The following is a 72,089-nucleotide window of genomic DNA, read 5'->3' as shown; positions in this document are numbered from 1 at the left end:
TGGACGCATCTCCAAGATATCTGTATAGGGTAACTAGTGCAGCTGCTCTCTAACTATATCCTGAACATCTATCTAAGTCCGTAAACAGTAGGAGGTATCGTGCCTCTACAAGTGTAAAGGTCTTATCGATAAAAATGGTGGAACCCACCAACATCAACAGATATGCTCTGGTCGCATATGCCCAGCTGGAAGCAGCTCTATGTTGTACGAATAAATCGTATAATCATTCCAACTTATAATACAAACCACTGTAGCTACGAACATGTGATTGTGCCTCACCCTGTGACACTCTTAAGTAGTCAACATCAAGTTCAACAACTACCTCTTCCATGACATCCCGAGGACTCCAGAAGATACCCCTGATGGGCAAGTGAAGCAGACATGAGACATCATCCAAAATAATGCTCATTTCACCAAACGGCATGTGAAATGAAGATGTCTCTAGATGCCATCTTTCCACAAATGCAGAGACAAGATTTGTGTCTATCTTGTTCAGACTAGTTCCCTGAAGTGAAGATAAACCAGATCTAGATACCCAACTCTCCATCTGTGGTGGAAGAGCCAATGGAACCCTAGATGTCAGCTTCAGTCCATGTTCAGCAACCTTCAACTCTTTCTTTGGACCTCTGTCCTAAAAATAATTAAAACACATATTAGAAAACACAATATAAAATATTCAACTATTATTCATTTTCAAATATATCTCGTTTATTTACCTTACCAAACCATAAATGCCGAGTAACATGATGCTCGTACTTCACCAAAAGAGACGTATCGTACGGCCCTCCTGGATATCCAGTCGGCTCAGCTGCAGATGAAGATGCGCCCTGCCTAAAGTGCGGTCTAGAATCCTACCATCTGCACCTCGTCTTCGAACCACTACAAAAAAATATTATAAAAATCTTATTAAAATTTTTTTAAAAAAAATTTTAAAAAAATTACGCACCGGAACACTTCAAAGAAGAGTTCCGGTGTAGAAAAATAAAAGGATGTCTACCAGAACACTTTTTAAAAGAGTTCCGGTTTAGTTCATCCAAACCGGAAGTCTTTAAGAAAGAGTTTTGGTATACAACCAACCAAACCGGAAGACTTTCTAAAAGACTTCCGGTTCAATGCCCCCAAAAGGCATCAAACCGGAAGACTTTAGACAAGTGTTCCGGTATATACTATGTGAACCGGAAGACTTACTCTTAGTGTTCCGGTTTACAATGCCAAAAAATGCAAAAATATGTGTTCCGGAAGTCTTCGCGCAAATGGAAAAAAAAATTATTTCTGAAAAATATACCCTATTTATATGAGGGTATTTTGGTCAAAAAAAATTATATGTAGGGGTGTGGATACAATTGTAGGGGTACGGGGTAAAGTTTTCTGAATAATATTTACTTGGAAACTTCAATTATTATATACTTATATTCATTCGGTGGCTTTGGCCCGGCTTGAAAAGAAGTATTTAACGGGTTATCCCCGTTATATATGGCACCCCATCCCCATATTTAAACTAGTTTTACCGGTATATATATTATTAAATATTGGTATTTTCAAAATATGTTAGGTCGTACCGGAAATTTGCGAAAATTACATTTTTGAAATTTAGAGTATTCTCTGGTATTTATCACAAAATTCCATAAATTGTGAAATTTTCAATAGTGAGTGAAAATTGTAATTTTTTTAAATAACCATTTTTTAATTAATTTTTCAAAATAACCATAATTAAAAAAAACTAATCATGTTTCAAACATTTTTTTTATTGACAAGCGGAGTAGCTACATTGAATGGCACATGCATACATTTTGTTGTACACTAGTGCCATCATGCATGACGCATGCTTATAGTATATGCCACCGCATGTGGCGTATGCATGCATTCTTTAGAAGCATGCGCCACATGCAGTGGCTACTGCGTTGTTTAGGATTTTTTTATATATATCTTATCCCATTCCCATCATTTTCACTCATCTTTTAAGTCTCTCCTTCAATTTTTCTTGAAAATATTGTATTATATGTCGCCTTATATACGCAAGAGAAATGTCAATTTGATTTATTCGGCAGTAAAGCCTCCGATGAAGATCTGACTTTGGAACACGGAGATGTTCGAGCTTCTTCAGAGGAGTTTGATCAAATGGTTAGATGGAGACATTGCAGACGGTGGAAAGATCAGAAGAATTCAAAGGCTTGTTATGGTGTACAACAACAATAGAGAAAGTCGTTTATGGGACTCAATTAAAACTGACGGGTATTATCATATTATGATGCATAGTTCAAATAAAATTATCCCGATGGCTGTAATCACATAAATATCTTGTTTAGTCGTTGTATTTGTTTGTCTTGTTGTTTAGTTGTTGTTTAAATTATAGTAACTGGATGTTGTGATATTTATGAAATGAACATTGTTCTCAATATCAAATAAAATAGTTACATATAAAATTATGTTGTGGTGCTTGCTCTAATATTGGGACAATTTGAACGATTGTGTCCGGGTTGACGACACGAACTACATAATCTCACCATTTTGTTCGTTGTATTCATTTCGGTTCAAATACGTGTGCTGTTAGGACGACCCTTTTTCTTTATTCGTGTATTTTCATTGTGTCAAACTATCTCTCCTTGATATATAGGTCAATAATCTTTCTTTCCTACAACCGGAAACATATTGTTGTAAACATTGCATATGTTTATGACTTTGTAAACGACGAATAGTAAGTTGGAAGGGTCATGCCGAGCCTTTAAACATGTCGTTATGACATAGGAGCAAGGCATACGGAAGGCTTGAAACTTTCCACAATCCCACCAACCTATATCTAGTTCTACTTAATAATATCCCTTTGGCTTCCCCTCATTGTGGTCCATTACCTCATATACATTAAACCAACTTTTACGACGGTCAAACATTGTGACCACATGTGTGCTAGCTTTGGTAGTTTCCTCCTTAATGAATTTCATTGAAATTTCTCCAAATAGCTGCCCGATTGTAACAGTGAACCCCATTTTGAACGTCTTGTCTCAAACAATGACCCTAACCTAAAATAGGTTGCTCTCACCAAAGCGGTTATCAGTAGGTTTCATATGCCTTTGAAGACAAAGTTCATGGATTCCATGAGATTTATTGTCATGTGGCCCCATCGTTGACCATTGTCGAATGCCTTGGTCCACTTCTCCAATGGAATATTTTCGATCCACCTTACTGTATCTGCATTTGTCAATCTGATCTATTTGCGGTAGTGTTTGAAGGAAGGTTCTATTAATGCATATCATGCGTTCACAATCTTCTTCCGTAGCGTCTTGCCTTTGATCTCCCGCATGAAGTTTTGAGTGATGTGTCTAATCTAGTAAACATGCGTAGGAGGAGGATATTGATAGTCGTTATCAAGGTTTTTATAATCACTCTCAATTAATGTATGTATATTTGTCTAAAATCAATCATAAGTTAGGTTGATGAGCAACGTGTAATTAGAGATTTTTTAGAAAAAAAACTCCATCCACCAGCAGTCTCCCATTCAACCAAAGCGAAGACGATTGGAAAAATGTTGTTGTTGTCATTCTGTGTCATTGCCATGAGCAACATTCCTTTATATTTCTCGTACAACCATGTACCATCAATTTATATAATAGGTTTACAGAAAGCAAAACCTTTGATGCATGGTTCATATGGCCAGAAGAGTCGGTGAAATATTTCATTTCCACTAACACAAGTCATGTCTGGGTATATGCTGACAAGGTCTCCAAAATGGTAACAATCCCCAAAGCATAATTCTTAAGTGCCATCAGGTATTGCAGAAGTTCTTTGTACGAATCCTCCCAATTTCCAACTACTAGTTCAACCACCTTAGTCCTAGTTATCCATGCCTTCCTATACGCGGGAGTATAACTGTATCCTATTACAATATGCGAGATTACTGTACATACCTTCAATGACTGATCCTTGTTAATGACAGACAAAGTTTTATCGCATATTAATTGAGAGCTTAGTTTGCGATGATCCTATATCAGATTGGTGATTCTGCAAGTGTGAGTTAGACCCATAAAACCTATCTCCCCAAAATCAATCCTCTTCCGGTAAAATGTTGTCAACTAGAACATGCATAGCACATTACGACACAAGATCTCATACCTTGTCACATTAGTTTGATCGACGGTATAATCAGTTGAGATTTCCATGTGATACTTTTTAATAGCTCTCACACAGTCTTCTTTTGTGAGAAACTTGTCTCCAACTTTTAAAGACCCTTTTGTTTGCATATACGAATTGAAAAATATATCTGAAGATGGTTCATCTACACCCAAGTTCAAGTCTGTCATGTGTTAAGGCAGGCAATACACATGACCGGAAGGTAATGGCTCTTGCTCGTGGTCGACAATGTCATTGTTCACCATTTAATCAACCAATAGCTCATCTTCTTCATCTTTCTCGTCAACAGTATCACTTCGGCTTGTTCACCGTCGTCGGTTTTGCAAAAAAACTTGTGACAGATCAACGATTGAGATAACTGATTTTATTGTAGTAAAATATATAACTCAATATTGTTGAACCCGAAATGTTCATAACTGAGAAATATATTTTAAACATCTTCATCATCTCAAACCTTCAGCTGAAAAAACTTGACGTAGTTGTCGGCAAAAAAACAAGATTTTTGCAGATGATTTGCACCGCCAGACCACATTGCATCTTCTTCTCTATTCTCTCTTTCAAATTTGAAAAATTTGATCGTATACATGAAAAATAGGGATTTGAGAAAAGAGGCGGATCTGAAGTGGGAAGATAGCAACATTGGAGCAATCGTGAGAAAAGGGGAATAATTTCATAAACCTTCAAAACTTCGAGGTAAATGGGGACTTCTTTACTCATGGTGGCTTTAAGCAGTTGAGATGGTGATATGTTGATCGCGACTTTATGAGTCGAATTTGGGGTACAAACTGCAAGTGCACAGTTCTATCGCGTAGTTTTAAAAGATATCGATCCCACAGGGACTTATGAATCGATATACCGTTTTCTAAGGTTACTTCATAAAGCTAAGGCGGATGATACTTTGATTGTTCGGGGGAAAAGTTAAAACTAAAATAAGATATAGATTAAATATCAATTAAGCGGATATCGGTATGTAGTTCGTCGTAATTAGGGAATCAAATCTTCGTTGGTTTCTTGGTTTTTTAAAATAAATCTTTTCAGTAAATACTATTGATTAAAAGTCTTTTCTCAAACTCTCGCTCTGTTGAATAGACTATGACTTTTTATTAACGCAGCTGTCACTTATTGGTTAAGTCCAAAATCACTTTTTGAAAACAACAAAATCTATAGAAGCTCTTTTTAAGAAAACATTAATCGTTTAAACACCCTCGTCTCAAACTCTCGCTCTGTTGACTTAGATTATATAATTAAATTCAAATGCTTAACTCTCGTCCTCACATTTAACTTTTAAAAATACTTTTTGAAAAAGATTAGAATTTAATTAACTCTAAAAATTGCTTTCGCCCTGATCTAGAATTAATGTCCAATTTACACTGTCCAGTTAAAAACTCAAACTCTCGTTCTATTGAATTTAACTTCTTTATGTCTTTTACTCTCGTACAAAAACTTTGGTATTAAACCTGTAAATTGAGACCATAAAAAGAGTGACTTTATTTTTAAACGTAATTTAACCAACTTAGTTTTGATTCCTTATTCCGCTTACTTTACATACCGATACCTAAATAAATTAGCCGGACATGTTAAACAGACCTAAACAATGCTTAAATAAATCCATCTCAAGCAAATAATATAAATAAACAATAAAGCAGGATATGTATAAATTCAAACAATAATTAAAGAACCTGAGTAATTAATAGCAGTCTTGAACACTCCACCACAGACCGGTTGGATTTGTTCTTGAATTCTTCAATCGGACAGGAAAATAAAAAATGAAGGAATAAAAATCTAGGATCTAACGTAAGCTTAGATCTAGTAAAAGGTATACAATAATTTCCGGTGTAGAAACTATTGTGTGAAAAATTAATTAAGTGCTTAAAGGAATTGCTGGAAAGGAAAAATAACAATTGCAAAGTAAAAGTAAAAACTGTAAAAATAATGCTGTAAGGTATGCTTGCACGGCTGGAAGAGAAAAATTGAACGAAGCAGAGAGACGGGGGCGAGAGAGCTGCAGGGTTTTCCAAAAGCCACTATTTATATTACTCACTTTTTGTAACGGTTTCCAAAAGCTTTCCGTGTAAAAATCCTCACGTTCCAATAGTCAAGCGTAACAATAGGCTTCAACGTGCCTCTGTTGCGCTTCTGAAGCCAAAAATATAGGAGAATGGTGTGACATCCGTCACACCATGTGTTACGCTCGTAACACAAGTAGGCAGGGCGTGACGCTCGTCACACCTTGTGTGGCGCGCGTCACAGGCGCAGCGCCTGTGCTTTTGGGCTGGGCTTTGGCTTGGTGGAATTTGCTTCTTTTCATTTCTTTTTGCACCTCCTTTTCTTCCTTTTTCACTTGTGCTTCAAATAAACTACCTGAGATAAATAGAAAGCAAAATACCAAGTAGTATCGAATAAAATGAAATAAATTGAAGTGAATAATAATATAATTTAATTAAATTGAGTCCTAGAATGTGATATTATTTCATGAAAATTTTGAGGGAATAAATAATAGAAAATTTTCACACTAGGGACTTAACTTAAAATAAATCTATATTATAATAATTTTTTTTATAAGAAAGGGAAATAACAGTGAAAAGGGAAAGATAACATACTTGAAAAAGGGAAGATTGAAAGAACACAGTTTTCCCCCCCCACACTTAAATGAAACATTGTCCCCAATGTTTCAAAGAAAACAAAAGAAATACAAAAAAGAAAAGAAAAGGAATCTAAAGTCAATGCTGCCTTCCGCCGCGTGTTCTTGGACCTGGTGATCTTTGACGTACTTCCAAATCATCAAACCTGCTGAGCAACTGAGCGAACCGCTGATCGGTTATTGCATTCCTCGTGTCCTATTGTTGTTGCATCTGGCGCATCATCTGCATCACTTCGAGATTCTGCGCTTGCATACCATCGATAGCATCCATGATGTCGTCGTTGGTTGCTGGCCTTCTTCGTCGACGACGTCGTGAGGATGGACCAGCTGCATTATCGGAAGGGTTGAGCGGGACTGATTGTTGTGCAGGAACCTGATCACCCTACTCCATTTCGGCAAACTCGTCTGAAGGCGGGTTTGCTTGTGTAGGCGCGGTGGCTTCGGGAGCATTCAGATCATAGATGTGGCGGTTGGGATTGGTGACATCTGTTAGGGAAATGTTGGGTAGAACAACGCTTGGGACTTCCTGGTTGTTCACCATAAGGTAATACCCTTCGCCTACTCTGTTTTTGATTAGACGGCTGGACCGACAGTAACTTATATCCATAGATAGGGGAGGTAAAGATTCTAAATTTTGGAGTCGGTCCCCTAGGTTTAAGCCAAGTGCTATTGTGGTTAGTAATCCACCTATTACAAAAGGTTGACGGCCTCTAGCACATAGGGTGCAGATGTGATGAAATAGGAAGGAGGCAGCGTTTACCTGAGTATCGCTTTCAAAGACGCATTGGAGGAAGAATAATTCCTTGGCGTTTACTTTGCTGTTGTTCGGTCTTCCAAAAACTGTGTTTTGCAGGATGCGGATAAAGTACCGGATGGTTGGGTTATGTATATGGGAAGCAAGGAGCACATCCCAGTTGTTGGTTTCTACACCGGATATTTTCCTAAAGAGGTCGAAGGCGTGTATGTGCCACTGGGAATTCGGAGGGATTCTCGGGTGGACTTGACCTTTTACGGGGAACTGTAGCATGGTACTCAATTGGTTTTGGGATAGGGAGTACTCGGTGTTGAACATACGGAAGGTTGCGGTACCGATTAAGTACTCGTCTTCACCGGTGGGAGTGTTGTACGAATAAGAACTTAGAAATTCTAAGGTTAGGGATGGATAGGTAGGTTGATTGTGAGTGCACAGAAAGGTTAAACCAGCAAGGCGGAGCATCCATTATATACCTTGAAGTAATCCTAATTGTTGTAAACAAGTTAGATCAGGATACCTGGTGGATTGGACGCCTCGCTGTTGGAAACGCTCGAATTGCTCCCTTTGATGATTATCATCTTCGGATCGGAAGATGATATTTCCGAAATCTTGGTTTCCCGCCATACCGATAAGTGGTTTGAAAGAAGTAGAAGGTAAGAAGATAAAATGTATTTTATAGAATGGTTTGTGGTGTATGAAGAAAGGTATGGTGGGTATTTATAGGAAAGGATTTGGAAGTTGGAAAGGGAGTGATTGAAAAGTAAATAAATGTGGGTAAATGTGAATAAATGGGGAAGGTAAAAAGGTGAAGTGGTGTAACGGTCGTGTCTCCAACGGTTAGTAACGTTCACATAGGCAGACGGTGTCACGCTCGTTACAGGGGTGTTACGGGCGTGACAGGCACTCGCTGTGACGTCCGTCATGGATTGTGTGACGCTCGTCACACAGTCATTCTGGCAACGTACTTTGTTTTTACCATTATATTTTATTGTTGTTATTTTGTTATGCAAATGTTTTATTTTATTTTGCTATTGTGATAGTTTTAAAATGCCTTGCATGCTATTCTGCTTTCCATAAGATATATATATTTTTAATAAGTCATGTAGGTAGCAACAGTAGAGAGCATTATTGATAGATATTGCATAAGTCATAATAAAGTAAAATAGATCAATAGCTTCATAAAATAATCATAATGTAACATTGGAAAACAAAAACAAAAATGCGAAAGAGAAACAAATACTAATATTAAAAATAATGTAAAAACTAATGAGTAGCCTAAACTAAAACTAAGTAACTAAGAAAAACAACTTCTAGCCACTTGCGGGATCTCTGGCCGGAGGAGCAAAGGAGTTAACACGGTTTAGCAACTCGTGGAATTGATTTGTCATAGTGCTCATGTATCCCAGAAATTCTTGTCCCATATTAGCTAGCTCTTCTCTGAGGGCGTCCTGTTCGGACATCAAAGCTTGAATGATGGTGTTATAATTATCTCCGGGCATATGATGTCTAAGATCGGGTATTGCTGATTCTTCGGTCGGGACAGACTGAGGAGGAGGGTCAATATCATAATAACCAGGTGGTGTCTGAGGGTCAGATTCAGCATAAGGAATCTGGTCGTCACAAATCTCATAGTCCTGGATGGATTCAGTAGATCTAGCAGGAGAAGGTGTTCCGTTCAGGTTGTAGAGTCAGTTACTGCGGTTATGAACACTAGTCCTCGGACTAGGCAAGGTGAATAGGCAAAGAACTTGGTTGTTAATTATAAGCTCAAACTCTTCAGGCCCTAGGTTCGCTATAAACATAGTGTTGAAGAGGAAAGGTATACTCATAGTCGCAATGCCACAAAAAGGGCTTAGGTCAAGCATAGGTTGACGTAATCCGATAGCATTACCAATCATGGTTATCAATCTGCCTATTTGAATTGGTGCTCGTTCATCTTGGATAAGGTGGTCAAAATTTGCCAACATAAAAGTGGCACCGTTTACTGGACGGTTCTGGGAAGCGCAAAATATGATGAAGAGCTCATCACATGAAACCGAGGTACTGTTTGACTTCTTCCCGAAAAGGGTGTGGGTCAAGATCTTATGGAAGTAACGAAAGGTCGGGTTATGTATGTTTCCAGAGAGAAACTCATGTTCCTCGGGATCGTCATTTCCAGTCAAGCTTCCCCAAAAGAGTTCAAGTTCTCTATATTCAAAAAGTTCTTCTTGGCTCACTGTGAATGTATCAAAGGAGGTAGGAAAACCTAAAAGGTTGGTAAAGTCTTGGATGTTAAATTGATACTCCATGTTGAACATTCTGAACTGAATGAAACCTCTGCTTATTCCTTTTCCATGGCTGGGTAGATAGATCAGAGAACTAAGGAATTCTAGATTCAGTCTCCGATAAGTGACGAATTGTCTACGGATAGGAGAGGTTTCCCACCCTATCTGACTCAGCAAATACAGGACACTCTCTCTTAGTCCAAGGGCAGTCATTGCCCAATCATCAACATACAAACTAGGTAGCATCTCTCTCTCTGCTAGTTCCTCAAACTTTTGTTTCTGAGCTTTCCCTCTGAATTTGATACCCATACGGTCAATTTGGCCCATCAGGTTAGTGTTAGCTAGAGAAAAGAAAAACAAGAGTTTTAGTCAGGATTTGGCCAAATGCCGAAAGAAGAAGAGAAAAGTTTTTTTAATAAATTAAAATAAATTAAAATGAATACTAAATAGAATTTAAAAGAAAAATAATAGTTAAAGAAGAAGTAAAAATAAAATAAAAATTTGTGGGTTGTCTCCCACTAAGCGCTTTGTTTAATGTCGCAAGCTCGACATAAAAACTATCAAATATAATCTATAAAGTCTGGAGGCATTACGTCTAAGTGCAAGACTTGCGAATCTTCATTGTTTTCTGCATAGTGATAATGTTTTAGACGTTGCCCATTTACGGTAAATGGTTCCATAGATTTGCCTTTAATTTCTACCGCTCCACTGGGAAAGACATTGGTGATTTGGAAAGGACCTGACCGTCTAGATCGTAGTTTTCCCGGGAATAACTTTAGCCTAGAGTTAAATAACAGGATTGTATCGCCTTGTTTGAAGATTTTCCTTGATATGCGCTTGTCATTGCATTGTTTTGTTCTTTCTTTGTAGATTCTGGCATTTTCGCAAGCGTCTCGTCTGAGTTCCTCTAGTTCGTTTATATCAAGGATTCGCTTTTCACCGGCGGCTTTATAGTTTAAATTTAGATTTTTAATAGCCCAGTAGGCTTTATGTTCTAATTCTACCGGGAGGTGGCAGGATTTTCCATAAATAAGCTTGAATGGGGTTGTCCCTATGGGAGTTTTGCAAGCGGTTCAATATGCCCATAAAGCTTCTGGTAATTTCAATGACCAGTCTTTCCTTGAGGTGGCGACTGTTTTTTCCAATATTTGTTTGATTTCTCTGTTAGACACTTCCACTTGCCCACTGGTTTGAGGGTGGTAAGGTGTCGCTACTCTATGCCTTACGCCATACTTAAACAGTAGTTTTTCGAGTACCTTAGATATGAAATGCGATCCACCATCACCGACTACTATTCTTGGGACACCAAATCTTGGAAATATTATATTCTTAAAGAGTCTAGTTACTATTCGTGTGTCGTTTGTTAGAGAAGTTATAGCTTCAATCCATTTTGATACGTAGTCAACCGCTACGAGTATGTACTTATTACCGAAAGAAGGTGGGAAAGGTCCCATGAAATCTATTCCCCACACGTCGAAAATCTCTACTTCCAAAATGCCCTTTTGTGGCATCTCGTCACGTCTAGATATGTTTCCTGTGCGTTGACACCTATCACATTTCTTGATAGCCGCATGCACATCCTTCCATATATTTGGCCAATAAAAACCGGCTTGTAGGATTTTGGAGCAGGTCTTGGATGTACTTGCATGTCCACCATAAGGAGCGGAGTGACAGTGTTGGATTATATTTTCTACCTCTTCTTCAGGTATACACCGACGGAAAATACCATCGGGGCCTCTTTTGAAAAGTAAAGGGTCATCCCAGTAATAGTGTTTTATGTCATAGAAGAATCGTTTCTTTTGCTGGTAGGATAAAGTAGGTGGAACTATTCTGGCAGCTAAATAATTGACGAGATCAGCGTACCATGGTGTAACACATATAGCTAAAGAGGTTTCTCCTTGTTTATCATTGTTATTTTCTTCCAAAGTAGCTACAAGTTTATCGTACGAGAAATCATCGTTGATCGATGTTCTTTCCGGTTCAAGGTTTTCGAGTCTAGAGAGGTGATCTGCTACTACGTTTTTTGTTCCTTTCTTGTCTTTGATTTCCAAATCGAACTCTTGTAGCAGCAGGATCCACCTTAGGAGTCTAGGTTTAGCATCCTTTTTTGTTAAGAGGTACTTGATAGCAGCGTGGTCAGTGTAAATGATTATTTTGGCTCCGACCAAGTAAGAACGAAATTTATCTAGCGCGAACACCACTGCTAAAAGTTCTTTCTCGGTTGTGGCGTAATTCATTTGTGCTTCATCTAGAGTTCTACTTGCGTAGTATATGACGTGAAGCTTTTTATCCTTTCGTTGTCCTAAAACAGCACCCACAGCGTAATCACTGGCATCACACATTATTTCGAATGGTTCATTCCAATTTGGTGTCTGCATTATGGGTGCGGAGATCAGTGCTTGTTTAAGCGTTTAAAATGCTTCTAAACATTTATTGTCGAATATGAATTCAGCATCCTTCATCAATAGTCCGGTCAAAGGTTTAGTTATTTTAGAGAAGTCTTTAATGAATCGTCGGTAAAAACCGGCGTGTCCTAAGAAGCTTCGCACTTCTCTCACAGTTTTCGGAGGTTGAAGGTTTTCGATTACCTCTATTTTGGCTTTGTCTACTTCAATTCCTCTATGTCATACCCCAAAATTTGCCTATTAATATTTCAAGACATTTCAGGGCACTCCGACTCATTTTTATGACACTTAAAGGAACAAAGGCCCAGCTCGCGAATGACCCAAACTGGCCTACTCGCTACGCGCGCACCTAGTGATAATATGAAAGTGGTTTATTTGGAGGCGGAGGAAAAGGGGTGCAAAAAAAAAGAAAAGAAAACGAACCAAACAGCAAAGCCCAACCCAAAGTACAAGAACACGGGTGTGGCATCTGTGACGAGCGTCACAGAGGCTGTGACGAGCGTCACGCCTCGCACACCCCTGTGACGGGCGTCACACATGGTGTGACGAACGTCACACCATTCCCCTACTTTGTGGGCGCAGGCAACGCTTCGGAGACTTGAAGATCCGTTGGGCCCTATATCCACGTACGTGTTGAAGACTTTTTTTTTGGCAGCAGGCATGACCTAATGACAACAATATAAATAGCCGCCTTGAAAACCTAAAAGAGGGGCTTTTTCCGAGATTTTTTTCCTTTGCCGTTTTCGCCTTTGCATTTTTTCTTCTTTTCCAGCAGCTTAGGCATTGTGTTTTACAAGTGCTACACTATTTCTTTTGCAATTCCTGATTCCCTTTTGGTATTTAGTTAATTCTTTTCGCACAATAGTTTCTACAACGGAAACTATTGTGTGCCCTTTTACCGAATCTAATCTTACGGCGGCAGCAAGGTCACCTCCGCTCAATTCGATCCGATCGGCCAATTCAAGGTTGCGACTCAATTGCAAACAGGTTTGCGTTACTATTATCGCTTTATGTTCCTAATTCACATGTGATATCATAATTGAGATTCATAAATATATTTGAGGCTTTGCATGTAACTTAAGTATGCCTGGATACTTTGAATTGTTGTAATGGATGCCGCTGTTCTTCGTCCTATTTTGATCTTTGCCCATCTGACCTGTTTTATCATAACCATGCTTTGTTTACCTATTACTTTGGTGCAACTCTCGATTGCACCCTGATTTGGTATTCTAACCCGTTTGCTGAATTTTGCAAAGGTTCATATGTCCTAGGAAAAGATTGCTGTTTAGGTCTCCCACTTTATTTGTGGGATACCCTTGTGGAGACTCACCCTAAGTGGCCTAATTAGTTTTAATGTGTTCATTTTAATGTCTTAATTTTAATGTATTAATTTTAATGTATTAATTTTAATGCCTTGATTTTGGTATGGACTTAATTACTTAATTGACTTTAAAATATGACCTTTAAATAAGTGATCTTGGACCTCTCTTTGCTGCCTTACGGTATTACGGTATAATGGTCATGTCCCGCGAATGTGGGGATACACTTAGCAATGACCCTTCGATTAAATCATCATAAAATAAATCATGGTCCCTCGGATGTTGCCTTCGAAAATACAATTTTGTCCCGCGATGACCCTTCGGTGTAGCCTACGGTTAAATGATGATCGTCCCTTCGAATGCTAAGGTATCCTTACAACTGTTGCCTTCAATGACCTATCGATGACCCTACAATGACCCTTTTACATCCCAAGGATAAAACTACTTACTTCTCAATAGTCAGGACAGTTTTACCCTCATAAGGATAGGAAATGCCCGGAAAGACCTCGGACAGGTATAACCTTAATTACTCATTCATAACAAAAAAATACTTTTCACACCTTACACCTTTCAAACATCTTTTGGAAAATCATCACTTAGCATACATCCGTACTAGGATCATTGCCGAGTTATATTTTTCTAAACTACTTTCAAAAACTATACGAGATAACCACTTTGTATACATTCATGCAAGAATCATTACAAAGTTAAATTCTCATTTTCAAAACATTTTTCACACATTTCTCAACCACCTTTTTCAAACTAGAAAACATAAATGATTGAGCAATTAAGAGCCCATGGATAACCATGGATACAAAGGGTGCTAATACCTTCCCTTTGTATAAAGTACCTCCCGAACCTAAGAATTTAAAATTAAGGTCTTTCCTGTTCTTTTCAACCTTTCCTTATGGGATAAAAGAAAAGTCGGTGGCGACTCTTGCTAACCGCGACATTGCGATTAAAAATCCAATAAAGTCCAGTTCACCGTATGACAGAACTGGCGACTCTGCTGGGGAATACAAAGAGAGGTCCATCTTAAAAAAAAAAAAATCATTTATGTTTTATCATTCCTTCTTTTAAGGGGGCTTTGAGTGAAAGATCCTACACCCGGATCTAGTGTACCCTAGGTAAGTAGCAATAGATCATCGCGACTATCCGGCGTATACTGGAATGGTCAAAATGATAGCTACGGTTAATGCGACACTTTGGTTGTCCTGATGTTCCTCATGTTACTTGAGGAAAAATTTGGCTTCCGCGTGGTGTCGTTAAAGCATTAACCAGACCTTTAGAACCCTAGTAGACTCATCCTAGCCATTAGAAAGTAGTGAGATAACTGACTTCGGTTCCGACTGGGGTTGGTTGATACTCGATACTACACTCCTTGAGATTGGACTTTAGGGAAGCTTCGGTCAACCACTTGGTGTTGCACTGAAGTGGACTTGAGGGAAGGTCAATGATTGGAGATCCTTTTAGAACCCGGTTACTATTCTAGGACAGGTTGAACCAACTAAACTTCAGTGGGGAGGGTACTTACCTATGGAACTCATGCAAGCCTTAAAACCTAGGAATGATGGTTGTGTGACTTGCTTGTGCTTGTTATTTATTTAACCTCATAACATCATAACATCATAACATCATAACCTCATGACATCATAACATTGTACTAACCATTTCAAGGACTTAGGAATTTAGCTTTGCTCTGTTGAACAGGCTATGGCTCCCAGGAAGACCATCCGGATCAATTTTGTAGCAATCTCTCCTCAACTCAAGGATTTAGTGTCAGAACTTCCCGATCATGCTCAGTTCATCAAGAAACACGGTCATCTCCTCAATTTGGTTACCACTGGTTTCAAAGAAGATATGATGAGAGTCCTATTCCAGTTCTTCGATCCCAAACATCATTGCTTCACTTTCCCTGATTATCAGTTGGTACCCACATTAGAAGAATTCTCCCAGCTGCTTGGGATACCTATCCTGGATCAAATACCTTTCAGTGGTTTAGAAAAGAGGCCAAAATCTGAAGAAGTTGCCGCAGCTTTACACATGACGAAGTCCGACATCGAAGCTAATTGGGTAACAAGGAGTGGAGTTAAGGGTTTACTTGCCAAATTCCTGACAAATAAGGCCCGAGAATTCTTAAAAGTTATGAACGTCCGTGCTTTCGAAGACATCCTGGCATTGCTAATCTATGGCTTGGTGTTATTCCCTAATCCAGACCAATTCATAGACATGAATGCTATTAAGATATTTCTCACTCATAACCCTGTACCTACCTTGCTGGGAGACATTTTGCATTCCCTCCACACTCGTACCATGAAAAGGCAAGGGACTCTCATGTGCTGCATACCTCTATTGTCTAGGTGGTTTATTTCACACCTTCCTCAATCAGTCTTGAAGAATGAGCAAAATCTGAGATGGTCTCAAAGGATAATGTCACTCTCCCATTCAGACATCTGTTGGTGTCCTCAGTTCAAGGAAAATGTTACCATCATCGATCGTTGTGGCGAGTTCCCTAATGTACCACTCCTAGGAATAAGAGGAGGTATTACTTACAATCCTGCTTTAGCTCTGCGACAGTTTGGTTGTGCTCGAAGAGATGGCCCACATGAAATGATCATCGAGGGCATTGTGTTCGACTATGACAACGATTCCCAAGGCCACTGTCAAAGATTTGTACGAGCTTGGGGCATGGTGAAGAGAGGTACGGTAGGACAGAAAAATTCTATTCCTATGGAACCTTATCTCAGATGGGTACGCGCCAGAGCTCGTGAACTTGTCATGCCATATCTTGCAATCGGACCTCAGATTGTCGAACCTGAAGCTGAAGGAGGTGCTCCTCAGATCATTCCTTATCCAGATATGCCTACCAACATTGAGGAACTAAAGAGATCCTGGATCCAGTTGAGAGAAGAAAGGGATACTTTCGAGACTCAGTTCGTCGCAGAAAGGAAGAAAGTGTTAGAACTTACCAGTCAGCTTAATGAGGAACGAAGACTCAATGCGTATCTTCGCCCAAAAAGAAGTCGCCCCTGGGAGACTTGAGCTTTCATTGTATTTTTATTATCATTCCTTTTGTAATGAACATTGATCAAAGAAATTAGCGATAAACATTTCTCTCTTGTTGGTGATTTACGCAAAGTTAAATTCCAAAAGTCCTTGAAAACATTTCATACATTGCATAGCATAACATTGCATAACAGGTATTCTACAAGTTCAATATTCTCACGGTCTTCATTGCAAACAGAAAAATGGATCTCGAACAGACTGTCAAAGATCTCCAGACTCAGAATGCTCAATTCAAGGAGATGATGTTAAGCTTATCCAAGGGGCAGGAGGAACTGAAGGCTCTTTTGGCCGAAAAGAAGAAGGACAAGAAAGCTGTGAGCTTCATTAACCCGGGCAGAAGGCGTAAAGGACAGGCTACGGGAATCAAATTTGGAATCCCGAATGGTCCAGAAGAGGGGGCGGAGGATGACTTGTAAGAACAAAAATTGTTCTACAACAGATTCCTTGATTTTGATGATAACAAAGGATGAAACCAAAAATGGCACCCTAACGAAAAGTTTCTAAGTGTGCAGGGTTCTAAAGATAGAAGAAATAAATCTGATGATGTCATCAGATGCACAACAAGATCAGAAACAAATTATCAAGTATCAGAAGCATCTAAAATGGAATCTTGTTTCAAGAAGCTCTGACTCTGGACAAAACTGCAAAGTATCAGAAGCATCTGAACATGAAGTAAAGTCTAGAAGCTCTGACTCTGAACAAATGCCTTCTGTAAACTCTGAAATTTATCAGCACTATCTGAACTCTCAAGAAATAACATTAGAAGCCAGATCCCAAGATTCTCCAGATACATGAAGACTCTAATCAGATTTGTTAATCATGATGAAGTAACGTTTAAGCCAAGTTAAAGTTCTGCAAATGGATTTCCTCAATTAGAAAGAGACGTTAATCTCCTCTTCCAAGAGAGAAGATACTACTTGTGGTAAGTAGTCACTTCTAAAAGAAAAATTCTCCTGCAGAAGCTATTTATGGAATGGCGTAATTACATCTCATTATCCAGCAGATTTAACTCTACTTCAACTCTATTTCAACACTACTTCAACTCCTATATAAATAGAGAAGAAATCAACTTTCAGTATGCAAGAAATCAACTAGCCAAAACTATACTGAATTATTTCACGCTCAAGAAAATCATCTTTGCTCTCAAAGAATTTCACTAAGCTTTTGCTTATTAAGTGAAAAATCTGTTCTTAAGTTTGTAATACTTGCTTTCCTAGAAGCACTCTAGATTACATATCTTGTATCTTTTATTTGATTGATTTCCTCAAGTGACTTTGTGTGGTCTGTAGACTTGAGAGGACTAAGAGATTTTCTTCTCTCTTAGGGGTTGTTTGTAATCTTTCAAGATTAGTGGATTAAGTCCTTGTTGAAGGTGAAATCACCTTGGCCGGGTGGACTGGAGTAGCTTTGTGTTATAAGCGAACCAGTATAAAATCATTGTGTGATTTTCATTTTGGAAAAGCGCTTATTTTTCAAACAATTCAAACCCCCCCTTTCTTGTTTTTCTCACCTTCAATTGGTATCAGAGCTCCGGCTCTGTTATTGATTTTCAAATCAAACACTTAACCGTGTAGAGAGATCCAGTGCGAGAAAAACAAATGGCTCACTCAAATGAAAGAGATTCTTACAATGCTAAACCTCCTGTTTTTGATGGAGAAAAATTTGATTACTGGAAAGACAGAATCGAAAGTTTCTTTCTGGGTTATGATGCTGACCTCTGGGACATTGTCACAGATGGATACAAACCTCCAGTCTCAAATGGAGCTGAAGTTCCAAGAAGCAAAATGTCAGAAGATCAGAAACGTGATTTCAAAAATCACCACAAGGCCAGAACAATACTTCTAAATGCTATATCATACAACGAATACGAAAAGATCACCAACAGAGAGACGACTAAAGATATACTTGACTCTCTGAAGATGACCCATGAAGGAAACTCCCAAGTCAAGGAGACGAAGGCTCTGGCGCTGATCCAGAAATATGAAGCCTTCAAGATGGAAGATGACGAAGCTATAGAAGCTATGTTTTCCAGATTCCAAACTCTCATTGCAGGTCTTAAAGTGCTAGACAAAGGATACACGACTGCAGATCATGTTAAGAAGATTGTCAGAAGTCTGCCAAAGAAATGGAGACCAATGGTTACTGCTCTGAAGTTATCAAAGGATCTGAACAATATCAGCCTTGAAGAACTTGTTAGTTCTCTCAGAAGCCATGAGATAGAACTAGAGGAGGATGAGCCTCAGAAAAGGAACAAGTCAGTGGCGCTGAAGTCCAGACCTGAAAGACGGAAGTCAGACAGAACCAAAGCCCTTCAAGCAGAAACTGCAGACACTGATGACTCTGAATCTGAAGACTCTGATGATGAAGAAGAACTGTCCCTACTAACCAGAAGAGTTAAGCAACTCTGGAAAAGGAGGAACAACAACAACTTCAGAAGATCAAGACCCAGAGGGGATCGATCAGAGTCAACTTCAAAAGGTAAACCTAACAAAGATATTACCTGTTTTGAATGTAAAGAAACAGGTCATTACAGAAATGAATGCCCCAAGCTGAAGAGAGATAACTCTAAGAAAGAAAGCTTCAAGAAAAATACTTTCAGAACAAAGAAGGGATTAATGGCCACCTGGGACGATAGTGAATCCGAATCATCAGAATCTGACTCTGATGAACAGGCCAACGTAGCTCTTATGGCTACCACATCCAGCAGCTCAGATGAAGAATCTGAAGAGGTATTTTCTAAACTTTCTAGATCTGACTTAGAATCATGTTTATCAGAAACTCTTACCTCTCTTCAGAAATTAAAACAAAAAGTTAAAGACATTAAAGGCCTTCTTAAAGCAAAATCTGAAGTATGTAGTAAACTTGAGACAACAATTCTAGCACGAGAAGATACAATCAGATCTTTAACGTTAGAAAGAGATGGAGCTAGAACAAAAAGCTTAGAATTAGAAAAAGCGTTGTCTCAAGCACCACAAACTTCAAACGAAACTATTTATAAATATGAAGAAGCTTTTCAAAAATTTCTGAAGAATGGAATAGATAGGAGTATTATGGCATCCATGATTTATGGAGTAAGTCAGAATAATAAAAGGGGAATTGGGTATGATTCTGAGGAAAATAAAACCTCTACCAGTAACCAGCTTAAATCTCCGTTTTCATATCATTACACACACACACAAGAAAACAAGTTTAAAAATGCTAGAAGACCCAAAGTTATGAGAAACTCTGGGAAAACTAATCTAAAAGGACCCAAGAGATTCTGGGTACCGAAAGATAAGATTATCTATGTTGCAGATATCCTATGCAGCAAAGTTCAGACACCAGTCATGGTACCTGGACTCTGGATGCTCGCGACATATGACGGGAAGAAAGTCTATGTTCCAAAGCCTGGAACTTAAAGATGTAACACCCTTCTAAATACCCCAAATTATTATAATTAAAATAACAATATGTTCATCAGAGTAATGATGCCCCGAAGGGTGTCACACAATCATTTCACAAAAATCATTAAAATATCCTGTCATGCTCATTTATTTAATCAAAATAAGGTTCTTTGCATAATTCGCAGCGGAATAAAATTCAACTCAATGTAAAACATGTAACACAATACATGTAAATCATCAACAACCCATATCAAATCAATTAAAACATCCCCTCCCGATGTTACATCTATCAGAGCATGACCCATAAGAACTACTCTAGACTCCAAGCATTAGCTTCTACTCAACTCATTTCTCGTTACCTGAAAAATAGGTGTAAGGGTGAGTTCCTCAATCAATATAACAAGCATTATAAAACAACATGTAATGCTAAGTAATTAACACATTAATTCACCCTAACCAGACTACACACTCAGCAACGGCAGTATCCGTTCAAACCTCATATTCACCAATAACATATAGCATATATAATCTCAACCATACTCAACATCAACAACACAACACACATCACATATAATACTGGAATACCTCCATTCATATTATATGCCATACATTTATTATGCAATGAGACTCTATGCATGCGGTACCGACTATTTGTGAACATATAGTTCAACCTCACCGTCCAAATCCAGGCACGGCTACCAAGCTCACTAGTCCCACTCATTTGAGACATAGTGACTCACTCACTAATTCCTCACCATGGGAATTAGCTACCACCCCAAATGGGCCATGAAATGCACGCTAATCACCTAGCATGCAAACATCAACAACAATAATCAAAATGATCTACTCACTAATTCCTCACCATGGGAATTAGCTACCACCCGAAGGCCACAATATGCATGCTAATCATCTAGCAATGCAACATCAACAACAATCAAGAATAGACACATGCTCACACTCTAAGCCATAATACAGTCTATTCACAAATGTATACATTCACATCATCATGTATACCATCACATATCATCAACAATTTAATCACAAAAGCATATCATATCATGCCACATAATCAAACACAGTATTAGCCCGCTCTACTAATACCTATACCACTCAAAACAACGGGAAATGATCCCTATCACATCATATCTCAGCTAAGTACATCACTCAGCCTCAACAACCAAAAACTGCACAACCACAGTTCAGGAAAATCCCAACTCTGCCCATACGCGTATTGCCCATGCCATACGCGTATTGCCCAAACCTGGCCAACTCAATACGCGTACTGCCCACTCTCATACGCGTATTGCGCATTTCCTCGCCCAACTCATACGCGTACCGCCTATTCCATACGCGTACGCTACGCGTAACAACTCCCCATTACGCGTACCAACAGAGACCAATTCACGTTTAAAATGTCATCTTTTTCTCCCATACGCGTAAGGTTTCCCCCCATACGCGTACCAACATCTCATACGCGTATTGCCTAGTGCCATACGCGTATGACCAGAAACCAGAACTCTCAGATCTGCAATGGCTTCCTTGCTACGAAGCCTCTCCGATCCGACCTTCCACAGTCCAATTTTCACACATAATTCCTTCCTATTGTCTAACACAAACAGATCCTATTCGATTCCACAAGGTCTAACATTTCCACACCTAATTCCTACGAATTCTTTTCTATTATCATTCAATTTCGTTCATCCAATATTTCACAAATTCATCATGCATCAATCAAATCAGAGGTACAACCAATGGTTACTACTACCCAGTACATATTATCATATAATACCCTTTAACCGATGATAAACCCCCCTTACCTGAGTTAATCCGGCAGCTTCCGAGCTCCAAGCTTCTCCTTCCTTCAACCTTCGTTCTCTGGCTTTTTGCCCTTTCTGCCTCTTTTCCCTTTTCACGTGAAAACCTTTTTCCAAAAATTGGGACTTTTTATTATTCCAACTTATATACTCCAATAATATTATTCCACTAAATAATTATCCCAATAATTATTATTCCAAAATAATAATAATAATAATAATAATAATAATAATTCAATTATTTAATTAAATCAATAAATATATTATTAACTTAATTTAAATAATTATTATATTATTATCGGGGTGTTACAACTCTCCCCCACTAAAAGAGTTTTCGTCCTCGAAAACATACCTCAAGCGAACAACTCCGGATAAGACTCCTTCATTTGGCTCTCAAGTTCCCAAGTCACATTGCCACCTGCTGGTCCTCCCCAAGCTACCTTCACCAAGGCGATCTCTTTACCCCGCAACTGCTTCAACTCTCGATCCTCGATCCTCATAGGTGATGTTTCAACAGTCAGGTTATCTCTCACATGTACATCATCTATTTGGACTACATGCGACGGATCATGAATGTACCTCCTCAACTGAGACACATGAAATACCTCATGCAAATTTGCAAGCGACGGCGGTAAAGCGATACGATAGGCTACCTCTCCTATCCTCTCCAAAATCTGATAAGGACCAATAAATCGAGGTGTCAACTTCTTCGACTTCAAAGCTCGACCAACACCAGTTATCGGAGTAACACGAAGAAACACATGATCTCCCTCTTGGAACTCAAGTGACTTCCTCCTCTTATCATGATAACTCTTCTGACGACTCTGAGCAATTCTCATCTTCTCCTGAATCATTTTAATCTTTTCCGTAGTTTGTTGAACAATCTCCGGACCAACCACAACACTCTCACCGGACTCATACCAACATAAAGGTGTCCGACATCTCCTACCATACAAAGCTTCAAACGGTGCCATACCGATGCTCGAATGAAAACTATTGTTGTAGGTAAACTCAATCAAAGGTAAATAACAATCCCAAGCACCTCCTTTTTCCAAAACACAAGCTCTCAAAAGATCCTCTAATGACTGAATCGTCCTCTCAGTCTGACCATCAGTCTGCGGATGATATGCAGAACTCAATCTCAGCTTAGTTCCCAAAGCCTTCTGCAAACCTTCCCAAAACTTCGATGTAAATCTAGGATCTCTGTCCGAAACAATACTAGACGGAATACCATGCAAACTTACAATCTTCTCAATATACAACTCAGCTAATCTCTCTAACGGATAATCCATTCTAATCGGAATGAAATGAGCCGACTTCGTCAATCTATCAACAATCACCCAAATAGCCTCAAAATTCTTACTTGTCCTCGGCAAACCAGAAACAAAATCCATACTGATACTATCCCACTTCCACTCTGGAATAGCCAACGGTTGCATTAGCCCAGACGGCTTCTGATGCTCAATCTTCGACTTCTGACAAGTCAAACAGGAATACACAAAACTTGCAATTTCTCTTTTCATTCCCGGCCACCAAAATAACCTTTTCAAATCATGATACATCTTCGTAGCTCCAGGATGAATACTCAAGCCACTACGATGTCCTTCCTCCAGAATACTCTTCTTAAGTTCAGTAACATCCGGAATGCACACCCGATTACCAAATTTCAAAACACCATTCTCATCAACTCTGAATTCACCACCTTGACCTTGATTCACTAAAGTCAACTTATCAACCAAAAGCACATCGGATTTCTGACCCTCTCTAATCTCATCCAAAATACCACTCGTTAACTTCAACATTCCCAGTTTAACACTATTGTGAGTACTCTCACACACCAAACTCAAGTCTCTAAACTGCTCAACTCAACGCATCAGCCACTACATTTGCTTTACCCGGATGATAATTCAAACCAAAATCATAATCCTTCAGAAACTCTAACCATCTCCTCTGTCTCATATTCAGCTCTTTCTGATCAAACAAATACTTCAAACTTTTATGGTCACTGAAAACTTCAAATCTTGATCCATACAAATAATGCCTCCACAACTTCAGAACAAATACCACAGCTGCCAACTCTAAATCATGTGTCGGATAGTTCCTCTCATGAACCCTTAGCTGTCTCGAAGCATAAGCTATAACCTGCTTATTCTGCATCAACACACCACCTAAACCCAACAATGAAGCATCACAATAAACCTCAAATAGTTCTGACGGACTCGGTAATATCAGGATAGGAGCAGTAGTCAACCTTCTCTTTAACTCTTGGAAACCTTCTTCACATTTTGAATCCCAAACAAACGCTTGCCCCTTTCTAGTCAACATCGTCAACGGTAACGCCAACTTGGAAAATCCCTCAATAAACTTCCGATAATAACCTGCAAGTCCAAGAAAACTTCTTATCTCAGAAACTGACTTCGGAGCTTCCCACTTAGATACCGCTTCTATCTTAGAAGGATCAACAGCAACACCACCTCTTGAAATCACATGACCAAGAAAACTAACCTCTTCTAACCAAAATTCACACTTAGACAGTTTAGCAAATAACTTCTTGTCTCGCAGAACTCCCAAAACCACTCTCAAATGTTCGGCATGCTCTTCTTCAGATTTCGAATACACCAAAATGTCATCAATAAACACCACAACAAACTGATCTAGATACGGATGAAAAATCCTATTCATATATTCCATAAATACTCCAGGCGCATTAGTCACACCAAAAGGCATTACAGAATACTCATAATGTCCATACCTCGTTCTGAAAGCAGTCTTCTGAATATCCTCAGTTTTCACACGTATCTGATGATACCCAGATCTCAAATCTATCTTGCTGAACACACTCGCACCAACCAACTGATCCATCAAATCATCAATCCTCGGCAAAGGATACCGATTCTTGATCGTCACTTTATTCAGTTGCCTGTAGTCCACACACAACCTCATAGTACCTTCTTTCTTCTTAACCAATAGCACTGGTGCACCCCACGGTGACACACTCGGACGAATAAACTTCTTATCCAACAGATCTTCCAACTGACTCTTCAATTCAGCTAACTCCACAGCAGACATACGATACGGAGCCATCGATATCGGCCTAGTACCAGGTACCAAATCAATCGAGAACTCAACTTCACGCTCTGGCGGTAATTCATTCACTTCTTCCGGAAACACATCAGGAAAATCACACACCACAGCGAGATCGCCAATCACCAGTTTATCTTTAGCCTCCAAAGTCGCTAACAGCATAAACAACTCTGCACCATCTGCCACTTCCTCATTCACCTGCCTGGCTGATAAAAACAAACTCTTTCCTTCTTCAATCTCAGGGAATATCACAGTCTTATCAAAACAGTTGATATAGACTCGGTTAAACACCAACCAGTTCATACCCAGAATAACATCAACCTGTACTAGTGGAAGACACACAAGGTCTATCCCAAAGTCTCTACCAAAAATACTCAAGGGACAACTTAGACAAACTGAAGTAGTAGTCACTGAACCCTTCGCAGGAGTATCAATCACCATACTTCCAAACATCTCAGATATCTCTAACTTAAGTTTCACAGCGCAATCCAAAGATATAAAGGAATGAGTAGCACCGGTGTCAATAATAGCTACAAGAGGAAAGCCATTAATATAACACGTACCTCGGATCAAACGATCATCTGCAGAAGTCTCAGAACCCGATAAAGCAAAAACCTTGCCTCCTGACTGATTCTCTTTCTTCAGCTTAGGACATTGTGGACTGATATGACCCAACTCTCCACAGTTGAAACAAGTCACAGTCTTCAACCGGCAATCTGCAGCCAAATGACCACCTTTTCCACATTTGAAACACTTCTTCTCGTTACTGGTACACTCATGGATACGATGTCCAGCCTGACCACATCTGTAACACTTAGCAGGAGCACTAGAATCTCCTCCACTAGGCCTCTTCATCCCACTCTGCCTCTGGAAACCTTTGCCAGCTGCATACGGTTTTCCACGATCAATCTGATTCTTGCCTTTCCTATCAACCCTTTGCTGATAGCTCTCTGCTCTAGCCTTGGAATCCTGTTCGAAAATCCTGCAACAGTCAACCAAGTCAGAAAACACTCTAATCCTTTGATACCCAATCGCCTGCTTGATCTCGGGACGCAACCCGTTCTCGAACTTCACACATTTGGAAAATTCCCCAGCAGCCTCAGCATAGGGAGTATAATACTTCGACAGCTCTGTGAACTTAGCAGCATACTCCGTAACGGACCTGTTACCCTGCTTCAATTCCAAGAACTCTATCTCCTTCTTTCCTCTGACATCCTCGGGAAAATACTTCCTCAGAAATCTCTCTCTGAACACAGCCCAAGAAATCTCAGCATCTCCAGCAGTTTCCAACTCAGTGCGGGTAGCAACCCACCAATCATCAGCTTCCTCTGACAGCATATGTGTACCGAACCTGACCTTCTGGTTATCAGCACACTCAGTCACTCGGAAGATTCTCTCAATCTCCTTCAACCACTTCTGAGCACCATCTGGATCGTATGCCCTTTGAACATTGGAGGATTGTTCTTCTGGAACTCACTCAGTTGACGAGCAGCTCCCATTCCCACAACATTCGGATTTCCTCCAAGTACTCCAGCTAGCATACCCAGAGCCTCAGCAATCGCAGCATCATCTCTACCTCTTCCAGCCATCTCTATTCTGAAAACCCAAACAAGCTAAACAAATAAGTACTGATAGGGTTACACAACACCTATCCCGTACAGGGGAAACAGAATAATTACGACTCGACACGACCGACTATGCTCTGATACCACTAATGTAACACCCTTCTAAATACCCCAAATTATTATAATTAAAATAACAATATGTTCATCAGAGTAATGATGCCCCGAAGGGTGTCACACAATCATTTCACAAAAATCATTAAAATATCCTGTCATGCTCATTTATTTAATCAAAATAAGGTTCTTTGCATAATTCGCAGCGGAATAAAATTCAACTCAATGTAAAACATGTAACACAATACATGTAAATCATCAACAACCCATATCAAATCAATTAAAACATCCCCTCCCGATGTTACATCTATCAGAGCATGACCCATAAGAACTACTCTAGACTCCAAGCATTAGCTTCTACTCAACTCATTTCTCGTTACCTGAAAAATAGGTGTAAGGGTGAGTTCCTCAATCAATATAACAAGCATTATAGAACAACATGTAATGCTAAGTAATTAACACATTAATTCACCCTAACCAGACTACACACTCAGCAACGGCAGTATCCGTTCAAACCTCATATTCACCAATAACATATAGCATATATATAATCTCAACCATACTCAACATCAACAACACAACACACATCACACATATAATACTGGAATACCTCCATTCATATTATATGCCATACATTTATTATGCAATGAGACTCTATGCATGCGGTACCGACTATTTGTGAACATATAGTTCAACCTCACCGTCCAAATCCAGGCACGGCTACCAAGCTCACTAGTCCCACTCATTTGAGACATAGTGACTCACTCACTAATTCCTCACCATGGGAATTAGCTACCACCCCAAATGGGCCATGAAATGCACGCTAATCACCTAGCATGCAAACATCAACAACAATAATCAAAATGATCTACTCACTAATTCCTCACCATGGGAATTAGCTACCACCCGAAGGCCACAATATGCATGCTAATCATCTAGCAATGCAACATCAACAACAATCAAGAATAGACACATGCTCACACTCTAAGCCATAATACAGTCTATTCACAAATGTATACATTCACATCATCATGTATACCATCACATATCATCAACAATTTAATCACAAAAGCATATCATATCATGCCACATAATCAAACACAGTATTAGCCCGCTCTACTAATACCTATACCACTCAAAACAACGGGAAATGATCCCTATCACATCATATCTCAGCTAAGTACATCACTCAGCCTCAACAACCAAAAACTGCACAACCACAGTTCAGGAAAATCCCAACTCTGCCCATACGCGTATTGCCCATGCCATACGCGTATTGCCCAAACCTGGCCAACTCAATACGCGTACTGCCCACTCTCATACGCGTATTGCGCATTTCCTCGCCCAACTCATACGCGTACCGCCTATTCCATACGCGTACGCTACGCGTAACAACTCCCCATTACGCGTACCAACAGAGACCAATTCACGTTTAAAATGTCATCTTTTTCTCCCATACGCGTAAGGTTTCCCCCCATACGCGTACCAACATCTCATACGCGTATTGCCTAGTGCCATACGCGTATGACCAGAAACCAGAACTCTCAGATCTGCAATGGCTTCCTTGCTACGAAGCCTCTCCGATCCGACCTTCCACAGTCCAATTTTCACACATAATTCCTTCCTATTGTCTAACACAAACAGATCCTATTCGATTCCACAAGGTCTAACATTTCCACACCTAATTCCTACGAATTCTTTTCTATTATCATTCAATTTCGTTCATCCAATATTTCACAAATTCATCATGCATCAATCAAATCAGAGGTACAACCAATGGTTACTACTACCCAGTACATATTATCATATAATACCCTTTAACCGATGATAAACCCCCCTTACCTGAGTTAATCCGGCAGCTTCCGAGCTCCAAGCTTCTCCTTCCTTCAACCTTCGTTCTCTGGCTTTTTGCCCTTTCTGCCTCTTTTCCCTTTTCACGTGAAAACCTTTTTCCAAAAATTGGGACTTTTTATTATTCCAACTTATATACTCCAATAATATTATTCCACTAAATAATTATCCCAATAATTATTATTCCAAAATAATAATAATAATAATAATAATAATTCAATTATTTAATTAAATCAATAAATATATTATTAACTTAATTTAAATAATTATTATATTATTATCGGGGTGTTACAAAAGACGCTGGATTTGTAGGCTTCGGAGGAGATCAGAAAGGAAGGATCAGAGGCTCCGGAACTATTGTTTGCAGATTTAGAGATCACTCTGGTAGAATCTGAGAAAACTCCAGAAGCAACTGTCACTCCAGACTCTGAAGAAATTAAATCTCCAGAAATTCCAAGGAAAGTTAAAAGTCGTATTAACGTATCTGAAGATTTGATTTTGGGAAACAAAGATGAACCTGTTAGAACCAGATCTACCTTCAGAACCTCTGAAGATATTCCTCTGGGACTAGTGTCTCTGATTGAGCCTACGTCCTGTGATGAAGCTCTTCAAGATAACGATTGGGTGGCAGCTATGCAAGAAGAGTTAGATCAATTCTCCAAGAATGATGTCTGGGATCTCGTTCCTAAACCCAGAGGCACTCATGTCATTGGAACCAGATGGGTTTTCAGAAACAAACTGAACGAGAAAGGAGAAGTTGTCAGAAACAAAGCACGACTGGTAGCTCAAGGTTATAGTCAACAAGAAGGTATTGATTATAATGAAACTTTTGCTCCAGTCGCGAGGTTAGAATCTATTCGTCTTCTTGTATCTTTTGCTATTAATCATTCTATTAAACTATATCAAATGGATGTCAAGAGTGCATTTCTTAATGGTTATATTTCAGAAGAAGTGTATGTCAATCAACCTCCAGGTTTTGAAAATTCAAACTTTCCAGAACATGTTTTCAAACTTAAGAAATCCTTATATGGACTTAAACAAGCTCCCAGAGCTTGGTATGAACGCTTAAGTAATTTTCTTCTGGAACAAAATTTTATCAGAGGGAAAGTTGATTCTACACTCTTCTGTAAAAACCTTAATAATGATCTCATGATATGCCAAATTTATGTTGATGATATTATTTTTGGTTCTGCTAATATCTCTGTTTGCCAAGAATTTTCCAAGTTAATGCAGGCAGAATTTGAAATGAGTTTAATGCAAGAATTAAAGTTCTTTCTGGGAATTCAAATCAATCAAACTCCAGAAGTCACGTACATTCATCAAAGTAAGTACATTAAAGACGTTCTGAAGAAGTTTGACATGACTGAATGCAACTCTGCAAAGACTCCGATGCACCCAACTTGCATTTTGGAAAAGGAAGAGGTAAGCAACAAGGTTTGTCAGAAGCTCTATCGAGGTATGATAGCCTCTCTTCTCTATCTGACTGCTACTCGTCCTGATATTCTCTTTAGCGTCTGTCTTTGTGCCAGATTCCAATCAGATCCTAGAGAATCTCATTTAACAGCTGTTAAGAGAATTCTTAAGTATCTGAAAGGAACTCCTAACCTGGGCCTGATGTATGAGAAAACATCAGAGTATAGGCTTTCTGGTTATTGTGATGCAGATTATGCAGGAGATAGAATAGAACGAAAAAGCACATCTGGAAATTGCCAGCTTCTGGGAAACAATCTAATCTCCTGGGCTAGCAAAAGACAGTCAACTATCGCTCTATCAACTGCAGAAGCAGAATACATCTCAGCATCACTGTGCACAACTCAGATGCTCTGGATGAAGCATCAGCTAGAAGATCTTCAGATATTTGAGAGTAACATTCCTATCCTTTGTGATAATACTGCTGCTATTTGTTTGAGTAAGAATCCTATTTTACATTCCAGAGCCAAACACATAGAAATTAAACATCATTTTATTAGAGACTATGTTCAGAAAGGGATAGTAACGCTGAAGTTCATTGATACAGAACATCAATGGGCAGATATCTTTACTAAGCCTCTAGCTGAAGATAGATTTCTTTTCATCTTAGAAAATCTGAACATTAAAAATTGTCCTGAATGAAGTATGGCTCTGAAAAATATAAAATAAGATTCTGATAAAAACAAATATGATTCTGCCTCTGACTCTGATACTTCTACATTGTTAAGAAGATATCTGAGTTAGAAATCTTCAGAACCAATCTCTTGGTATTCCTGAAGATCAGATACATTAAACACGTGGAGCTCTGAGGTCAAACCTTAGAACTTCTAGACAGCTGTCAAGAAATTCAAAAGGCAGACGTTTGAGTTTTTTTTTTCCTCGAGCAGTGTGCAAACTGTGGGATTAGACATTCATTTATGAGCTGTAATCATTTTTCCCCCCAAGCGTGCCATTTTGAGTTTTGTGTCTAACGCTTTCTGAGGTGTCGTTTTGCATGTGTTTACTTAGAGTATATAAACACTTTCTCTCACATTTCACACTTATCACTCTCACTCACTCTAAAACCCTAAACCCTCTCTCGAAGTTTTCTCTGCAACTCTTTCAAATCTTCATCTTCTTCATCTCAATGGATGCTCAACAACAACAACTGTTCAACTACTCACAGCAAATGGAGTCAAGTTCCACCGCTCAAACATCTTCTGTTCCAACCCCAACCGTCACCGGTGTTTCTATAACCCCCGTTTATCAAGAACCTCACATTTTGGACCGTGAACGCCACATTCATCTTGCAACCCCCTTTGAAAGTTTGGATGTACTGTGTGAATCGCTGGTAGATTTTGAAAACTTGAAAAGAAACGGTGTTGATCTTACTGAAGATCTTCGCAAGCAAGGTTGGGAAAACTACTTCAACAGGCTTTATGGTCCCATTTACCCTCTTCTTGTCAAAGAATTCTGGAGACATGCAGATGCAGATGACCAGTTCATTGTTTCTTTTGTTCTGGGAGTGAAGATTGTAATCACTGAAGCTTCAATTGCCTCCCTGCTGAACATGGAGACTACTGGAGGAAAGAGGATTTACAACATTCCTCCTAGGTCAAAACGCATCACTGAGGTTATCAACCCAACTATCTTCAAGCCAAACGCTGAGGGAAACCCTTCTAAGAACAAGGAATTGCATCAGAACCTCCGAGTATGGTTGAAAATAATTCTGGGAACCATTCACCATCGCCCAGCCTCCAACTCCTCTGATTATATAAATGCTGATCAGAAATGCATTTTATATTGCATTCAGAAGGGTATCAAGATCAATCTCCCTGTTCTTCTTTTCAAATATCTGAGGGATTCTGTCAAAGACACCAGAAACAGTTTGAAGCCAAGATCTTATATTCCTCTGGGGAGATTGCTTTCTGACATCTTCATTGAGCATGGCTTGGTAGATGATCTGGAGAAGACCAGATGTATGGATGATCTGGCAATCGATGTAGGGAAGGCTTTAAATGCCAGAAACCTCAAGAGCATGGGAATCATCAAAGAGATTAGAGTCAAGCCAACTCTGATTACATCTTGGGAATCTTTGAAGGATCAGAGGAAGATGCCTCATGGCCTTGACAGGTTCTTCAAGAATGAACCCAGAGATGCCATTGCCATCTACCTTCAGCGTCTGCTGGATGAAGGAATTGATGTTTCTGACTTCAGAATTGAAGACTGTCTGGATTCAGAAGAAGATCTTGTCAGATACAAGAGAGGTCTTTCTGAGAGGAAGATAGCTGATGAAGCAAGAAAGGCAAAGAAAGCCAGACTTGGAGAAACCTCTGGAACCAAATCTCCAGCTCCTCTGCAAAATTCCTCTTCTGGTAAGTCTTTTCCTCCCGCTACTTCTGTACCTATAATGGCTTCTTCTACTCCTCTCCCAACACCTCCCATCTTTACAACCTCTGACATTCCTCCTTCAACCATCAGAACCTCACAACCTCCACCTGTTTTAAAAATTGCACGTAATTTCATACCACCCTCTGAACCTAAACAACTATATCACCACAGCCCTTCCTCTTCATCATCCTCAGCACCAGAATCACCCCCATACAATAGTGTTTCTTTATCATCATCAGAACCTTCTGACCCTAAATCCCCAACAATAGCTGAAATTTATGCTAGAAAATTCGCCCCACAAACTCAAACACAATCTGAAGTAACCTCAACCCTCCGAACTTCTCTTCCACAACAAACAACCACCATCTCCTTTGAAAATCAAACTTCCCTTCCACCACAAACAACCACCATACCCTCTGAAACTCAACCATCTGATCCCTTCACCTCTAATATCACTCCACCAATTATTCCCGCTGTACCTGGACCAGACTCTGACCCATTAGACCTAAACCCACTCTATGCTTCATCCCCCAGTCTTCAACCAGAAGCAGATTCTGAACTTCAAGCAGAATCTGAACCTCAACCAGAATCAGAAACTGAACCTCCCTCTCTAAATCTCAGCCCTCAAAACTCTCCACCTCATTCACTTGAACCTGAACCTGATCTTACCATACCTACCCTTGAGGAGGCCATTATACAGGTTGCAGAAGCTTCAGTCCAGAAGGTCAAGTCTCTGGCTAAAAACTTTGAAGTTAGTGATGATCCTAAATCTGTTAGGACACACTGGAACAGAGTCATTAGTTGGATGACCTCTGAGTCTTATAGGCTGAAGAGTATCTCTGAACAAGTCAGAAATGGCTACATCAGAGATGCTGAGGAACGGCTCCAAGAGAGATTGGCCAGAGAAGCTGAGGCCAGAAGATTAGAGGAGGAAAGATTGGCTAGGGAAGCTGAAGAAGAAGCAAGAAGGTTAGAAGAAGAAAGACTGGCAAAGGAAGCAGAACTTCTAAGGATTAAGGAAGCTGAAGCCAAGGCTCAGGCGGATGCAGAAGCCCAAGCTGCTGCTGAAGCTGAAGCTCAGCAGGCTCTGACTCAGGGGGAGTCTTCCTCTGCGATCCCTATGATTCTTCATGCTCTGAAAGAGATCAAGCAAGATCAGAAAGAAATCAAGCAAGATCAGAATGAGCTCCGTGCCAGGATGGATAAGCAAGATGCTTTGAATGAAAACATCCAGAACATGTTTGCCATGTTGCTTCAGAGACTTCCTCAACCTCCAAACCCTTAGGCACTTAGGATTTATTTTGTTTGCTTGCCTAGTGTTTTTGCTTCTGTCTTCTTTAGCTCTGATATTCTCTTGGATCTGATGTTTTGAATGCTTTTGTGCCTTTGTGCTTCTGATTAATGAAATGTTTTTCTCTTTATTATCTTGTTATTTTTTTTATATCTATCTACCTTTTTGATTCTGACAAAAAGGGGGAGAAATCATTAAATAGCTCTGATGAAAATTTGTCTAAAACCTTAAGCACTCTGCAACATTTGTAGAAATAGCTCTGATAAAAATAGCTCTGATTAAATAACTCTAACATTAAATTTAAGAATTTGCAGAAAGTTTCAGAAATCTCATTACTTGAAAAGCTCTGGTAAGAACTTCTGAACTCCCTAGCACTAACTCAGGGGGAGCTTCTGTCTATCTGATCTTATTTTATTCATGTTTCATCTGCTATTTTAAGTTGTTTTGTCATCATCAAAAAGGGGGAGATTGTAAGAACAAAAATTGTTCTACAACAGATTCCTTGATTTTGATGATAACAAAGGATGAAACCAAAAATGGCACCCTAACGAAAAGTTTCTAAGTGTGCAGGGTTCTAAAGATAGAAGAAATAAATCTGATGATGTCATCAGATGCACAACAAGATCAGATACAAATTATCAAGTATCAGAAGCATCTAAAATGGAATCTCGTTTCAAGAAGCTCTGACTCTGGACAAAACTGCAAAGTATCAGAAGCATCTGAACATGAAGTAAAGTCTAGAAGCTCTGACTCTGAACAAATGCCTTCTGTAAACTCTGAAATTTATCAGCACTATCTGAACTCTCAAGAAATAACATTAGAAGCCAGATCCCAAGATTCTCCAGATACATGAAGACTCTAATCAGATTTGTTAATCATGATGAAGTAACGTTTAAGCCAAGTTAAAGTTCTGCAAATGGATTTCCTCAATTAGAAAGAGACGTTAATCTCCTCTTCCAAGAGAGAAGATACTACTTGTGGTAAGTAGTCACTTCTAAAAGAAAAAGTCTCCTGCAGAAGCTATTTATGGAATGGCGTAATTACATCTCATTATCCAGCAGATTTAACTCTACTTCAACTCTATTTCAACACTACTTCAACTCCTATATAAATAGAGAAGAAATCAACTTTCAGTATGCAAGAAATCAACTAGCCAAAACTATACTGAATTATTTCACGCTCAAGAAAATCATCTTTGCTCTCAAAGAATTTCACTAAGCTTTTGCTTATTAAGTGAAAAATCTGTTCTTAAGTTTGTAATACTTGCTTTCCTAGAAGCACTCTAGATTACATATCTTGTATCTTTTATTTGATTGATTTCCTCAAGTGACTTTGTGTGGTCTGTAGACTTGAGAGGACTAAGAGATTTTCTTCTCTCTTAGGGGTTGTTTGTAATCTTTCAAGATTAGTGGATTAAGTCCTTGTTGAAGGTGAAATCACCTTGGCCGGGTGGACTGGAGTAGCTTTGTGTTATAAGCGAACCAGTATAAAATCATTGTGTGATTTTCATTTTGGAAAAGCGCTTATTTTTCAAACAATTCAAACCCCCCCTTTCTTGTTTTTCTCACCTTCATGACTCAGAGGAGGAGAATGCTGATTTCTCTAACCCTGAGGATGATGATGAGGAGTATGAAAATGAACAGTACTCTCCAAGAGATGATAAGTACAAATTGCTGGAAGAACGCATGCTAGCCATGGAGGGTCAAAAGACACCTGGTCTGGATTTCGAAAGTTTGGGTCTGGTCTCCGATGTGACCATTCCTCGCAAATTCAAAATCCCCACTTTCACTAAGTACGATGGTGCGTCTTGTCCTCAGATGCATCTAAGGGCTTATGTGAGAAAGATCCAGCCGCATACCACTGATAAGAAACTGTGGATCCATTTCTTCCAAGAGAGTCTATCTGGCACTCAGTTGGAATGGTATTATCAGCTCGAGAGCTCTGACATCCGCACCTGGACTGATTTAGCGACAGCCTTCTACAAGCAGTACCAGTACAACTCTGAGTTAGCACCTACCCGGCTACAGTTGCAGAATATGGCCATGGGATCTAAAGAAAGCTTCAAAGAGTATGCTCAGAAATGGAGAGATTTGGCTGGCAGAGTCAAACCCCCTATGACTGATCGAGAGTTAGTGGACATGTTCATGGGTACACTGACTGGCCCATTCTACAGCCATCTACTGGGAAGTTCTTCATCAGGTTTCACTGAACTTATACTGACAGGTGAACGGGTAGAGAGCGGCATTTGAAGTGGAAAGATACAGGCAACTACTTCTGCAAGCACCAAAAAGTCCTATCAGGGAAAGAATGAATCAAATGCTGTGTACAGTGAAAGGAAGCATAACAAGAAGAATCGTGACCATATTGTTGGGGCAGTTACAATTGCCGCCCCGCCAGCTCAAAACTTCCAGCAAAGACCAGACAGACCAAGAAGGCAGTTTACCAAGCTCAATATGACTTTAGCACAAGCACTGCAAAGTATGCTAAAGGTAAACTTAATCACTCTCAGAGGTCCTCCTGCAAATGTCAACACTGCTTCGCCTCGTTACAATCCCGATGCCAGGTGTGCATATCACTCCGATAGCCCCGGGCATGATACAAATGATTGTTGGCTGTTGAAGAACAAGATTCAGGACATGATCGATGCTGGGGAAATTGAGTTCGAGCCTCCGGAGACTCCTAATGTCATCACTGCCCCTCTGCCTAATCATGACAAGACTGTCAATGCTGTGGAGGATACTGATAACGGTTGTGACTTGGATAGCTGGATTCTCCCAATAATTGATGATGGACTCAATAATTGGAAGGCTGAAGACACTATCCCGATTTTCTCTAGTCAGGAGTAATTGTTATTGCTATTTTAGTGTTTCAAAGCATTGTGTCTATACCCGGGGCATAATAGCTAATTTTTCAAGGGTTTGTCATTTTTCATAAGCATATTCATATTCAATAAATCAATGGACTTTTTTTTGCATTCAAATATTGCGCTCTTTATCTTTCCTGTCATTTTTCAAACAAGCTATGTTTTCTTGCACACACTCACGTAACAATTTGCCGATCCATATCCACTCTGGATCCTGTTGGTAATGACTCTGCTACTGTTCATTATGACTTTGAAAATCCGATCTACCAAGCCGAGATGGAAGTGAGGAAGATTGTGAAGTCCCTGGAGAACTTGCCAGACTGTTACTACAAGAAGAAAAGACCATACAGCCGCATGAGGAATCAATTGAAACTATAGATCTGAGTACTGAAATAGACAAGAAAGAAGTCATAGATTTCTTGGGGGCACTCGAATTACATTGTCCGATTCATCCCACATTTGACTGCTACCTGCAAACCCATCTTCAAATTACCAAAAAAGAAAAATCAAGAGATGGTATGGAATGATGAATGACAAAATCAAGAAATATCTCCAAGAACCTCCAATTCTAATGCTACCAGTTGAAGGAAGACCTCTAATCATGTATTTGACCGTGTTAGAAAATTCAATAGGGTGTGCTGGGGCAACATGACGAGTCTGGTCGAAAAGAGCATGCCATAGACTGCCTTAGCAAAAGGTACCGACTGTGAAACAAGATACTCACAGCTCGAGAAAGCTTACTGTGCTTTGGCTTAGGCTGCTCGCCGACTAAGACAGTATATGTTGAATCATACCACTTTATTGATTTCTAAGATGGATTCTATCAAATATCTACTTGAGAAACCTGCTGTCTCCTGAGAGAGTTATCACTGATAATGGTGCTAAACTGAACTCTACACGCAGTTCAAAATAAAGCACCATAACTCTTCTCCGTACCGGCCAAAGACGAACGGCGCCGTGGAGGCTGCTAACAATATCAAGAATATAACAGTAACATACAAAGACCGGCAGGAGATGTTACCTTTTGCTCTTCATGGTTACTGCACTTCGACAGGGGCAACCCCTTTCTCTTTAGTCTATGGAATGGAAGCCGTTTTACCAGTGGAAGTTCAGATTCCCTCTCTAAGAATTGCGAAAGATGCAGGCTTAGATGAGGATGAATGGATTCAGACTCGACTCGATCAGATAAATTTGATTGATGAAAAGAGACTCGCGGCTGTTTGTCATGGACAGATATATCAGAAGCGCATGACCCAGGCATTTAACAAAAAAGTCAAGAGACAGGTGTATCAAATTGGCGACTTGGTGGTAAAGCGCATCACTCTACCACAAGGTGATCCCAGAGGCAAATGGATTCCCACGTACGAAGGTCCGTTTGTAGTTAAGAAGGTATTCTCTGGTGGAGCCATGATACTAGCCACAATGGACGGCGAAGACTTCCCACATCCCGTGAACGCAGACATAGTCAAAAAATACTACGCATAAAAGAGACCTGCTAGGTCGACGTACCTAGGCAAAAGTAAGGGCATCCCGGCGAACCAAAAGGGTTCGGGCAAAAAATTAGGGATAAACATATAAAGACATACACCCGGCAAGTCGAAAACCTGAAAAGGCGGCTTGAGCAAAAAAAAAGGGTATCCCGGTGGACTGAAAACCTGAAAAGGCGGTCCAGGCAAAAATTAGGGATTAAAGCGTATGACTATGCCCCGTTCTCTGTCTGCTTCAACCAAGTTCAAGGGACTGAACAAGCCGATCACTTTCATCCGACAGCAGGAGATGAGAGGCTTGAAGACATAATGACAGTAGTGGAATTAAAATCAACAGGACTTTTTCTGCATAGCTTTGTCTTCGTTTCTTGACGATTTCCTCTTACTAGGATTTCTGTCTCCTTGTACACAAATTGCCTATTTATAGGCCCTCTTTCTAAATCAATACAATTCTGTTTCAAAAAAAAAATGCTTTTGTTTTACTTTCTCTATTTTGTTTGCATAAACGTCCATTGATTTAACTTGAATTGATATATGCATTTGAATATGATCAATGTTTATCAAAATACATGCATAAAATAACAATGACAATTACTAAAGGACTTCAGGATCGAGGAGAAGGTCTAACCAGGCTTTCCAATGAATCTGTTGCCAATTCTATTCCCCGGCTAAGCCAGTTATCCCTCCAGAAGAACTTGGCATCACTAGACTGGTCATCTCTTCTACCCCCAGCCAGGCTCCGGTGAATATTTCTACCATCAGACAGAAATCAAGTATCCCCCAGCTAAGAAAGGGTCGTCAATACAAATATCTCCGACCAGAAGACTGAGATTTATTCCCCCAGTAGAGTCCCCTGGAAGAACGTTTCAGACGCATAGTGCATTCATTACATCATTTCACATCACATACCTACATACAATTTTCATTCCGCATCATATACATTACATCATTTCATAACATATACATGCACACAATGCTCGCATTTATTCCAGACGCATAATTCACTCATCACATCATTTCACAGCACACGCATGCATACAACATTTGCATCTCATGCATCATGGCATGGCATGAAGCTAACTTTATTTTTCAGGTTAACTATCCTCTTGATACAATCAACACAAAGGTCCATTCAGACGGACATCTGTATCAATTACATTCAGGATTCAACTACACCTTTCAGATATACTCCATGTCAACATTCATTCTGACATCCTCCCAACGATGGCATCTATAAGCCCATCCCAGACATTTATCGCCAATACAACATATACAAATACTATCAGATATAGCCTAGCGTACGGTTCATCCTGATTCAGCTCAACATATGACCCCTTCAACTCAGATACGATCTAACGTATGATCCATTCTGACCTTCAACAACTCAGATACGATCTAGCATACGATCCATTCTGACCTTCAACAACTCAGATACGATCTAACGTATGATCCATTCTGACCTTCAACAACTCAGATACGATCTAGCATACGATCCACTCTGATCTTCAACAACTCAAGTACGGTTTAATGTACGACCAAGTTAAACCTTCATCTTCTCAGATGCTACCTTCGGACAGGTACATTTCTGAATGGTAGTCTAGTATACGGCTACTCCCTTACTCAGATGCTACCTTCGGACAGGTACATTTCTGAATGGTAGTCTAGTATACGACTACTCCCTTGCTCAGGTGCTACCTTCGGACAGGTACATTCCTGAATGGTAGTCTGGTATACGGCTACTCCCTTGCTCAGGTGCTACCTTCAGACAGGTACATTCCTGAATGGTAGTCTAGTATACGACTACTCCCTTGCTCAGGTGCTACCTTCGGACAGGTACATTCCTGAATGGTAGCCTGGTATACGGCTACTCCCTTGCTCAGGTGCTACCTTCGGACAGGTACATTCCTGAATGGTAGTCTGGTATACGACTACTCCCTTGCTCAGATGCTACCTTCGGACAGGTACATTTCTGAATGGTAGCCTAGTATACGGCTACTCCCTCTTCAAGCAGATTCGGCCTAACGGACAGCTCTATCTGCAACTCAGAAACGATCTAGCGTACGATCCGTTCTGATCTTTCATCCCCATCAAAGTCATCTGCCTAACGAACAGCTCACTCTGGTATTCAGATACGGTCCAGTGTATGATTCATTCTGATCCCTTATCCCCAGCAGTATACAGCATACTCTGACTCCCCAGCGAAGTCAACAGCATGACGGGGGATTCACTATACGGTCTAGTGTATGACCCGGTATGACACCCATGTCTTCAGATATCGTCTAACGTACGACACAGTCTGAAGCTCCCATCATCAAACTTCCTGGATGGCATCTTTAAGCCCATCTCCATCAAGACCAATTGACAAGCGCAAATTTTCGGGGCATTCTAGTGTTTAATAATCTTCCACCTCTAGACCACGAACGGCACATACCATTCTACTCTCTCGGTTCAAGAATATTGAACAGGGGCAGCTGTCATACCCCAAAATTTGCCCACTAATATTTCAAGACATTTCAGGGTACTCCGACTCATTTTTATGACACTTAAAGGAACAAAGGCCCAGCTCGCGAATGACCCAAACTGGCCTACTCGCTACGCGCGCACCTAGTGATAATATGAAAGTGGTTTATTTGGAGGCGGAGGAAAAGGGGTGCAAAAAAAAGAAAAGAAAACGAACCAAACAGCAAAGCCCAACCCAAAGTACAAGAACACGGGTGTGGCATCTGTGACGAGCGTCACAGAGGCTGTGACGAGCGTCACGCCTCGCACACCCTTGTGACGGGCGTCACACATGGTGTGACGAACGTCACACCATTCCCCTACTTTGTGGGCGCAGGCAACGCTTCGGAGACTTGAAGATCCGTTGGGCCCTATATCCACGTACGTGTTGAAGACTTTTTTTTTGGCAGCAGGCATGACCTAATGACAACAATATAAATAGCCGCCTTGAAAACCTAAAAGAGGGGCTTTTTCCGAGATTTTTTCCTTTGCCGTTTTCGCCTTTGCATTTTTTCTTCTTTTCCAGCAGCTTAGGCATTGTGTTTTACAAGTGCTACACTATTTCTTTTGCAATTCCTGATTCCCTTTTGGTATTTAGTTAATTCTTTTCGCACAATAGTTTCTACAACGGAAACTATTGTGTGCCCTTTTACCGAATCTAATCTTACGGCGGCAGCAAGGTCACCTCCGCTCAATTCGATCCGATCGGCCAATTCAAGGTTGCGACTCAATTGCAAACAGGTTTGCGTTACTATTATCGCTTTATGTTCCTAATTCACATGTGATATCATAATTGAGATTCATAAATATATTTGAGGCTTTGCATGTAACTTAAGTATGCCTGGATACTTTGAATTGTTGTAATGGATGCCGCTGTTCTTCGTCCTATTTTGATCTTTGCCCATCTGACCTGTTTTATCATAACCATGCTTTGTTTACCTATTACTTTGGTGCAACTCTCGATTGCACCCTGATTTGGTATTCTAACCCGTTTGCTGAATTTTGCAAAGGTTCATATGTCCCAGGAAAAGATTGCTGTTTAGGTCTCCCACTTTATTTGTGGGATACCCTTGTGGAGACTCACCCTAAGTGGCCTAATTAGTTTTAATGTGTTCATTTTAATGTCTTAATTTTAATGTATTAATTTTAATGTATTAATTTTAATGCCTTGATTTTGGTATGGACTTAATTACTTAATTGACTTTAAAATATGACCTTTAAATAAGTGATCTTGGACCTCTCTTTGCTGCCTTACGGTATTACGGTATAATGGTCATGTCCCGCGAATGTGGGGATACACTTAGCAATGGCCCTTCGATTAAATCATCATAAAATAAATCATGGTCCCTCGGATGTTGCCTTCGAAAATACAATTTTGTCCCGCGATGACCCTTCGGTGTAGCCTACGGTTAAATGATGATCGTCCCTTCGAATGCTAAGGTATCCTTACAACTGTTGCCTTCAATGACCTATCGATGACCCTACAATGACCCTTTTACATCCCAAGGATAAAACTACTTACTTCTCAATAGTCAGGACAGTTTTACCCTCATAAGGATAGGAAATGCCCGGAAAGACCTCGGACAGGTATAACCTTAATTACTCATTCATAACAAAAAAATACTTTTCACACCTTACACCTTTCAAACATCTTTTGGAAAATCATCACTTAGCATACATCCGTACTAGGATCATTGCCGAGTTATATTTTTCTAAACTACTTTCAAAAACTATACGAGATAACCACTTTGTATACATTCATGCAAGAATCATTACAAAGTTAAATTCTCATTTTCAAAACATTTTTCACACATTTCTCAACCACCTTTTTCAAACTAGAAAACATAAATGATTGAGCAATTAAGAGCCCATGGATAACCATGGATACAAAGGGTGCTAATACCTTCCCTTTGTATAAAGTACCTCCCGAACCTAAGAATTTAAAATTAAGGTCTTTCCTGTTCTTTTCCACCTTTCCTTATGGGATAAAAGAAAAGTCGGTGGCGACTCTTGCTAACCGCGACATTGCGATTAAAAATCCAATAAAGTCCAGTTCACCGTATGACACTCTATTTGAGATGATGTGTCCTAAAACAATTCCTTCTTGTACCATAAAGTGACATTTTTCCCAATTAAGTACTAGGTTTACTTTTACACATCGTTCTAGAACTCTTTCTAGGTTTTCAAGGCATTCTTCAAAGCTTTGTCCGCATACGGAGAAATCGTCCATAAATACCTCCATGATGTTTTCGAGAAAATCGGCGAATATTGCCATCATGCACCTTTGGAAGGTTGCAGGAGCATTGCACAAGCCAAACGGCATTCGTCGATAAGCGAAGGTACCAAAAGGACATGTAAACGTTGTCTTTTCTTGGTCATCAGGATGAATTGGTATTTGAAAGAAGCCTGAGTAACCGTCTAGATAGCAGAAATGAGAATGTTTTGCTAATCGTTCTAACATCTGGTCAATGAATGGTAAAGGGAAATGATCTTTTCGGGTTGCTTTGTTTAGTTTCCTATAGTCAATGCACATTCTCCATCCCGATTCGATTCGTTTGGTTATAGTTTCTCCTTTTTCATTTTCAATAACTGTTATACCTCCTTTCTTTGGTACTACGTGTACCGGACTAACCCATTTGCTATCAGATATAGGATATATGATACCTGCCTCTAATAACTTGGTTATTTCCTTCTTCACTACCTCACTCAGGATCGGGTTTAGTCTCCTCTGGTGTTCCCTAGAAGTTTTACAGTCTTCTTCTAGCATGATGCGGTGCATACAAATAGAAGGACTTATTCCTTTAAGGTCGGTGATGTTGTATCCTAGTGCGGTTGGATATTTTCTTAAGATATGCAGGAGTTTTTCGGTTTCGAGTTTTCCTAGGTCTGCATTAACTATCACTGGTCGTTCAAGTTCTAAGTCAAGGAATTCATATCTCAGATTTTTGGGAAGTGTTTTCAAGTCTAGGGTTGGTTTCTTAAGGCATTGCGTAGGGTCCGATGTTATTGCTAAACATTGGTTAAGTTTGTCTTCTACAAGATAGTCAGATGATTTGTCATTTTCTAACTCTGTTTCTTTTATGCATTCATCGATGATATCCATGAAGTAACATGTGTCTTTTATTGCAGGTGCTTTCAAAAATTGGGAAAGAATGAACTCAATTTTCTCTTCTCCTACTTCAAAAGTGAGTCGTCCTCGTTTTACGTCTATGATCGCACCGGCAGTTGCTAAGAACGGTCTTCCCAGTATAATGGGTGTAACTTCATCTTCTCTAATGTCCATAATTATAAAATCGGTTGGAATGTAGAATTGACCTATGCGCACGGGAACGTTTTCAAGAATTCCTACAGGATATCTAACAGAACGATCTGCTAGTTGCACAGACATTTTAGTTGGTCTTAATTCTCCCATTTCCAGTTTCTTGCATATGGATAGAGGCATAACACTAATACCGGCTCCTAAATCGCATAAGGCTTTATCTATGACAAATTTTCCTATGTGACAGGGTATAGAGAAACTACCCGGATCTTTAAGTTTAGGAGGCATATTCTGGATTATAGCGCTACATTCAGCAGTGAGTGTAACAGTTTCGCTTTCTTCAAGTTTCCTTTTATTAGAAAGAATTTCTTTTAAGAACTTAGCATATGAGGGCATCTGCGTAATAGCTTCTGTAAAAGGAATTGTGATGTTTAATTGTTTCAGTAGGTCAACAAATTTTTTAAATTGGCCCGCATCTTTGGTTTTAAGAAGCCTTTCAGGGTAAGGGATAGGTGGTTTATAAGGCGGTGGAGGTACATAAGGTTCTTTCTTTTCTACGGTTTCCTTATTACTCTCTTCCTTTTCCTTAGGTTTATTTTCTTCCTCAGTTGACTTTTTAGAGTTTTGGTTTTCTATCCTTGGATCAGACGGTCCTTCCACTTCCGTTCCACTTCTTAGTATGATTGCATGAGCGTGGCTTCTCGGGTTAGGTTGGGGCTGTCCAGGAAATGTACCAGTTGGGGCAGCAGTAGGCGCTTGTTGTTGAGCTACTTGTGATATTTGTGTTTCCAGTATTTTGTTATGGGTAGCCAGGGCATCTACTTTACTTGCTAGTTGTTTTATTTGTTCGCCAGTGTGTACATTCTGGTTTAAGAAATCTTTATTGGTTTGCTGTTGAGAAGCTATGAAGTTCTCCATCATGATTTCCAAGTTGGATTTCCTAAGAACGTTATTGTTAGGTGTAGATGGGATCGACTTTTGATATCCAGGAGGTATAGCTGGGGCTTGATTTGGAGCTTGTCCAGGCGCGTATAAGGCATTATTACTCTTATATGAAAAATTAGGATGATTCTTCCAGTTGGAGTTATAGGTATGCGAGTAGGGATTTCCTTGAGCATAGTTTACTTGCTCTGCTTGGATTCCTGTTAGGAGCTGACAATCTGCAGGAGTGTGACCTTGGATTCCACAGACTTCGCAATTCTGAGTTATGGCAACCACGGTGGCTGGAGGTGATACATTTAAGCTTTCAATTTTCTGGACCAGAGCATCCACTTTTGCATTAACATGATCAAGGTTACTTATCTCGTACATGCCACTTTTCGCCTGAGGTTTTTCTACCATTGTTCTTTCGCTTCCCCACTGATAGTGGTTTTGGGCCATGCTCTCGATAAGTTGATAAGCATCAGCGTAAGGTTTGTTCATAAGTGCACCACCTGCGGCGGCGTCTATTGTTAACCTTGTGTTGTACAAGAGACCATTATATAAGGTATGAATCACTAACCAGTCCTCTAAACCATGGTGTGGACAAAGTCTCATCATGTCTTTGTATCTTTCCCATGCTTCGAAAAGAGACTCGTTATCTTTTTGTTTAAATCCATTTATCTGGGCTCTCAACATAGCTGTTTTGCTCGGCGGAAAATATCGGGCAAGAAAGACTTTCTTCAACTCATTCCATGTGGTGACTGAGTTGGAAGGAAGAGATTGAAGCCATCTTCTAGCGCTATCTCTTAACGAGAAAGGAAAGAGACGAAGTCGAATTGCCTCTGAAGTGACACCATTAGCTTTAACAGTATCAGCGTATTGGACAAATACGGATAAATGAAGGTTTGGATCCTCGGTAGGATTTCCAGAGAATTGGTTCGGTTGCACTGCCTGCAACAGTGAAGGTTTAAGTTCGAAGTTGTTTGCTTCGATTGCGGGTGGAGCAATACTCGAATGCGGCTCATCTTGCGATGGAGCGGCGTAATCTCGAAGAGCACGAGTTGGTTCTGCCATCTCGGGTATCGGTGAAGGAAGAAGATTTTTGAGATCAGGAATTTCAATAGGAGGGAGATTGTTTGCAGCACGATATTCCCGAATTCGTCGTAAGACTCGGAGATATAGTTCGATGTCGTTGATTCGTAAGTAGAACGGCTCGCCTTGTGAGCGAGTGTGTGGCATACAAATCAACGAAAGAAATAAAAATAAAAATAAGCCTTAGTCTCTACAGCGTAACAGAAGAGTTACGATATCGACTAAATAAAAGTCCCCGGCAACGGCGCCAAAAACTTGATTGCGACTTTATGAGTCGAATTTGGGGTACAAACTGCAAGTGCACAGTTCTATCGCGTAGTTTTAAAAGATATCGATCCCACAGGGACTTATGAATCGATATACCGATTTCTAAGGTTACTTCGTAAAGCTAAGGCGGATGATACTTTGATTGTTCGGGGGAAAAGTTAAAACTAAAATAAGATATAGATTAAATATCAATTAAGCGGATATCGGTATGTAGTTCGTCGTAATTAGGGAATCAAATCTTCGTTGGTTTCTTGGTTTTTTAAAATAAATCTTTTCAGTAAATACTATTGATTAAAAGTCTTTTCTCAAACTCTCGCTCTGTTGAATAGACTATGACTTTTTATTAACGCAGCTGTCACTTATTGGTTAAGTCCAAAATCACTTTTTGAAAACAACAAAATCTATAGAAGCTCTTTTTAAGAAAACACTAATCGTTTAAACACCCTCGTCTCAAACTCTCGCTCTGTTGACTTAGATTATATAATTAAATTCAAATGCTTAACTCTCGTCCTCACATTTAACTTTTAAAAATACTTTTTGAAAAAGATTAGAATTTAATTAACTCTAAAAATTGCTTTCGCCCTGATCTAGAATTAATGTCCAATTTACACTGTCCAGTTAAAAACTCAAACTCTCGTTCTATTGAATTTAACTTCTTTATGTCTTTTACTCTCGTACAAAAACTTTGGTATTAAACCTGTAAATTGAGACCATAAAAAAAGTGACTTTATTTTTAAACGTAATTTAACCAACTTAGTTTTGATTCCTTATTCCGCTTACTTTACATACCGATACCTAAATAAATTAGCCGGACATGTTAAACAGACCTAAACAATGCTTAAATAAATCCATCTCAAGCAAATAATATAAATAAACAATAAAGCAGGGCATGTATAAATTCAAACAATAATTAAAGAACCTGAGTAATTAATAGCAGTCTTGAACACTCCACCACAGACCGGTTGGATTTGTTCTTGAATTCTTCAATCGGACAGGAAAATAAAAAATGAAGGAATAAAAATCTAGGATCTAACGTAAGGTTAGATCTAGTAAAAGGTACACAATAATTTCCGGTGTAGAAACTATTGTGTGAAAAATTAATTAAGTGCTTAAAGGAATTGCTGGAAAGGAAAAATAACAATTGCAAAATAAAAGTAAAAACTGTAAAAATAATGCTGTAAGGTATGCTTGCACGGCTGGAAGAGAAAAATTGAACGAAGCAGAGAGACGGGGGCGAGAGAGCTGCAGGGTTTTCCAAAAGCCACTATTTATATTACTCACTTTTTGTAACGGTTTCCAAAAGCTTTCCGTGTAAAAATCCTCACGTTCCAATAGTCAAGCGTAACAATAGGCTTCAACGTGCCTCTGTTGCGCTTCTGAAGCCAAAAATATAGGAGAATGGTGTGACGTCCGTCACACCATGTGTTACGCTCGTAACACAAGTAGGCAGGGCGTGACGCTCGTCACACCTTGTGTGGCGCGCGTCACAGGCGCATCGCCTGTGCTTTTGGGTTGGGCTTTGGCTTGGTGGAATTTGCTTCTTTTCATTTCTTTTTGCACCTCCTTTTCTTCCTTTTTCACTTGTGCTTCAAATAAACTACCTGAGATAAATAGAAAGCAAAATACCAAGTAGTATCGAATAAAATGAAATAAATTGAAGTGAATAATAATATAATTTAATTAAATCTAGTCCTAGAATGTGATATTATTTCATGTTATCATATGTCCTTACCCTCATATCTCTGCATTTCATATTACATGGTCATTGGCATTTTTGGTGACCAAAGGGGTTAGGCCAAAACCCCTAAGGTTACCGATTGATGTGTTGCTCTGTATTTTGTTACTCTAATGAAAAATATGCATGAATATGTGAATGTTATTATATGCTCCTTTGGGTTTTTGTGATGCATTGTACGATCAGTCTGTGATATTTTTGTGGTAAATTGTGACTCGTATGATTAGTTATGATATTTTTTGGATAAATGCGAAATTGTATTGTATATGTGTTTATCGATGAATTTCTTTGCAATCCTTTTGGTCTTTTTTTTCAAATACCGTAAAATGACATAAAAGTCAAAATTCAGGAAAACTGGAATTTTATCAAAAATCATAAAATCGGGAAAAGTCTGACCGGGGTCGAAATTGGCGGCGCCGTAGAGACGAATTGTCGTCGGCGGATAAACAATGCCCCACCGTGATGGAGGCGACTGAAAAACGGTGTCGATGCGGGGACCGATGGGGGAGTCGCGCCAGCGGCGGAAGCTGTAGCGCGCGAGAGGTGCGATGTTGCGGCGGCGCGGGGCGTAGGTTGGTGCCAGATGAAGTCGCACGGCAGTGGAGGCTGTACAACCGTAGATCAGGCGGTTTGTAACACCCTATTTTTAGTAAATGATTTTATTTTAATTTAATTAGAACTTTATGTGTTTATTTGATTATTATATATGGATGATTAAATAAATGTGGGTGAGGGAAATGGTGTCTGACCTTATGGTAGGGCGTAGAGAGTAATTAGAGAAAGATGAAATGAATTAGAATTATTTTATTAGTTAAATAATTATTTGATTTTTATAATTTAAATAAAATAAAAGAAATAAGAATGTGTAGAGAAATTAAGGGCAAGCTGGTAATTATGAGAATAAGTTAGGGGTAGAAAGAGAAGTCAAATTAGGAGAAAATAGGTTTATTAGAAAAAGAGATAAGTGGGAAGGGAATTAGTTTCATTGTACCTAAAGTAAACTTGGAAAAGAGGAGAAGGAGGCTAAGGCAAGAAAAGACATAGGAATAATATCCATTGATAGAGCTTAGAAGAATTTTGCAAGAGAAATCTAAGGTAAAAGTAGAGAATAACTTTTGATAAAAATGACTTATACATGAGAGATAGGGTATAAGAGTCCTTAACCTCCCAATAAGGTTAATTGATTTGTTGAGAATTCTGAATTTGATGATCCTATTTAATTTTTTGTTATGAGTATTGAATTTTTTGTGTCAATGTATGAATGAAATTATGTTCCAGTGTGTTCATGTATTTTCCATCATTGATGATGTTTGAAGGTTTTAGGGAGTTGTGAAAATATAGGAATCCATGAGTATGTTTGTTAAATTATTAATTTGATGTTAATTGGTGAAGATGTGAAGAAGTTGGTTTACTGTGTTAGAAATTTGAAATAAGTTGTTTAGGTATGTTAGGACATGCTTGTATGGGGTTTTGAAAGAGATTTAAATGCACAAAACTGAGTATTTTTGTCACGGGTTATGTGGTAATCAATTACCACTTAATGGTAATCGATTATCAGCTTAAAAATTAAGTTTGTTGGGATTTTTTGGGTCGGTAATCGATTACCACGTACTGGTAATCGATTACCGCATGCTGGCATGGAATTTTTTTAAGGTAAGACTAAAAAGGCTGTAACTTTCGTTCTGTAAGTCCAAATGAGACATCGTTCGAAGCGTTGGAAAGATAACACAAAATAATATAAAATGGTAATGTTTTCAAAGACTGAATGTGAGGGGATGAACTGAATAATTGACGAAAATCACATGTGTAGTTACCCGACGATTTACGCCATAACTTTTGATCCGTAGGTCCAAATGACGTGTCTATTAAAGCGTTAGCTTAGGGATACATCATGGTAGTGTTTAGTGAAATGTTTGAGTTGTAGTAATTTAGCTACTGTAGGGATTTTTGTGATGGTTTATATGATTGGTTAGCAAATTGTTATGCTTATACGTTGATGTGTTGTGGTTTTGGTGAAGTAACATTAACAAATGCTATGATGAATTTACTGTTGAGTTGTGAGTATGATTTGATACCTTATACATGTTAAGGTGTGTATTATTGAGTTAAAATGCGTTAACAATTTTATTGAGTTGAATTATTATATGTGCCAGAGTTGTGTTGCTATGACGAAATGTTAAGCGTTGAGAATAAGTATGAAATGTTATGAATATGGATTATTTTGAGTTATGTGTGTTGTATTGTGACATATTTGAAATATAATTTCATTGAGATGAATTATTAGCTTATGTTGTACTGCTGATAGATAACGTGCATTTTGTGATTTTGGGTGTGATATAATCCAAAAAGGGGATTACTTGAATTGATCATGCATCATAAGATTTGTGTCAAGTGGCATGTCTGCTAGTTCAGAGAGGGGACTGGTGGCTTATCCCAAGCTCATAGAGGGGGCTCATGGGTTCAGAGAGGGGACCCGATTCTAGAGAGAACCAAATATTGAGTTGGTACCATATGCATTAAGTTGAATAGAGTTTCATCGAGTTGAATAAAGTTGCATTTTGAGTATGAGATGCATAATGAGATATATGCATATGATATTGATGTTGTATGTAATTGGTGTGTGGTTGGTATGTGAATAAGTTATGATTGGTGAGTTGATGTGAGAATGTAATTGATATACTGTGACTTGAGATTGTGTAGATTATGATATGTGTGGATATCCTACCTTGCAGTATATGCCTGTTATTATTGAATGTGATTTCTCACCCCTTCTATTTGAATGTTGTCTTTACATGGATATCGTGCAAATACTCGAGAGTAAGGCCGCTACTATGAGTGAAAGCTTGTTCCTGAAGTTTTTTCTTTTAATTCCTTTATTTTAGCTTTGGTTATGCTCTGATATGTATCACTGGGGGATAATTTATTTGTTTTATGTTGAGATTTCTGAGAGACCATGCATGCTCTCGTATTTTATGTGTTGGTGTGATGAGCATTTAGAGAAGACTTACGACTCTATGCTTTTTAACTATGACATGAGATTTATGATAAGATTTAAATTGGTGTGTTCTAATTGAGTATTTCTGTTGTGATGATACCTTAAGTGAAGGTGAGTATACGATGACATGTCTTGCATGTTTATTTAAATTAAGTGTTACATGATCAGTAGACGTGTGTTTCGAGATGTGTAACATCCTATATGTGAATGTTGTGAAAAATATTAGATTAATCATAATTATACGTTGGGAAAATAGGGTGTTACATAGTTTGCATTCGGTCGATGCGGGTCAGCGCGTGAGTCAGCTGCGATTTTAGCAATTTTCGAGTTTGGGGGTCAGCTCGGTAATTTATGAGCAATTTTAGTGTCAGTGGTCTATTTATTACGTTTGTGTTATTTTTGAGTAATTTTGATTTGATCTGCCAGACCCTTAGAGTTCATTGGAGTTATGACTTGTGAAAGGCTGCAAGTAGAGCATCTTTTAACACTTTAGAGTACTTTTGAGCACTTAGAATCATTTTTAAGATTTAGAAATTGTTGTAGTTCTTTGAGAACTTAGGTGAGTTATATATATATAGATATATATGAGCATATATATATATATATTATATATATATATATATATATATATATATATATATATAGATATATATAGATATCATATATATATATATATATATATATATATTATATATTATATATATATATATATATATATATATATATATATATATATATATATATATATATATATATATATATATATATATATATATATATATATATATATATATATATATATATATATATATATATATATATATGAATTGTTATAACTTTTGATAAGCTATGAATAATAAAATGATAAAATACTTTGTTGAGATGTTTTGATTGTGTTGGTTGATTTTTAAGCTCATGAGTAATAATACAATTTACTCAATTGTTAATAATTTTTTAGTTATAATATAATTATTAAAATTAATTATAATTACAGTGTGACCTGGTAATTGACAAACTTATGGTTCAAGAGAGGAATTTGTTTGAGTATGAAATTTGAGAATGATTTTGGTGATTGTTTGAGTTCTATTATTATTTTCTACCATAACCATTGATATATATATATATATATATATATATATATATATATATATAATATAATATATATAATATATATATATTATATATATATAATCTATATATATATATATATATATATATATATATATATATATATAATCTATATATATATATATATATATATATATTATATATATATATATATATATATCTATATATATATATATATATATATAGGGCCGTCCTAAACAATTTGGAGGTCCGGTTCTATTTTGAAATTAAGCCTTTAATAGATGAAAACACAATAAATTAAAAAAATTATATTTCATTTAAATTGTAAATAAAATTAAATATATAGAGAAAAGATGTTATAAAAATATTGTGTTAAAATTTAACTCATCGAAGTTTAGTTTTTCATATTTCTCCCCTCTTACAATCATCGAACTTTAGGTTTTCACATTTCTCTACTCTTATAATCCTTGATTTATTGAAAAGTTTATATCATTTAATGAAGACCTTTGAACAATTTCGACAATGTTAATAACAAAATCATGGATGCGGTTATTTCTGCAATCAAAACAGTGTCAACATCGAGAATGACACAAAAACTATCAACATTACAAGCTTCCTCGTTTCTAAATATTCCTTCACAAGTAATTGAAGAAGAGCACCCCTAGTTAAACCATCTTTATTACACCTAATCCACTCCATATGAGAAGGAATCCAAAACACTTCTTTGGTCACTAAAGGCTTGCTAAGATGAATCAAAATGCCAAAGTTATTTAATACAGTAAAGTTAGCGATGGAAAAATTTGTCGTTTTACGGGTGAGGTTGCCCACCAACTTGACTTGAGCAGAAATGATGGAGATGCATTATCTCCAATGCATCTTCTTGTCTTCTAATCTAGACTGATTCTTGATCTTCCAAACATGATAGAAGATGTTGACAATACAAAAAATAACCAAATTCATATTATAATATAAAATTGATATAGAAATAAAAATTTAAATTAGTGAAAATTTTTATTAAAAAGTTAGGGTAAAATAAGTTAAAAAATATTTTAAGTCTACTAACTTAATTTACTATCTATTTAATAATAATTTAAATAAAATAATAATAATAAATTAACTAAAACTTTAAAACATTATTACAAAATAAAATTATAAACTATGCAACTATATATATATATATATATATATATATATATATATATATATATATATATATATATATATATATATATATATATATATATATATCAAAATTTAGAAACAGGATTTGAAACCCCATGATGCCACAACAAAATTGTTCTAACCACCGCTTGGCTACATTAACTAACATTATAATTATTGAAATCATATTGATATAATATTGGATTTTATATTTAATTAAGCCTATCTATTTCATAAAGGAATCATGACAATCTCATATCCAGAGAGGAACACGGTTCAGAGAAGAACCAAAGACAAAGATAAATCAGTAATACACCTTTGATGCCTAAAAACCCGATACCACATGCATATTCGAGGAGAAGTTGGTGTCTTTCACATTTGTATTATAAACTGTATTGTTATTGCTGTGTGAGAATGATCTATGTATTAACTGTCCTGCTATTTACTTTCATTGTTAATATTTGCAAGGATTATTCTCACCATTTTTTTTTCTGTTTCTGTGTGGCTTTTATGTCCATGTTTGAGATACATGTAGCATGCAATGTTGTTATGTTGAAGAACGACGTCTTCTTCTTTGTGTTTCAGTTTTGTCTAGTACCTCACTTGGTATTGTAACATAGCGGATGCGACATTATTTCTTTTATTTGGATAATTATTGTGTTCATTTCAAAACTGATGTTATATGACTAATTTCATTTGATGAGTCAAAAAATATACTTTGTGAGTCGGAAAATATACTTTGAATTATTGTATCCACACAGAGCATCGTATGCTAGCCCATAAGGCAGATGACGTGTAGGGCATCTTTGTTCCCTAGTATTTATGTATGGAGAGTCATACCATGATTCCCTGAGAAATAGATACTCAACAACCTCCCATAATCGTGGAGACACTACTAAAAATAATACATTTCATGAGGAAGATTTCACCTCACGTATTGAAAAACCGAGGTATAATTTGTGGACGCACCCTATTTTTTTAAAAATACAATATATTATATCGGTTATTTGGAAAACCGAGTGGTAAATCTATTCAATGTACATGCTTCGAATCCCATCAACCCCGGTTTATGTTTTTATCTCATTAAAAGTGGCGCATTCTTGAATATTTTACTTTTAATTTAAAAGCACATTACTTTTCACCTCAGTTTTCTTTCCAGCCGAGGTGAGTTCAGTTTGTCTGTTGTATATAGCTTTAGCTTGTAGTATTCAATTTCATTTGTCTATACAACATAAATATAACCCTAACAAAGAGCTATAAACAACGAGAGCTACAAACACATACCATCTTCAATACGAAGATGTTATGTGTTTAGTACTCTCGTTTCTTCTTTAGAAATCAAAATCATTTTCTTTTACTTCTTATTCATAGATATGGTACGTCAAACATCACTACTAATATTGTTGTCGTATTGTTGTTGTTGTTGTTGTTGTTATTGTAGTTGTGGTGGTGGTGGTGGTGTTGAGATCCAAAACCCTAGAGTTTTTGTTGTTGTTTATGTTGTTGTTATTGATGTTATTTTTGTCGATGTTGTTGTTCTTGTTTTTTAGACCCTAAACCCTAGAGGTTTTTTATTGACGTTGTTGTTATTGATATTGTTGTTGTTTTCTTGTTATTTTTGTTGTTGATATTGATATTGAGATTATGTTTTTTATGATTCTTTGTGCAACTCTTATCTTGTTTTGTCTAGTTTAGTTTATTATATCTAATGTTGATTGTTTGTTTCATTAACCCCTCTTTGAACATATAACATAGTAAGTTAATTTTGGAAATAGTCATATGCAAAATTATGTTGTATCTGAAACTTATCTTTTACACTGATTAAGATTTTCTAGCATTATTAAAATCGTCATTCATCTCACGCTATTTTATTGCTAAAATCTCTCAAATACTTCTAATTTTCGTTCAACTTTCTTTCATAATTGTTCATTTTTAAAAACATCAAATTTTATGCTTTTAAGAATGAATTAGTAAAAAAGAAACGGTTGAATAAATAACTTGAAATATTTGAGAGATTTTAACCATAAAACAATGTGAGAAGAATGATAGGTTGTAGGATAATTCAAAATCACAATCGATGTAAGTTGTTCTTCAAATATAACACAATTATTCATATAATTATTTTCCTAACCAATTTTGAGAAGTTATATATTCAGTATAAAGTTTGGTGAAATAAGCAATCCACGTTAGATTTAATAAATTCAAAATTGTTTTACCCCGGGATTTTATGAGATAACCGAGGTGAAAATATGATATATCCATTGGCGAAATTACAAAATCGAGGGGACATATGTTTTCGACATTTTAGAATTCCAAAAAGATCTCTTTGAGGATTGAACTCATGACCTTATCACATACCTGCCATTTTTTTAAAAACCTAGAGGTAAAATATGCACTTTTCATGACGCCCTTTGTTACATCGCCTCGGTAGCCAATGTTACATCTCTTTCGCGTGCAATATTAAAAGCGTTATTTGTAATAATGATAATGGTTGCTGAAATACATCTCTTTCACAAATGAAGAAATGTCAAATCATAACTTACACAAATGAAGAAATGTCAAATCATAACTTACACACTCGTACCTAAGCATCACGCTGAAATACATAACATCTCACCTCACGTGAGCAAGTTCTCTAAAGCCATCACATAACCAGCACACAAGGCTTCACACCGCCGTGGGCAAGTCATAACCACCATTATTTATTATACACCTATTAAGGCCTTTGAATGCCTCTGCTCTTGCAGGTGTAACACACACATCAGTACTTTTTGACCAATATATTATGTAACTTCCATGTTGGTAGGAACCTCTTTGACCACCAACATGATATCATAGTACACCTTACATCAATATCCATCGATGCTTGTCAGGACTGATCCAATCAGACTGGAGACCCAATTCTAATTTAAAAATGAACTATTTAAAAAAAAAATACAATTATAATAATTAAAAATGACACATAAAAAACATAATTATATATTAATAAAAATAAGATTTAATTATAATTATTTTGACTTTGATCAATCTCATTTTTTTTAATGTATTGAATTTTTATTATAGCATTTTTTTAAATTTTTTTAATTTTAAATTTTTTTAATTTTAAATTTTTTTATTATATTTATTAATATTAATGTAAAAAAAATTGGACTTCTTAAATTTTTGGGGTCCTTCAAAATTGGGGGCTTGTGCGGTAGAGCTTGCTGCTCTTGCACATGGTCGAGTTTGATGCTCGTGTATTAACTACTAATCAACACCTTGTGTAATCCTGATTGTATCAAAATATGTTTGATTTAAATTTTTGACAAGTCAAAAATAACTATTCCATCAATTTTCTCTAACTCAAACAACACAACAGAACTGATGATCGCAACTCACAACTCTTTCACAACACAATCATTCTTTTCTAATACGAAAGATTAGATAAAATTACAACCACATAGCTTATTAAGAACTGATATATCCAAATCAAATAAAAAACTTTGATACCACATATCGAAGAGTCTGAAAAAGTCGAGAGTAACCAAACACATCAAGTAAACTTTAAAGTTATATTAATCACAATTTTATCATTTTGGTTCTTCGCTCGTTCTGAAGACAATGAATTGAATCTTATAATTTTGTCCTTAATAACTATGAAGGTATATTTTAAGTTTAAAAAAAAACTAATTCATGATGATAAATTAGTCTAAAAAACTTATAATTAAATTTAAAGAAAGTTAAAATTATGGGAATAATATTTGCTTAAACCCTACGAAATATTTGTTAAAAAGTAGAGGAGGGGTTTTTGTAATGAATGTGAGTTTAAATCCAAAAGCCATGTGGGCAGTTTCATCAACAACAAAGACATTATTATTCACCAATTTCAATTTCAATTTCCATTTCCACAAGCACAACCATTCGCACTTCACTCTTCCGCTTCTTCTAATGTCTAATCCAAAAACCGCTAGGGTTTCTACTTCTTCTTCTCCTTCCTCCACCCCTCACGCGTCTCTCAGGCGCGTTGGTACCCACAATGGAAGCTTTCACTGTGACGAAGCTCTTGGCTGCTTCATGATTCGTCTCACTCGCAAGTTCTTCAACGCTGAAATCATTCGCACTCGTGACCCTCAGGTGAGTTTTTTGTCTCCTCTTTTTCTTTCTTTGGTTTGAGAAATTTTGTTTATTTTTTATTTTTTTATATGTTTTCTTGTTTGTTATTGTGCTGAGAAAGTATGATATTTTTTGGTTTTTGATATGGAGGTGTGATTTTATTGAAGTTTGGTTCATGAGAAAATATGATATATTTTAGTTTGATTGCTGTGCAATTACAATACTCTTGTTTTTGTTAGGTTGCTTAGTTTATGTTTGGTTTAGCTTTTGAAGAGTCAAGCAATTCTAGAGGTGTAGAATTCATTTTTGAATGATTTTGAGGGGTTTGGTTCTTCTAAAGTAGAATTGATTCTGCCTCCAAAGTAGGTTCTACTTGGAGATAGAGTCCGTAGCTTTTGAGTTTAAATGTGATTTTTACACTAAAACTTTTGTTCAACTCACTTTTACATTAATGTAGCCAAACACAAATCACTTTACATCAAACTCATTTATAACCAAAATCAATTCTACAAGATCAATTTACTCAGATTCAATTATCGTCACTGCATAACCACACACTTAGAAAATGTGATTTTTGTCCTTGTTTTTCATGACTTATACGCAACCTAGTAAGATATTTGTTTGTTTGGGAAGTAGTATTTTATTGTTAAATTGTGATTAGTTATGTTATGGGAAAATGTCGTTAAGTTTCATGATTATTTGTTGTTTGGGTTGCTGAGGAAATATGGACAAGAATGATGCTTTTTGATTGTTGGGTGGAGTTTCTTTTGATGGTATATTGTTGGGAGGGGCATTTGAAATTTAGTTGGAGAGGCATGTTTTTTATTTTTTTGTTGTTGCATGTGTTCAGATATAGAATGGAGTGGAAGATGTGTAGTTTTTTGACATCTGCTTGATTTTTTGTTTGTTTAAGGCTTTAAGCTAATTTGTAAATCTGTAGGTGTTGGAGGGTCTGGATGCTGTTCTTGATGTTGGAGGTGTGTATGACCCTGCCAGAGATCGGTATGATCATCACCAGAAAGGATTTGAGGAGGTTTTTGGGCATGGTTTCTCCACTAAGTTGAGTAGTGCCGGTCTTGTTTATAAGGTAAATTTCTCAACTAAATACCTATTTTATTAAGTGTGTGATAGCAAAATGGATGCAAGGGAGGGTTTGTTTTAATCGATATTATTTGGTTTAGTACTCTGAAGGGGATGGGAAAAGAGGGAAGCAAAATTGCTACACATTTGGTTTTGAATTGTTTCTATCTTAATCATTATACTATGCCTTCTTTTTTCTATTGTAGCATTTTGGAAAGGAGATTATAGCTAATGAGCTTAAGGTAGATGAAGAGCACCAAGATGTGAATTATATATATTTGGCTGTTTACAGGAGCTTCATGGAGGTAGTAAATTTTAAACCGTAAACTTTATCTGCATTGTAGGACCTTGCTTTGTGAAATTCTTTTCTATCCAATGATTCATTTTACTTCGTTTTACTACTGATGTTCTTGTTAATTATTTCAGGCAATTGATGCCGTAGACAATGGAATCAACCAGTACGACACAGACCAGCCTCCAAAATATGTGAATAATACTCATTTATCCTCAAGAGTGGGAAGGTTTAATTTGGATTGGACAGATGCTGATCAGTCATCTGAGAAAGAAAACGAGGCCTTTCATCGTGCCATGGCTCTTGCTGGCAGTGAGTTTCTGGATGTGAGTCTTCACTGTTCTTTCTCTTGGATTTCTAAGAGTAGCAAGTGATTTTTAAATTTGTTTTTGCCTGTTTTACATTTTCATTGTTTTCTGAGCAAGTCCCCCCTTTCCCCTGCAGAGTGTCCGATTTCATGTAAACTCATGGTTACCAGCAAGGTCAATTGTAATGGAGACTGTTGCGGCTAGACAAACTGTTGATCCTTCTGGAGAAATTTTAGTTTTGAAAAAATTCTGTCCTGTGAGTTGATTATTCTTGTCCCCTCTTCTAACAATTTTTATCATATTTTTGAACTTTACTTATTTGAAACTTTGAATTATGTCTAGTAACTGTCATATGTTCCGAAATCATAATTTGAAGCTTGAATATGTATTTTGACTAACATTTTGAACACTTAATTATGTTGAAGAATATACTACTCCCTCCGTTCCTTTTTAAGTGTCACTTTTTTGATAAATTTGTGTTTCTTTTTAATTGTCACTTGTAGAATTCAAGGTAGTATTAAATGCACTTTTGTCAAAATTACCCCTATGTAATTATTACAAAAAGAGAAAAAGTAAAATGAATGTAGAATATAATTAAGGGTATTATAGGTAAAATGAGAATTATTGTTTAAAAAGTAACAATAATAATTAGCTTTCTTGGTATGTGTAAAAAGTCAAAATGTGACACTTAAAAAGGAACGGAGGGAGTAGTTCTTTTCTCTTGCAAATTTTAATGGATTTGAATCCTTGAAGCTTGAACAATTATTTAGACTTTTAGCTTAAATGTTTCTTGTTTTTATTTACTGCAGTGGAAGCTTCATTTATTCGAGCTTGAGAAGGAGATGAAAATTGACCCTCCAATCAAATATGTTCTGTATGAGGTACGGATTTTTTTTTTTCATTTTCTTCAAGTTCCATTCCATCCTTTAGTTGTGCCGAGTAGTCAATCCCGGATAGCGGCGCGGAGCGATAGACCCCAAAATGGGATAGCGAGATGGCCACTATTTGATATATATAGTTTTTTACAAATTACATTAATAATATCATGCATATATTCATGTAAAATATACAAATACAGATGAAAATAAAAAAACAGTAAAAAAGAGGAATGCGATTAACAAATAACAAGAAACAAAACAAGAGTTTGAATGAAACAGATTAACAAAGAAGGTAAGGAAATGAGAGAAAACAGGGTGAAAGGAAAGAAGGAAATTGAATGATGAAAAAACAGGGAAACTAAATGAAAGGATATGAAATAGGGGAAAATAAAGGAATCTGAAGCGCCACTATTTTATTTTGCTCCTCTACAAGTTGTGCCACCGCAGGCAGGCTCCGCGCTGCCTCTGCTCTGCCGGGATAGCACTGCTAATGGCTGCCATTGACTACTCTGGTTGTGCCTTTATTGGCTGGGTTTTGGTGCTGTGGGTTTCTAATCAGATTGTTGTCATTAACATTATTGGCATGAGAATTTCAACGATGAAAAAGTCCATATAGACCAACGGGTTTTTTAGTATGTCCAAAGTTCAAACTTCTAGCCAGAAGTTGAAGTTCACGTGAAGGTTTAGGTAGTCCAAAATATGGTTCATTTCTTCATTATAAGTTGAGGAGATTTGGACAAAAAATAGGATTCTCATGGTCTAAATAAAAACCCAGCCAGGAGTGGAACACGACTACAAGCCAACAACTTATCTGATAAGTAAAACTAGTTAGAATATGAATTTAAAAAGGATACAAAATAATCCATTATCATGGTAATGCCTGTTCTTGTTATAGAGGGGGGTGATAGTTATGTTTAAAAAAAGCAAAATATAAGTTAATAATTATGTAACAGGTGAAATCTCACTCCAATCCTTTACAAAAGCCATGGAATCTGGGTTTGTCCTTAAGAAAAAAATACAACTTTTTGGTCCCTCACAATAAGAGTTGTGTCGTTTTTCTTCTGAGGGGCTAACCCGGTTTGTCTGGTTTGTTACTTAAGAATTATGTTTCTTAAGAATCTGTAAATTGTAAAGTCTCAGCTGATTTCTTCATAAGTACCTTTCTCGTTGCCCTTTACAGGATGAGAGAAGCAAACAGTGGCGTGTGCAAGCAGTTTCAGTATCTCCTGATAGATTTGAGAGCCGAAAGGCTCTACCCTTGCAGTGGCGAGGTTTAAGAGACGACGTACTGTCAAAGGACGCTGGCATTCCTGGTTGTGTTTTTGTTCATATGAGTGGATTTATTGGCGGAAACCAAACTTTTGAAGGCGCCTTGGCCATGGCAAAAGCTGCTTTGAAGCTGTAGACTAAGGATTGTTAAATCATCCATTAATTTTGCAGAATCTTTAAGTCTAGTTTTATGATTGCATTAAAGAGACAGGAGAGAGCCAAATATTGAGTTGTTAACTTTACTTGCATGGGTCTATCTTATCCAAAATTTATTTCTGTAATTGAACCTTGTATAATGTATTTTAGAATCTGGATGCTCTTTCTGATAAAATGTTATGGGTTTTGTTTAGTCAGGATGTTTCAATATAACATGAATTTGGCAGCATTCCTTTGCGAACTTGACCAAATCTACCTTGCCCAAGTATCTCTTTGTCCTTAAAACCTTTTGTAGCTTTCTTGAACATCTTGGTAGGAATGCATGTGTGGCCCTATCTCCTGCTCCTAAGCTTCTACCACACAGCATTCTTGTTTTTTTCTGTACATGTAAATGCCGAGTAAGAACAACAACCACAATGACTAAAACATCTATCATCAGATGTATCTTTTTCTTCTCTGGCCCAGAGAAACTGTGGGAGAGAAGAGAGATCACAGAGTGGAGTTGTTCCATTGAATTTGAAGCATCAACCCCCAACATACACGGGTTGGTTTTTTGGGTTTGGACGATGATGCACAAAGTATGACAATGATAAAACTTTGCAAAATTATAGTCTATGAAGCATCAGACACCAAACACAATATTAATATTGTTTATGTGTCGGTGTCGGACATTGACACATATCAGATAGGTGTAATCATAAATATACATCTTTAATATGAAGTGTCAGTGCTACATAGATCATAATCAATCCATGTTAAAATCAGTTTCTCACTTTTGAGATTGAGATCTTTGTTTGGTTGAACCTTGTTGCTGCAGAAATTGGACACCATGTTGTGGATGTCGATTCAAGCATGATTGATATCTCTAAACTAATAAACTAAGACTTGGACAGTGTCAACTTAAATAGCAAAGGGGAAATAGACAGACCAAGGTAGAAAGAGAAAGCTTTATCATCAGCGGAGTTTTGTATGTTTTGAATGGTGGTGTATGATAAAATGGGATGAGTTCTCTATGTCAATGTCTAATATCTACACAACACAGATACATATAGTTACACTCAATTATTTATAATTTTTTTAAAATTATTATCGATGCTTATTACGGTTTATATGATCTGCATCTTTCTTCCTATAAATATGCAGTGTGAGAGTGTTGTAAAGTCTGGGACCAAGTTTGATATCCACTGATAAAAGAATAAATTTTAACTCAGCTAGCGCTCACAAAACATCAATTTGACAAATGATAGTGCAAAATGAAAGGAGAAGGATATTGCGAACAACACTATCACTCACAAAACTCAACCACAGGATGTACCAGCAATAACACAAAATATACAGCCTAAAGTGTTGAGATTAATGCACCTTACACAAAATATGGTGAATGATCAAAAAAACACATTAACATGTTTTTTAGACTGCTTTTACAAATCTCCATATTTATATGCACTCACTCAAGAATCAACTACAAATTGTATGAGCAGCTTCCGTCGTCACTTCTGGCTGTTGGATCATAGTTTTCTGCATAAGGGTCGGCACAGCCTTCTTGAACAGGAAAAGCAACTTGCTGAGCTCCTTGTCCTGCATCCAAACAATAAGATCGTAACATTCATTTACTCATGTTTTGTTCAAAACACAGTTCCAGATAAAAATTCGTAACGTCTAACCATAGAAGTTTCCAGTCTTGATAGCATCTTCGTTCGCGTCTCCAAGAGCTGCCTCGCCGAGGTATTTGTCAGCTAACTGAACCCTCTTCACATTCTCTTGTTCTTGAACCAGCATATTTCCATACTCTAGTAGCTTCTCAATAGTCATCTTTGGTTGCTCAAAAGTTGGAGGTCCCTCCTTTGAGTTCACAAGCCTTTTCCCAATATGCTCCACACCAATACCAGAAATCAATTTCCTCACTTCATCATCATACACTCTAGCCCTCAAGGCACCAAAAAAATCTACAAAAATTTGCTTCAAATATTTTTATTACTCAAATTTCATCCATGACATGTCTCAAACTTAGATTGAGGTATGGCTTACCAATTGACTGTCCAGGGAATGCGTCAACAATCTTGACAATGCCATCCTTAGGGACACCATCTGACCTAAAAATACCTTGACAGACACCGATCCTATCTTCGCGAGTAGGCGCCCAGTAGAATTTTTCCATACGTCCATCGCGAATTAAAGGAGCATACAATGTAGAGAAGTCATTTCCAGTAACGACGATAGGGACGCGGGGATTTTCTTCCTTGTTGTACATACCAGGAAGTTGAACATTGGTAGGGTTGTCAGCAATGTTCATGAGGGTCGCATTTACCATCTGGTTGTTAACTGTGTATTGAGTAGTTCCACCAAGTCTACCAGCTCCTGCATCAAGATCATTGATGAAAAGACAACACATCTTTCCTTTTTTGATAATGTCGGCCGCCTCACGGTACCTTTGCCTAATCAACTTTGCAGGCTCTCCAGCATTTCCACTTTCTAATTCTCCCGCACTCATCATTATAGGGCTGAATTCCAAGGAAGTAGATCAAGGAGTTAGCCACAAGTGTCGTAAGTCACGGATTGCAGAAAATAGTGGTTTGTTCAAATTCTGTTACGCTACCGTGCCACTATTTGATAACAATTTGTACTAAACAACATATTGCAGAACGAACGAGTTTCATTAGAAAAGAAAAAGCATATCGTTGAACAATAGAAATTTGTTCAAATTGTGATATACCGCTATAGTGCTGCCATAGCCGCTATTTGACAATACTGTATAGAAACGGAATTAAACTTACCTGATTCCCATCTTCGCAAAGACAAGCTCGCATTGAAATGATTTCCCTTGACCTTTTCCTCCCCAAATTCCCAAAATGAGAGGAACCTTAATATTTGGCAAGCTCAGATAGTTCTTGGTGACGTGAACAACAAGTTTATCCATAAATGCAGGCGCGATATACAATCCATCAACCGTATTATCCAAATTGTACCTAAACATGTTTGGCAAATCGCGAATTAGAATCGAACTTTAGTTTTCAAAACGTGAGATTCAAATGAATCAAGGCGAAAGCAACTTACTGGCGAAGACCGGTACTGATATAATCATAGGAAGTCATGACAGCATAGTGAGTTCCAGATTCCATAGGAGCTTGAAAGACACTGTCCACCATTCCCTTCCCTCTTGTGATATCCTGCTGATCATCTGAAACATCATAAGCAAGTCCAGCCCATCTGTCCTTTGAGGTCTGCTTTTCCTCGTCGTATTCGACTTGTGCAGACACTTTGAAATTTCCATACAAACTCTTCTGGCTTGAAATCAAAGAACTAACTTTCTTGATACTTGGTCCAAAAAATGATGAACTTGTCATAGGAACACCATTGCTAGAGCCATTCAATTTCAACTGCAAACAATATTACAACAACCTCTTATTAGCCCAAATGAACCATGAAATCCAAAATGAATGAAAATTGGAACATAAAAAAAGCAAAAGTGAAACCTGTGCCATGTTAATGGCTCCAAAAGTTGTCAAAGAAGTTGCCATTTTATTATATGTTATTGGAAACCAAAATGGAAGCAGACAAATGGAACTGAGCTCCAAAGTATTTGGATTGAGTTGAGTTGAGAGGAAGACTTTATGGTGTGATGAGTAGGTCTCTTCATGGTACGGTTCAGTGAGAAAACTGAATCGAACCGAACTACACTAGTAAAAATTCACTCAAACTGAATCAAACCGTTTTAATTTATTTAGAACCGAACCAAACCAAAGTTATTGGTCTGGTATACCGCTCAGAAATTCTAAACTGTACCAAACTGTTAGAAGGCAATTTTTCCTCGGCCAAACCATTTATTAAAGAACTGAACCATTAAACTATTTTTCAAATTTTTTGAAAAAGAATTTAAAACTTATTTTTAGTATTTTCATTTTCAGTTTTGATTCAGTAAACATAACGTTTTTACCTTAAATTCGGTTCGGGTTTTATAATTTTTTGAAAAGCCCTAAGATAGTAATAGTATTAAATATATGGATTTAGTTGCGAATTTATCAATAGCCACACACACAAATGAATTTCGCTTTATTGCATTATTGTTATGTTACTATCACTATTAAGGTTTTTTTTAAGGTTTAGGTAAGATGGAGCTTGTTTTTTTTAAGGTTTGAATCATTGAATGATACTTTCTTTCTCTACCAGTCATATTTGATCATGGTACTATTACTCAATATTATAATATGGAGAAATGAAGAAAAGACAAAATCAAATTATGTATGGTCACTTTCAATTCAACCAAATGGTCATTTTTGCATATACTTTATGCTTGAGTTTACATTTCATCTTGAAAAAATAAAATTGAAATTTTTTAAAAATTAAATTGGCTTTCTGAATTTGTATTCATTTAAGTTAGGGTTGAAATTTTATCTATGAATCATGTATTTCATTCATATTGATAAATGAATCTCATGTGAACTGTTTATATGTGTTTATGAGTTTTTTCATTTACAGAAATTCAATCAAATTCAAAATTAAAAAAGAATAATTTTTTAATAGCAAAATAATATATTAATACAAAAATTTAAGATTATTAAAATATAAACAATTCCAAAAGACAAAAAGTATTTAAAGGACTATTAATAATACAAAAAAAAAACATCTCAACCAACATAACAACAAACTAAATAAAATAAACAATGAAAAATGCTAAAGCAGCCAAAGACCAACCCCTTATGATTCAGGTTAGAGTTTATATCGCTAGAATCACCATCAATAAATAAAAAACCCACCAAGAAAACAACAAAATCAGATATCATAATTTATCTTAGAACTAAGACAAACATTCGATCCACATATGGTTTTGAAGTCAATCAGAATATGTACATGAATTCACCCTTGATATACCTAGAAACAATTTCTAGATAAATAAATATTTTTCTCCACCTCTTTCACAGTTTTTGTAACACAATTAAAGATGACATCATTTGTAACACTATTAAAGATGACATCATTACTATCTCTCCAAATGCTCCAGACTACAGTGTGTCAGATCATAACAAAACCACTCATAAACTTAACCATACCACCTAAAGAAAGAAAAAACTTAAAAGGAAATCAGTGGCCACTAGAAAGAACCACTTGTCAATCCAACCAATGTAAGATCTTATACTACACATATAATACTAACTAACAAGTGACAAAAAGAGGAAGAGCCAATCCAATAACTTTTTTGCCAAAAGGACACGAGACCCCACTAGGATCAAGAATCATCCACTTTTATATAGGTTCTATCTAGAAGGAAATTTATCGTGCAAAAGCTATCAGAAGAAGACCAACATTTTAGGAGGAGCCAAACTATTCCAAATAAGGGGAAGAGTCAAATTCTTAATCGTACAAAGAACCATCAAACTAAACATGATAGGTAGAGGCAACAGAGAAAAAACCATCTCTTGTATGCTTACAAATCGACATATATCTATCTTGAGAGAGAATACCATCTTAGAGTAGAGAGAGAAAAGATTTTCAAACACAAGTAACACTCTAAAAAATAAGAGTCTCATATACCCAAGATCCCAAACCAGGTCCCTGTCATTCACCCGACCGATCTCTCCCATCAGCCCATTTGATTGTATGGTGTTAGAAAATAAACTAGGGAACTTAAACTTTAGGGGAGTGAGTCATAACCAAGGGTCATTCCAAAAGGAACTCTGGAGGGTTATCCTTACTTTCTTAAGGATACCATCAACAATCCAATCATAAAAGTCATCCTCTAAGGAAATCACACACAGAGGTTAGAAAGACGGGGTCCAACTTAACCCCTATAATACCACTCTTAAAGAAATTAACTTGAAGCCTCGAAGTTAGCTCAATCCCTTTTAGAATCTCCTTAATCCTCCATAAATTTTCAAGAGTAGGATTCAAGATTCACCACGGGACTGTACCATCTGCATATTAAAGTTGAGATATCACCAAAATAGACTATCCCACCCTAAACGCTTAGTAAAGACCAATCTCCTCATCTATATTAACTAAGTCACTTAGCCCTTCAACCACAAGCAAGAAAGAAGCCAGTGGATCCCATTACTTCAAACCCATTTGGATGTTAATCTCTTGTGTTGAACACCTATTAACCAACACTGTCAGGTTACCAACGAACACACAAGTTATCATCCAAGCCCTCCACTTCTCATTAAAACCAAATATGATAAACATATAACCAAAAAGATCCAACTATCTGAATCACACGTTTTCTCAAAATCCACCTTAAAATAAGACAAGTTTTCTTAAACCTCTTGGCCAAGTCTATCACCTTATTGACAAAAACCACCCCATTTATGAAAAGCTGATTAATTACAAGACAATGATCAGAAACATCCTTAGGAAGGGCCCAATGGAACACCCCACCCTAGTGATTCCACTACCCATTATATACAAAATTCGATCAAGCCCACTAGCTTCCCCACCATCGAATTGGAACCAAGTAAACTTTATGACTAAGAAAGGTAAGTTAATTAGCTCCATTTGGTTGATAAATTAATAGAAATCTAATTTTTCCATATTCTATGAGGAACTACATGGATCTCAAACCCCTACCATTTCTTCAAGAGAGAAAATAAAATTAAAATCACCTAAAACACACCATTTGACTCCTCATAAACTCTCTTTATGAGAGAAGATATATGTCCATATAGCTCTCTTAATGGCCAGGGAGACTTATAATAAAGATTAACTACATAATACACATTTCTACTAGCACCTCACTCCAAACAAACACCTAAGAAACCAGAACCATATAATGAGAACAAGGATCTACCTTTCGAACTATACTAGATCGAAAGAAAACCACTACTACTCTCAACAGAAGGACAAAATCTCTCACCATATAATGAATTACCCCACAAGGAATGGACAAGAGAAGAGGAGATCTCACTGAGTTTTGTTTCTTGGATTGTCACAAAATCTAAGGATTAAGACAAAATATGCTACCTAACCTTACTTTTATTAATCTTAACCCCCAAACCTATGCAATTAAAATAACAAATCATCATCAACGAGAAACACTTATCGATCAGACACACTTCTAAATCCTATCCCTTTTTTCTATAGCCTTTAACTTCGCCACTTCTACCTCATTACTCATCACATAAGTACACCATAATTTCTTAATTAACTTATGAATTATAATCGCTACTCTACTTTCCAAAATATTATATACCCTAACTAATGATGGCACCAAAATTACAAAAAGAGGAAATAGTGGAAAAGAAACACTTTTAAGACAAACTGATAAAAAACTTGCCAACTTATTCTCCTATCCAGTATAGGCATATGAACATTATCATGAAAACACAACCAATAGAAGTACAAGTTCTAAAAATAACCTATTCCTGGGGAGGAGTTAAAATAGACGACGTCACCCAATCTGAAATAGGAACTGAGTATGAGTCTGACATCTGAACTCCACCAAGAGAGCCTGAAGCAACAAGGGCCAAAAACTTGGAATCAATTGAATATGGAGATGTTAGCTGGGATTTTTGACAAGGGAAAAAATCTCAGTATAATAAGAAGACTTGTAAAAACTGAGGTTTTAAAGGGATGTTTATGGACATGTTATAGAAGTCGAAGTCTAAAGATGAGAGATAAAAAGGGGACTTAGTATTTTTTAGGAAAAAAGAGTATTTCTTCTAGCATTTCGACGACATGGTTGCTTAGGTTTTCATCGTCAACAACATACGTTGATCAATAGTTATTTTGGTGCAAAGAAGTGTTTTGTTCAAAATAAATAACTACTTCTCAGTCTTATCCCAAGGAACACGTGGAAAACATTCAGAAGCGAGACACATGCAAGAATCTACGTGGCGAAGGCTGAGGAGATGAACGTTATGAAACAATTATTTTACACTTGTACAAATAGGAGTTCTAGTGTTAGAATTCGGGGTGTTCATTTGATTTCACTACAGAAAAACTCAAAAAGACTCAAAGTACCCAACGTAGAGAGAAACGAGTTTCACTGAAAAAATGTGTGAATCTTGAAACACAATTTCTATTCAATTGTAAAGTTTTTTATTTCATTATATATTTTTTGCTCATCTGCTTTCATTCTTCTTTTAATTTCACTGTCACTTTACATTTGCTTTACAAATTTTTACCCTTTTAACATTGTTGAAATCACCTTTCACATTACGTTTCTCGACGATTTTGAGTCGAAATCCTTTACTTTTCTACACAAACTATAAAAAAATCTTTTAGCACTATGTCCTATGATTCTCTGGTCGATCCTGTAAGTAACCTTCAACAAGAGACTAGCGGTTGTTTACCAAATTTTACAGTAAACAAGAGAATAAATACTATTTGGAACCTAAATAAGGCTATGAAAGGTCCCTTTATAGGTAATAACACCACAACCTAATGACAAAGATATCAAAAGGGACTTCATTTGAAGACTATGAAAGTGAAGATAACACATCAACTCCCAATCTCTACGAAAGCATAGGAAGAGCCTCATGAATTGTTGAAAAAAGGAAAATAAATCCACTTGGACTTTAGAACCCTTTCATCTAGAGGGTGAAAAAACTAGTTTGTCAAGATAATATGGCAGAGAAAACTCGAGTTGAGGTGGAGGTTCCCATTAGGAATACTAGTAGTAGTGATGGAACGATTACATATGCCTTTGATTATCATTTGACTCATTATAAGGTAAAGAGGGAGACTCTATCATCTCAAAGGAACAATTATGATGACCTTGAGTGTCATTCTTTGAACGTGGGTGAAGGGTTGCAAAACTCTGAAACAAGGACCTTCAGAGAGGCATTCGAAAGCAATGAGAGTCAAAGATGGTCGAAGAATCATGCTTATGGGTTTGTTAGATTAGCGTAGCAGAAAAATGTGATTGAAAGCAATTGTATGCAAGTGGAAAAATTAAGGTTCAAATGTGGCTTAAACTTGATCAAGATTTTTGAATATGACTCAACATGGTAGAGATCATCAAGGTGGTCGATTGTAAATTGTTATCACTACGATTTCAAGTCAAGGTGGAGATTGTAGAAGTATGCCTTAAAATCTTCGAGTGATAAAGAAAAAGAAAACATGTTTTGTTAGAAATCAGAAAGCCAAAAAACAGTTTAGTCCAGACGGTTCGTGGGTATTGAGTTTGGTTGGTTCGATTCATGGATTCGTTCATTAATGTTATAATATTTTATATTACTTTAGAGTATATAAAACATATTATAAAATATTTATAATATTTTAAATTAATATAAAATATATTATAAAATATTTATAATATTTTTATTTTAAAAAATAATAAATTATGTTTTTGGTTCATTAAAAGTGTGTTGGGTTTAACATTCATAAATATGTATCTCTATCATTATTGTCTTAAAATTTTTCAGAACTTTGTCAATTGAAGATAGAGAGTAAGGTTAAAAATTCTCGAAAAACTTAAAGAGGTAAGAGTTAAAATTCTTTGGAATTTTTGGAATTTGAGAAATTTATGGAGATATCTAAGAGGAATGTGAAATATTTTTAAATATTTTAAATTTGTGTGATTAATATATTGAGAGTTAAAGAGATTGAAAAACACTTGTGTAGAACTAGGGTTTTGTATGTAGCAACTCAAAATACTTTTTCTTTTAACTCATATTTGTAATCTCTCTTACTTTTAATCTACACATATCAAACTGAACTCTAGAAAGAATCTTTGGTATCCATAGAAAGAACTTTACCATAAAGATCTCCCAGCTTGTTGAGTACATTCTCAGACCAAACATGTGCAGGATTTTGTCTATACCTTAACCGTTTATATCGTTTACATGTATTTTTTGTCTAAAGAAAATCATTCAAATATGAAATACAAATTAATGTTTTTAAATAGTGCGAACATGGGATTCCGAACAAGCATAAATCGTGCCTTACACCTTGGATGGTAGTTTTGAAAAATGTCTATGAATTAGATTCGAGTTTAGGGGTGAAATTGGTTGAAAAAAGATTTTAAGGTTTGATTTGCATGAAAAATTAATAAGTGCAATAAAATGACAAACAAGTGTAAATAGCATGAAAGGAAAAGAGTTGCAATATAAATGATTTAGAAATATATAAATGATTTGGAAATGTAAAGTGTGAATAAATGAATGGAGTTTAAAAAAGATACCATTTTAAAAGATAAATTTGTTGAAAATATAACGAGTTTAAAGACTATGAATAATACATTTAAATTTTTTCAAAAGCTCGAGTATATTTTTGGTTTGGAATGTATCTCGGTATATAAGTATCCAACCATTTTTTCTTCGTAAGAACTCATATTTATAGGAAAAAATGTTAGGTAAATGTCACTTTTGTGACATGCCACAATCGTGACGGTTACTTTGATGACCTAATTTCAATAAATCATGTGTTTGAAATCAATCCACTTTAAAAATTATTGTTCATCTATTAATATCTTATCAAATTGTCATTGTCAATTGATATTTCTTCAAATATTGGTCAAAGTATAGTGGAATATTCATTCTCTTAAGTGCAAGTAAGTGCAAGTAGTATTAATTTGACAGACACTAAACTTTTATTCGTTTCATACAAATGTATTTTATAATTCATCGTCTTTTTCGCTTTCACCAATATTATCATTTTTTTTCTAAATTATTTCTAAGAATTTTAACTTTTTATTGAAACATAGTCCCTTTTAACCCTACGAAGTTGCACATTTTAAGTCATTCTTATAATATATCTTGAAGAAATCTATTATATTTGTAATAGAGAACCCTATTATCAATGTTAGGAATATGTTAAACTCTATTGCAAGTAAGGGTTATGCCTTTTTTTATGAGCAAACGATTAAGCTTTATATTTTCAGGTAAAAACAACCAAAAAGGGACATTAATTGATAAGGCTTAAATCTAGTTTGGTTATTGTCTTTTTAAGGTGGTCCACCAACTACAATAATTCAAATCAAAGTGTAAATAATTGAGCAAAATTCAAATCAAAGTGTCTACTACATATCCATGTTACCAGGCTACTGAAAATTTGGAAATATCTATAAATTATGAAACTTCTCATGTGAATATGATTGGTGATAACACGAAGTGGGTTTTTATGTTTCGTCAAAATTCAAGATCATTTTTTTTCTTCTTTTTTTGTGTGGAGGATGAGTGAGGCAATCAGTTATTTTCCAAT

At 37.1% G+C, this 72,089-nt stretch overlaps 2 protein-coding genes and 1 non-coding gene across 3 annotated transcripts; 2 read left to right on the top strand and 1 right to left on the bottom strand.

Moving 5' to 3' along the window:
* Positions 1 to 45,131: 45,131 nt before the first annotated feature.
* LOC127108684 (small nucleolar RNA R71) lies at positions 45,132 to 45,238 on the top strand. Its single transcript, XR_007796207.1, has one exon. It is a non-coding gene; the product is annotated as a small nucleolar RNA R71 (small nucleolar RNA).
* Positions 45,239 to 56,643: 11,405 nt separating this feature from the next.
* LOC127101018 (MYG1 protein C694.04c) lies at positions 56,644 to 61,149 on the top strand. The gene is made up of 7 exons (XM_051038325.1): positions 56,644 to 56,994; positions 57,914 to 58,060; positions 58,260 to 58,358; positions 58,480 to 58,671; positions 58,790 to 58,909; positions 59,463 to 59,534; positions 60,712 to 61,149. Exons 1-7 carry the CDS (start codon positions 56,674 to 56,676, stop codon positions 60,934 to 60,936), a joined length of 1,176 nt encoding a protein of 391 aa, XP_050894282.1. The 5' UTR covers positions 56,644 to 56,673; the 3' UTR covers positions 60,937 to 61,149.
* A 1,096-nt stretch (positions 61,150 to 62,245) lies between these two features.
* LOC127101017 (ribulose bisphosphate carboxylase/oxygenase activase, chloroplastic) lies at positions 62,246 to 64,588 on the bottom strand. Its single transcript, XM_051038324.1, has 6 exons — positions 64,430 to 64,588; positions 64,011 to 64,333; positions 63,731 to 63,922; positions 62,985 to 63,457; positions 62,621 to 62,902; positions 62,246 to 62,534 (listed from the first exon to the last, which is right to left on the bottom strand). The coding sequence occupies exons 1-6, from the start codon at positions 64,472 to 64,474 to the stop codon at positions 62,419 to 62,421; spliced, it is 1,431 nt and encodes a 476-aa protein (XP_050894281.1). The 5' UTR covers positions 64,475 to 64,588; the 3' UTR covers positions 62,246 to 62,418.
* Positions 64,589 to 72,089: the final 7,501 nt, after the last annotated feature.

This window comes from Lathyrus oleraceus, chromosome 7 (assembly GCF_024323335.1).
Source record: "Lathyrus oleraceus cultivar Zhongwan6 chromosome 7, CAAS_Psat_ZW6_1.0, whole genome shotgun sequence".
Classification (NCBI taxonomy): Eukaryota; Viridiplantae; Streptophyta; class Magnoliopsida; order Fabales; family Fabaceae; genus Lathyrus; species Lathyrus oleraceus.
Note: the sequence above shows the minus strand (reverse complement) of the source record. Positions and strands in the feature narration are given on the sequence as shown.

Coding starts and splice junctions, on each gene's coding strand:
- LOC127101018 (XM_051038325.1), top strand. CDS start 56,674: ATGAATGTGAGTTTAAATCCAAAAGCCATGTGGGCAGTTTCATCAACA. Junction 56,995..57,913: donor TTCGCACTCGTGACCCTCAG/GTGAGTTTTTTG, acceptor GTAAATCTGTAG/GTGTTGGAGGGTCTGGATGC. Junction 59,535..60,711: donor TCAAATATGTTCTGTATGAG/GTACGGATTTTT, acceptor TGCCCTTTACAG/GATGAGAGAAGCAAACAGTG.
- LOC127101017 (XM_051038324.1), bottom strand. CDS start 64,474: ATGGCAACTTCTTTGACAACTTTTGGAGCCATTAACATGGCACAG. Junction 63,923..64,010: donor ATCAGTACCGGTCTTCGCCA/GTAAGTTGCTTT, acceptor AAACATGTTTAG/GTACAATTTGGATAATACGG. Junction 62,535..62,620: donor CAAGACTGGAAACTTCTATG/GTTAGACGTTAC, acceptor GTTTGGATGCAG/GACAAGGAGCTCAGCAAGTT.